The sequence below is a fragment of the Cnephaeus nilssonii genome (assembly GCF_951640355.1).
Source record: "Cnephaeus nilssonii genome assembly, chromosome: 3".
In the NCBI taxonomy this organism is placed as follows: Eukaryota; Metazoa; Chordata; class Mammalia; order Chiroptera; family Vespertilionidae; genus Cnephaeus; species Cnephaeus nilssonii.
In genome coordinates, this window is record NC_137074.1 from 30,499,309 (window position 1) to 30,571,397 (window position 72,089).

The 72,089-nt window shown below is 41.5% G+C and overlaps 1 protein-coding gene across 2 annotated transcripts; it reads left to right on the forward strand.

Moving 5' to 3' along the window:
* The first annotated feature begins 19,118 nt into the window (after nucleotides 1-19,118).
* Nucleotides 19,119-49,634, forward strand: SEC62 (SEC62 homolog, preprotein translocation factor). Of its 2 annotated transcripts, XM_079766676.1 has the most exons (8): nucleotides 19,119-19,472; nucleotides 30,427-30,535; nucleotides 31,545-31,650; nucleotides 37,234-37,438; nucleotides 37,685-37,777; nucleotides 40,186-40,246; nucleotides 43,035-43,154; nucleotides 48,056-49,634. In XM_079766676.1, exons 1-8 carry the CDS (start codon nucleotides 19,437-19,439, stop codon nucleotides 48,523-48,525), a joined length of 1,200 nt encoding a protein of 399 aa, XP_079622802.1. In that variant the 5' UTR covers nucleotides 19,119-19,436; the 3' UTR covers nucleotides 48,526-49,634. The 2 variants fall into 2 exon arrangements, with proteins under 2 accessions (XP_079622802.1, XP_079622803.1); XM_079766677.1 differs by lacking the exons at nucleotides 19,119-19,472; nucleotides 30,427-30,535 and adding an exon at nucleotides 34,895-34,996 and having other exon boundaries at nucleotides 31,566-31,650.
* The last annotated feature ends 22,455 nt before the right edge of the window (nucleotides 49,635-72,089 follow it).

A 72,089-nucleotide genomic window follows, 5' to 3' on the forward strand; every position in this document is an offset into this window, starting at 1 on the left:
AATACTTTCTCTTGAAGTAGCCTCTGGGCAGCCCCATAGAGAGGCCCATGTGATTGAACTTGGAAATGGATCTTCTGAGGGCTGCCAACAGCCACAGGAGGGAACTTGAAGGGGGCTCCTCCCAGAATCAAGCTTTGGGATGACTATATGGCTCCTGCCCACAGCTTGAATGGCAGCCCTGAGCCAGAGGCCCCCAGCTTAGGTGCTCCTGGATTCCTGACACATAGGAACTGTGAGATAATAAATCTGTGTTGTTTTCAACCACTAAGTTTTGGAGTAATTTGTTTCATAGCAATAGATAACTAAAACAAACAAATTGCACCGATAAACATATATAACATGCTTGTCCACATTGGAAGAAATCAGGCCTTTGCAGCGTGTGGGCTTTTTTCTCTGATTTGAAGAGTGGGTTCTTCAAGTCATTCTGCTACAAATCAATCTAATTTAGTTGAGCTTTTCTTTCCTTTATTTTTAATATAAAAAAGCAGGTTTTTCCCTGCTTTTATATTACATTATACTATCAAATATGCATATGACTTGCTTGTTTACTCTCTCTGGAGACACACATGCATGCACGTGCACACACACACACACACACACACACACACACACACAGAATCCCTCCAAATTTTAAAATTCCAAGAAGTTTTGTCACATGACCTTTCAACTGCTCTAATTCCCAGCATACAGAAGTTTCACAAGAAACTGCTGTATACCAAATGTAAGTTAACAGATGCTATGGGGTGTGGATAAAAAGAGAAGCTTAATTCATATTTTTAGAGGCAAAGAAGTTATGTGGTTCAGTCCATATGATGGCTTTTGAATTTGTTATTCCTGCTAGATGAGTCAATTGAGCTGGTAACTGATTCACTTGAACAGATGTGTCTCCTTGTTGCTCTAAGAAAATATTCCGATATGCCATCCTGGCATGCACCATCACCAGAAAAAGCACTGTGATTAATTTTAGGTCCTGCATGAAAAAGGGCTAGGGACACATGCAAAGGAGGCTCTCCCCAGCTCTCAGCACTCTTCTTTGGAAGAAAGGGAGATTGAAATGGCTTGTCACACTGAGATTGCTTTCTTTCCAGGTTAATGACTATAAGATATCTTTCAACAAAAGACCCACCTTAGTAACAGAAATGATTTTGGAGGGTGAAAATTTCACTCATATGGAAGTAGTCTTTAACTTTTCCACAAATGCTACTTTAGTCCTGAACATACTCTGTACCCCTTGGAGAATTAAACAACAGCAATACCAACAACAAAAATCTCTCTCATGTTTGAAAACCAAACACAATAAACTGTGTTTGCTAAATAGGGTCTTCTGACTTATAAAACATTCTGTTTAGACAGATTGAATAAATATGTGTGTGTGTGTGTGTGTGTGTGTGTGTGTGTGTGTGTGTGTAACAATATGCCTGTTTCTTCTATGGAAGTATTAGAGCTAGTAAAAAGCAGTAATAGAATTCAAATATCACCATTTTGCACCTTTAAAAAATAAAGGATCTGGACAATAATCATAAATGGTTGCTGACATCACAAAAAGAGAAACAACCAGACATTATATGCCTCTTGATGGAACAGTTATGAAATAGAAAAATCCAAACTCTGGGAAAATCAGGTAATAGTAAAAATTACCTGATTTTCTTCAACAAATAAATTGCAAGGAAAAACAGAGAGAGGGAAAAGGAAAACCAGTAGATTAAAAGATATACTAAAAATTCAAATCACCCAGGGGTAAGTTTTGGAAATAGGAGTGATAATGATTGCACAACATTGTCAATGTAATTAATGCCACTGAATTATACACTTGATAATAGTTAAAATCACAAATTTTATGATACATATGTAGATATAGGTATTTACTACAATAAAACATTTTAAAGATTCAAGTTAACCAATATAAATATTTGGATGCCTATTGAATATGCTATAAAAATGAAACAATTGGAGAAATTTGAACACAATTAGAAATATTCAGTTTTATTAAAGAATTATTGTATTTTTAAAAATGTGATATTAGTATTTTGGAGGATTTTTTTTTTATTTTGGTAAGGACTTTAACATGAAATTTTTCCTCGTAACAATTTTAAGTGCACAATAAAATAGTGTTAACTGTAGGAACGATGTTGTACAGTAATTCTCTACAACTTATTCATCTTACTTAAGTTTTTTAAGAGTTCTTATCTCTTGGAATGTATACTAAAATATGTACAGATAAAATAATATATGCTGGATCTGGGATTACTTTACCAACAACATAATAAATTTACCACTCACTAGTATCATTTTTTGGAAGTTGGCAGAATACTCAAGACTTTTGGGTCAGAGACAAAGGACTTTATTACACATGACACAATAAACATCATGAACATCAGCATATTTCCTTTTGTCCTCAAGTGTCATGGGGACAACACAGATGACACATGAAGTGGATTGCCTACCCATGCAATGGATTGCTTCACAGCTAAGGAACACTGAGCTTGGGGAACCCACTAATTTTATAGCAAGCAGTAAACAAGCATGCTCTTTGTCCAGGGGTGGAGATGGAGTGTGGAGGAGTGAGGAGATATTACTTCATTTCTTAAGGTTATCAGGTGCATAAGCAATAGAGCTAGGAAAATTGTGACCCAACAACCTAGGCACCTATTTTTTAAAGCTAATTTCCCAGCCACCAAAGGAAAAAACACCACTGACTCACCCCTCACTCATGTAGTCCATTCTTGACCAGACCCTCTACTTTGACTCATAGGAAAAGAGGAAAGCTTTATTATTATTATTACTAGAGGCCCAGTGCATGATTGAATCATGCACGTGTAGGGTCCCCTACATGCTTTCGCTTTTCGCGGTGGAGCTAGGTGCCTGTCCGCTGGTGCACCAGGCCTTTCAGAAGCCTCTGGCTCAGCGGAGGCTTCTGAAAGGCCTGGTGCCGGAGCAGACAGGCACCCAGCTCCCACACTTTTGATCATCCACGGCCGCTGAGGGGGCTACCCTGCTGTTGAGAGGCACAGAGTCCCGCCCCCTGTGCCTCTCAAGGGCCGCTGAGGGGGGCTGCCGCGGACACTTGGCTACCCTGCCGCTGAGAGGCGCAGCTGGGTGTCCGCGGCAGGCCCCCTCAGCGGCCGTGGATCTGGCCGTTGTGAGGTGCAGGGGGCAGGAGTCCCGCCCCCTGCGCCTCTCAACAGCAGGGTAGCCCCCCTCAGTGGCAGCAGATCCATGCCTCTCAATGGCCGGATAGGCCACCCCGAGTCCCGCCCCCCAGCCTCCCGCCACTCAATCGTGGGCGTAGCGGAGTGATGGTAATTTACATGTTACTCTATTATTAGATAGGACTAGCATTCCCGTTGCAGGAAAAATCCTGCAATAGGGTTTCCTGCTGCACTCTACCCCACCCTGCCTGCTCTCCTCCCTTGTCCCCCACCCCGCGATCTCTGCCAGCCCCCCTGCTTTTGTAACTTCTCTGCCAGCCTGCGCTCCTTCCTTCTTCCCTGGCCCCGCCTCCACTCCTCCCTTCTCCCCCGGCCCGCCTTCTCTGCCAGCCCGCCTGTTTTTCCCTTCTGCCCCGGCCCGCCTCCGCTCTTCCCTTCTCCCCTGGCCCCGCCTCTGCTCCTCCCTTCTCCCCCGGCCCCGCCCCTTCTCCCCCGGCCCCGCCTGCTCAACTTCCTTCTCCCCCGGCCCCGCCTCCGCTCCTCCCTTCTCCCCTGGCCCCGCCTCTGCTCCTCCCTTCTCCCCCGGCCCCGCCCCTTCTCCCCCGGCCCTGCCTGCTCAACTTCCTTCTCCCCCGGCCCCGCCTCCGCTCCTCCCTTCTCTCCCCCCGCCCCTGCTTGCTTGCTTCTCTGCAGCTTTGCTCCCTTCTGCTCCCTTCTTGGCTTCTTTCTATGCTGTCGCGATATGCAAATTAGCCGCCATCTTTGTTTTGATAATTTGCATATTCATCCTGATTGGTTGGTGGGCGTGGCTTGGCTGGTGGGCGTGGCTTGGACGTAGCGAAGGTGCGGTCAATTTGCATATTTGTCTATTATTCGATTAGATTATTATTATTATTACTAGAAGCCCGGTGCACGAAATTCGTGCACGGCGGGGGGTTGTCCCTCAACCCAGCCTGTACCCTCTCCAATCTGGGACTCCTGGAGGGATGTCTGACTGCCCGTTTAGGCCCGATCCTGGTGGGATCGGGCCTAAATGGGCAGTCGGACATCCCTCTCACAATCCAGGACTGCTGGCTCCCAACTGCTTGCCTGCCTGCCTTCCTGATTGCCCCTAACCGCTTCTGCCTGCCAGCCTGATCACCCCCTAACCACTCCGCTGCCAGCCTGGTTGATGCTTAACTGCTCCCCTGCCAGCCTGTTTGCCCCAACTTCCCTCCTCTGCCAGCCTGGTCACCCCTAACTGCCCTCTCCTGCAGGGTTGATCACCTCCAATTGCCCTCCCTTGCAAGCCTGGTCCCTCTCAACTGCCCTCCCTTGCAGGCCGGGTGCCTCCCAACTGCCCTCCCCTGCTGGCCATCTTGTAGTGGCCATCTTGTGTCCACATGGGGGCAGGATCTTTGACCACATGGGGGCAGCTATATTGTGTGTTGCAGTGATGATCAATCTGTATATTACTCTTTTTATTAGATAAGATAGAGGCCTGGTGCACGGGTGGGGGCCAGCTGGTTTGCCCTGAAGGGTGTCCCGGGTCAGGGTGGGGTTCTCTTGGGGCGTGGGGCGGCCTGAGCGAGGGGCCTGTGGTGGTTTGCAGGCGGGCCACGCCCCCTGGCAACCTAAGCGGAGGCCCTGGTATCTGGGATTTATTTTCCTTCTACAATTGAAACTTTGTAGCCTGGAGCAGAGCCAAGCCTGCTGTTCCCTCTGGGGCGGCAGCCATCTCTGTGGCAGTTAATTCACCTTCTACAGTTGAAACTTTGTTGCCTTAAGCGGGTGAGCCCGGCCAGGGTGTGCTTTAAAGCTTTGCTTCCCCTGTTGCCGCCGGCAACCCTGGCCTGCTCTCTCAAGCTCCATTCTGTGGCCATTTGTTTGAATTTGTTTACCTTCTATAATTGAAACTTTGTAGCTTGAGTGTAGGCTTAGGCCTGCAACGGCTATGGACAGCTTGGCTTCCTCTGTTACCTGGGAAACCTTGCTCTCTGTGTCTGTAGCCATCTTGGTTTGGGTTAATTTGCATACTTGCCCTGATTGGCTGGTGGGCGTGGCTTGGCTGGTGGGTGTGGCTTATGTAGCGGAGTGATGGTTAATTTGCATATTACCATTTTATTAGAGAAGATTATTATTATTTTCCAGGTAGAGGAAAAGGTACACCACAAACTGTGCTTTGGATTCACTCTTTCTAGTCACACTGGCAGATGGTCATCCATCTTTTGTTCATGGCCCCTCCTCTTTCCCAACCACTTCCTCTTGTTGAAATCATCTCACAGGTCTCCTAAATTAGGGCTCTGAGTTCTCGTTCTGCCTTTTCCATATAAGCAAACCCAGAGAGTTTTACCCACTGTGAGAATCTTTCATTTCTCAGAAGTCTCACCCATCTCACTCTGTGGAGGGATGTTTCTCCCTGTCCTAGGGGCCAGCTTGACAGTGGATATATCTACATCCTTTGTTCTGACTCTTGACTCTGAATTCCTTTGGCCACCAACCCAGCCACTCTAAATTCACACTTCCTCACTTCCTAAGCACTTCCTGTAGTAGTAAGCCATCCATTCTTTCCTCTAAATTGTTTGATTCTCCTATAGTGACTATCTCAATCCCATTCACTGCCCCAAGGTCCTGGGTACACAAATGACTCCTCGGAAACCTGTTGATAGTCTCCCCTTTGCTCAAGGGCACACGCCTCTTCAGACACACATATACACTAGGATGCACAATTGATGAGCTGTATTTACATGTGCAATTGAAATAGCCTTTCTTCTGTGTCTGCAATCCATTCTGCTGCTTCTCTCTGACTCATCTGGGTCCATAAATTCTGTTTTAAGCATTTCTACATCTTTACTGATACAGTCATAGAGATATTTAATGAATTTAACAAGACTCATTATGCAGTATCTTTAAGGCAAAGTTTGGATGTATATGACATAATAATACAGGATGCTCTCTGACACTACAAAGAATTCTGTGGAAACTAGAAATTTCAGTGCTTTCTATATGGGACGGCAGATAATTTGCTAAACTGTCCACCTGTTGTTTTGCATTTAAATAACTAATCCAAGCAATTCTGTGAAGGCAGCACAATATTTACTAGAGTTATGTCTAATGCAGCACTGTGCTTTGCTTTGATAAGAGAACTCTGCTGCAGTTTTCTTTCACTTAAAAGGCAGAAATTTCAAGTACAAAAAGCATTGGTACAATTTAATTAATAATAGTTGAAAACTGTTCCCTGATATTTTCAAGACTTCATTATAGACCTTTACTATGACAACCTTTTCTTTTCAGACACACATTTAGATATCCAGACACTGAGTAAATAGAAACAACTTCATTCAAAATAGCAGAAAGGAATTTTGTCCATGTTACATTGTTATTTTTTGTTTTCTCGTGGTTTTTTTTTAAAATAAAGTAAATGATAAACAGGTTGTTCATTGTTTTATGAGATTATTATTACAGTGGGTTTAGAATCCTTTAACACTCAGCTTGTCCTAAATTATTATCTTGGCTCTATGTACTTTGTATCAACCCCAATGGTTTGCCACTAAAACCACTCATTTAACTGAGCAAACAAATAAGTAAAGATTCTCAGCTCAGGAATCAGAAAGAATCAGTTATCTGATTGCATAGGTTGTACATGAGAGGGATATCAGCAACTTCAAAGAGAAATCTATAAAAAGCAACATTTTTTATTCTTGGTAGGATATGAACAAAAGTCTTTATTTCAGGCCTGGTGACTGTTCCATACCAGAAACATAAAAAAATCATAATTCACCAGCCTTTGTCTACACTCACCAACATTAGGCAGATGGCATCCACAAAATAGTTTCTAAGTACTACTTCCCTTTTCAAAATGAATGATCAGATTGGGTTACTTCCTATGATTACTATCACTGAAATATTTGTTAATTCAAAAATCAGGGTTTTATTTTAAAATTTAAGATTAAAGTATAGCAATTGCCTGAGCCGGTTTGGCCCGCGGATGGAAGGATCCCGGGTTCGATTCTGGTCAAGAGCACATAACTCCGTTGCAGGCTCCTCCCTGGCCCAAGCCCTGGACAAGATGCATGCAGAAGGCAACCAATCAATGTGTTTCTCTCACATCAATAGTTCTCTCTGTCTTTCCTCTCTCTAAAATATCAATGGGAAAATATCCTAGGGTGAGAATTTTTTTAAAAAAAAGAAAAAAGGATAATAATAAACTACAAGAATTCTTGTGAAGACCCAAACACTTTTTGTGAACATTAAAATATTTTATTTAAAATAATATTTTGTTTTAATTATCTTGTTTTAAGATGGATGCTTTATAATGTAAATTACAGGAAATCAATTAGGATGCTCTATAATGTAAATTACAGGAAACCTAATTCAAACTGGCTTAAACTAGAAAGAAAACTTTTGAAACCAAAAAGTCTAGATTTCTGGCTTCAGGTAAGGCTTTTCTAGTAGTTCAAATGATGCCACCAAGGATCCAGTTTCTCCTTTGACTTCATCTTTAGGTTCTATTAAAGTGGCCCTGAGCAGCTCAGGGCCTCCTCTCCTGCTAGTAAAAGGCCTGCAGCTGTCCAGACCCAACATTCTCAAATCCTAGGGTAGAAGGAAAAACATATGTCTCTTCTAATAGACACAACGTCCAATTCATGCCTGAAGTCTGAATTTTTATGTTTGTGTAGACCCTTAATTTTGTTTTTCACTTGTAATAGCTCATCTCACCCTTTTGGTTATTAGCCCATTGAGAGCAGCAACTATGACTTCTAAATCCCTGCATTATTTCAAAGTACCACCAACAGCAAATGGGATTAAGTTATATGATGTGATGATCATAATACTAATTTTTTTAAATAGAGAAGTACTTTTAAAATATATATATTTTATTGATTTTTTTACAGAGAGGAAGGGAGAGGGATAAAGAGTTAGAAACATCAATGAGAGAGAAACATCGATTCAGCTGCTTCCTGCACACTCCCTACTGGGGATGTGCCCACAACCAAGGTACATGCCCTTGACCGGAACCGAACCTGGGACCCTTCAGTCCACAGCCCGACGCTCTATCCACTGAGCCAGACCGGTCAGGGCAATACTAATTTCTTTTGATTAACTGTTCTCTAGAACCCCAAAATACATTGTAAAAAAAATATTAGAATCATCAGATGATGAAGGTTTTCCATGGCCCTTCCGGATTCTCTGTCCATCTCTCTCCACCATGCTCAGTGCCCCAAGTGGTGGGGTTGATTGGACTTCATCAAATGGCCTTCTTTCGCTCCGACTTTCACTTGGGTTTGGCCAATAGGAAATACCAATAGAAGAGGGGAAGGGAATAGGAGAAGAAAGAGGTCAGAGTATTTATTTCTTAGGTCCCTTCCCTGCAAGGCTGCTTTCCTCAGGAAGGCCGTAACTCCTGACAGGCAGCCCCCTCTTAGCAACTACAGCTATGGCTCTTCCCAAACTCTGGATTCTGGGAAGCCAGCCTCTTCCCTTGTCACTTCAGGCCTAGCAACGGGAAGGTTCCATTAGTTTTTGTTGGCTTCCATTAACCCCACCCACACCCGTATTTCATTCTCCTCCATTGTCTTGTTTAAGTGTGCTCATTCACACACACACACACACACACACACACACACACACACACACACACTTAGTAAACCCAACTCAAACTGGCTTAAATATCAACGGAATTTACTGAATCGTGTAACTGAAAAATATATAGACATCTTGTTTCCAGCCAATGTAGTAGCTCAAATGATGACATCAAGGTTATGAGAACTGGGAGGGACTTCATTAATCAGATTGTTGCCTTAATTATAATATAATAAATCTGTGTGCAGGAGAAGTGAGAAAAAGTTTTCTTGCTCCATTTTGCTGTTAAGAACACTTTAAATGAGACAAGTTGTTTACTGGTTGTTTCTGAATTCAATCTTAGCACTCTAAATATTTGAAATAAATATATGAGAACTTTCAGAGGCCCAAAGCAAAAACTAACTCCACTGAAATATACAGAACCTAAAGGGGAAATAAATAATTGGTTCATCATTTACATCTTTGCACATTATTAACTTTTTTCATCTTTGATTCACGGTATCTAACATGGTCCTACAGGGTAGGTGTTCAGGAAATTGATGAATAATGGAAAGTCCAAACTAAGTATTTTCTTTCATGTGATGCTGGAGATGGTATACCTCTCTGTTCCCAAACATTTATTGGTTCCTCCTGCCAATTTCATATAATGGAGAGTCTGAGGGAGACCAAGGGCACTATCAGTAAATGATGTATTTATTGTAACCAAAGACTGCAAAATACACACCAGCTTTGATTTTTTCAAATGAAAAGACTTTCACTGTGGGCACAATGTTTCTAATAACACTGTAATGTGAACATTAAAAAACAAGATAATGTGAAATGTGCTTTAAAGCATCTCATTGTTCCAAGCACTTTGATTTTCCCTGTGGAACAATAGACAATTGCTCCCATTAAACTTTTGAAATACTTGTATGAGATATAACACAGCTGACCTCTCAAAATTTTTTTTTTCATCTTTTACACTTTCTAAGTTAGAAAAATATTTTTAAAATGTTTTGACTCTCTCATTAATCTCTCCTTTAGGTAAACAGTGAGTGTGTCTCTGTTGTCCCATGTTATACCAATGACAGCAATTTATCTCTTATTAAGCACAGCCAGGTATAACAAGCAAGAGAGTAAAGTGGCCATAAGAAATAGTGCAAAGCACTTGTTGCCCAAGAGGTGGACGATGGGGTAAGACAGGCCGTGCAAATAGAGGAACAAGCCCGTCCTTGCCCGTGCTCTCAGGGAGCCTCAGCTCTGGGAGAAACTAGGGACCACCCAGGGTGCCTTGGCCCCGGGCTTAAGAAAACCCAAGCGCAGCCCCACTTGGCTCTCTGAAGAACTTAACAACTGAAGGAACAGAAATCCTAATATCAAAACAGGTTGAGACAGGAACATGATTAGTAACTCAAGTGTCTGGGAGGAAAGGGATTATGAATTGTCACCGCCTATCCATTCCTTCCCATCAAGCTCAGAGCCATTTCAAAACACCATACCCATTCCTTGAGAGCATTTCAGAAGTGAGATGCTTCCAGCATGACCTGGGTTATGCCGAGGTCTCCTCCCTGCATGTCTCTTCACCCTGTCTCAGCGGAGGGTAGGTTAAACATGGGAGAGGGAACCACACTTGGAAAACCTTGCTCCTAGAAGTTTGTCCACTCAAGTGCGCTGTGGCTTTGGAACTCACCACTTCCAGAGTGTCTGCTTTTTCCAAATAATCCTTCAGGCTTGTTCCTTCCCATGATGGGTGAAATGCACTCAATTTTTACTAATTTCCTCTAGATCGGGACACATGGCCCCTGTGCTTATAGCACCTGGTGCCGGGCCGGCCTGGAAGTGTTGTCATTGATTCCTGGGGCCTAAATTTATGTTTTACAGTTAAAAAAAAAAATTAGTGCCTATGGTCTCATGGCTCAAGAGGGTATGCAGTGATAAACCTCCTGTCCTCCAGCCACTAATTGCCCTCCTGTCATAAGTAAAAATGAACAACTACTCTTTTTACCCTTTTTTTGCAAATGTTAACATACTACATTTGGGAGGGGTGTGTGTGTGTGTGTGTGTGTGTGTGTGTGTGTGTGTGTGTGTGTGTTTCACGTAACAAAGAAATAACACTCTCCCCAGCAATGAGTGAGGGTCTGTTGGACCAGCTCTCACCAACAGTTTTATCAAAACTTTTGATCTTCGTTCATCTGGTAGGTGAAACATATCAGTAGAGTTGTAATTTGTAATACTTCACCATAAGAAGTAGCAAAAAAATGCCTGTCGGCATTACCTGTTCATTCTCTACCTCTGGAAGAAGAGAGAACTGACCCCGAGTGTTTCCTTCATCAAGCCAGTCCCACCAGGGGCAACCAGCATTGCCTCAGCTCCTGGTCCTTCCCTCTGAGCAGGAGTCCTTGAGCCAATGGCATGCAGCTGCCCCGTCCTGGGATTTGGCTGGCAATCTCTATGAACTCTGAGTAACTACCTGTGACTGCATACCCTTGCCAGCTTCTGCTGATACTCTTCTTTCTAAGAAAGCGTTTGGTCTGTGTCCCCTTCTCAGGCTCATAGCAGCTGAGCCTAAGCCTGAAGGGCCAAGGGTAGGGAAATGTCTCCAGAACCCCAGCTGAGAGATCTGAATGGGAAGGATCACCAGCAAGAACTGTGACCTTCAACCAAGGACACAGCCAGACCACTGCCTCCCAGCAGAGAGGTGAACCAGCAGACTAAACAGCTTGACCTCTCCTCCCACCTCCTCCTCCTGCCGATGCCCTCCATTGGCTGAACATCACCAGAAGCCAGAGGGGGAGGGAGCTCACTGATGTAGCCACTGAGTCACCAAGTAATGGTGAAGGGCAGGGAGGGAAGCTGGAGGAGCCAACAGAAGAAACCCAGCACACACATAAATGGCAAATCCTGAGCTCCTTTGGAACTTGTTCCCTCAGACTCGCTTTGCCTCTTGAATTTTCCAAGCTCCTGGAAGTCAAAGGCTGATGGGTCTAAGGCTTGCAGTCGTGGCAGTCCATGCTTCCCCTCATGTAATATTTTTCTAGTAGATGGACACTCAGCGGCACAGTAGCCATACTGCCTCTGGGTTACTTGTGAAGTTTTAAAAGCGGAGCATATGGATCTTGGATTAGCACAGAGTTTTATGGGGGAAAAATACCTGAATACAGTAGAGGCAATTGTTATAATTCACTTGCAACTAGCAGATAATGTTTCATGAAGAACTTTCGGTTTTACAGGTTGAAAATAGCTAGTGTGTGTGTTCTAGAAACCAAGTAGGCTAAGGCAAATTACTGTTTTAAGTCTAGAATCCTAGTGTTTCACTATTTTAAGACAATGGGTGCAAACGAAGCCCCGTTGATATATATCTAACTGTCAATAGTACCTCACTTCCACTTGCTCAACTGTATTAAGAAGTCTAATTTTTAACAGTGCCCGTGCTTCTGGAAATTTGCTAGAATTATCAGGGATCTTATATGTGCCCATGAGTCAGTCATGGTCTTTATTTTCTAATCTGGTAAGATGAAGTAGGGGCCGATGGTTCCATAGAAGTAGCACACAGAACTGAAACTGCTCCTGTGCATGGCTGTCCCTGAGGACCAGTAGGGCAAGAACTCAACAACAATACCTACAGCTATATCTAGTGTCATTGAGCTAGAGCCAGGCTGCTAGCTGGTGTGGTGGAGTTGGACCTGTAATGATGCCCAGGAGGTTAGAGGTCCAAACATTGATCTCACCACGTATGAAGGAGAAGAAAGAGAATACTCCCTCTGGGTTACACTCAGGTTCCACGGGGTTCCACAATAAGGTTGTATGGACCCAAAGTATTAGAACATTGAGTCTCACAGTTATTTTAAATAATACACTATGAAACTTTTACCAAGGGTCATAACTACTGGCAGAGGTCTCTGTGGAGGTAACTTCTACCGCAGTGATCTAAAGTCAGCACCCCTCTGAAGGGCGTGCTGTTTCTGGGTCTGACCTGCTGGATCAGGCTCCTTTTTCTCTTACACGGAGGTCCCATTGTTCTCATGCCTCACATTGTTCTTTCAAAACTCTGGCCCTCGTGAGGCCAGTCCATCACATTGTTCTTTCAAAACTCTGGCCCTCGTGAGGCCAGTCCATCACACATGTTGTGCATGTCTTTACAGAGTCCAGAATCTTTTTCTGGGAATGATACTGGGTCTTGTTATACATCAGTGGATGCAAACAGATTCATAGTGAGAGATGTTCCCTAGGTCCTTTCCAAAAAACCACATGAACTATGTTCCAGACTACGCCCCCGTTTCAAAAGATTCAGTTACACAGATATCCTCAAAGGGAGCAGTTCTTTGGGGGTGGTATGGAGAGTACAGTACCTCAAGGTTACCATGTTAAGTCTCATTCAAAAACCATTCCTAAGTGATGGCCTCTAGAAAGGCAAGCCAGTTTAATAAATAAACAAATAAATTAATAAAAAAAACTATTTCCTACAGTAATATCCCAATTAATACATGTAGAAGGAATGATGAAAATAGAAAATCATCATTTGGCAGACACAACAGTAATAATTATTTCAGGGAGAGGCAATTAATGTACACTAAAAGGAGTAGGCAAAAGTATGATGAAAAGCAGAACATTTACATAATTTCAAAGGCTCCCCTGATTAGATACTTATTGATTTTAAAGAGAACAGTAACTTTACAGTGATTAAACCTGGCAGATGCCACCTTAACTAAGTGATCAAAATAAGCACCACTGGTGATGGAACACACTGACTACGTTCCTCCTGATAGGAAGCATTGAAATGTTCTTGCCAAAAATGTGTAATCTGAATGTAATCATGAGGAAATACCAGAAAAACCCAAATTGAGCAACATTCTACAAACACACACACACACACACACACACACACACACACACACACACACAAATCCCACACCCAACAACAAAAAACCTGCCCAGTACTCTTCAAAAAGTCAAAGAAAGACAAAGAAAAACTGAGGACTGGTCACAGATTAAAGACTAATGAACCAAAAAGGATCTCTTACCCTTTGAGACAGCATGGAGGGACCTAGAGAGTATTATGCTAAGCAAAATAAGTCAGTCAGAGAAAGACAAGTATCACATGATCTCATTCATATGTGGAATCTAATGAACAAAATAAACTGATGAACAAAATGGATCCAGAGACATGGTAGCATGGAACAGACTGATGAATCTCAGAGGGAAGGGGGTGGTGATGGAGCTAGGGAAGAGATTAATCAAAAAACATATGCATATAGGCATAACCCATGGACACTGACAATAGTGTGGAGAAGGCGGGGGGGTGGCGTGGAGGGGGTCAATGGGGGAAAGAAGGGAGCATCTGTAATATTTTCAACAATAAAGATAAATTTAAAAAAAAAAAACTAATTAACCAGCCTTGGCCAGTGTGGCTCATTTGATTGGTTGGTTGGTTGGTTGGTTGGTTGGTTGGTTGGTTGGTTGGAGCATCATTCCTGTACAACAAAAGGTGTCAGGTCCGATTCCTAGTCAGGGTGTGTTTGGGAGGCAACCAATTGATAATCTCTCTCTCATATATATATTTCTCTTCCCCCTCCCCCTTTCTCTCTCTCTCACTCTAGCTCTCTTTCTTTCTCTCCTCTTCCTCCCTTCCTCTTTCTAAGGTAGATTTAAAAAAAAAAAACCTAATGAAAATTACTTACAATGCAAGATCTTGGATTGGGTCCTGAGCAGAAAAAGTACATTAGTGGGACATGATAAAATTTGAATAAGGTCTGGAGATTACTTTTCCAAATTAATTTCCTATTTTGAAAATGGTACAATCATAATAGAAGATAATATTTGTAGAAACTGGGTGAAGAATACTATATAAGAACTCTTTATACTATTTTGTTGCAACTTTCTCATAACTGAAAGTATGTCAAAATTAGTAGTTGAAGAAAATTAAAAATAAATTTTGCTATGGCTGAGCAAAATTTACTTATTACAATACTGGTTTGTGAGCAGAGTAAAAAAAATACATATTAATAAAAGAAATATCTTTACTCTTGAAGTTAAGATTAGACAAGCAAACCTTGCCTTTGATTAGTCATGTGCTGGATTATTCAAGCATTTCTTAAAAGCACATTCTAAGCTCTCAGCATTTATTTTATTACCAAAAGTTGAAGGTCAGAATAGTAATTGTATGCGAAAATATTTAGGTGATCCTGGTCTGTTCTGTAACAAAATTTATAGACCTCTGCTGGGAGCTGTTTTATTATGACAAACACTAAATATAATGGCCTTTCAGACCAGCAATTCCTGGGTGGAAGGCAGGTAGAAGAGGAAAGTTTTCCATTTGACAGATTAAAAATCAGGACACCCAAATCCCTTTCCTTAGGAAGTATAGGTTAAGGAAGGAATCTAGTACTTTTCCCTGTTTGGTCTGAAAATATATATCACTTCAAATGCAGTGAGTTCATTTTCAGGGTCAATGAAGAAATCCTGCATAACTCAGAAGCAACATGTTGAAAAATAATTGGAGCCACGGGAAGCAGAACATTTTATTTTATTTATTTATTTTTTTATTAATAATATATTTTATTGATTTTTTACAGAGAGGAAGAGAGAGGGATAGAGAGAAACATCGATGAGAGAGAAACATCGACCAGCTGCCTCTTGCACACCCCCTACTGGGGATGTGCCCGCAACCAAGGTACATGCCCCTGACCGGAATCGAACCTGGGACCCTTGAGTCCGCAGGCCGACGCTCTATCCATTGAGCCAAACCGGTTTCGGCAGTATTTTAGTAATTTCTTAAAGAAATATACAAGAAAAAAATAATTGAATAACTAGTAGCTTTAAATTGGGGTTAACCCATAACTACCACTGCCTCTACCAAATTATTTAATTACCTAAAAGTTAAAATATTCACTCCATAAAATCTACTGGCCTATTGTTCTTTTTATTTCAGAGAAATCAGCATTATTGAACTAGCACTTGATAACAAGAGCTGTCTGAAATTTATTTGAGGCCAATATAAGAAGGAAAAATATTAGGATTTTTCTCCCATGTCCATATCCAAATCTAGAAGTCCTGGTTTTGCTTTGGAAAAAGAAAGAGGGGCAATACTCCTTGTTCAGAAAAGAAATAAAAGTCAGATGACAGGAATGATATTCAAATTCAAAGGAAAATCAGAGCAAGAAGTGGCTAGAAGAAACTCTCCACCACCACCATCAAAGATACACTAGTAAATGGGGCTCTGTCAAGAGTATTTGAATTATTTTATATAAATGCCAGAGGCCCGGCGCACAAAATTCATGTGCAGATATGGTCCCTAGTCCTGGCCTGTGATCAGGGCCATCTTCCCCGGCTGCCTGCAGCCAGCCCTGCCCCCCACCACCACCCACCCTCGGTTCCCCATTCGCCATCAGGTGATTGGAGCCTGACGGCCGGGGGGAGAGGGACCAATAGGTTGGCCATTCTGCCTGCTCCCTGGCCCTGCGCCGTCCCCCCCCTCCTTCCCCCCTCCCCCCCCCCCCACCGCTGCCATTCAACCCAGTTCCCCATTTGCCAACGGGCAATTGGAGCCTGCTGGCCAGGGAAAGGGACCGAGAGGTGGTCAGTGCACCTCATAGTGACCGGTCCAGCGGTCGTTCTGGTCGTTCCGCCATTAGGGTCAATTTGCATATTACCCTTTTATTATATAGGATAAAGGCCTGGTGCATGGGTAGGGGCCGGCCGGGGCGAGGGGCTGTGGCCATTCTCATCTCTGGTTGTTTCGTCATTTCAGTCGCTGGGCTTTTGTTATATAGGATTAAATGGAAGGAGGATCCAGAAATTTGACACTTGGGTGAGAACATTAGCCATCCTTAATGCTGCTATACACAACTGGGGAGTAACAGTGGGTAGGGGCAGTGGTTAAACAAGGGGTTGGAAGGTAATCTAAAGTGTAGAGTTGGGAAGAATGATTACGAGGCTCTTGTAACAATAGTTCAGGAAGGTACTGATACAGACCTGATCAAAGCAATGGCAGTAGGAGTGATGAGGAAGGTTAGAATGCCAAACATCTCAATTGTAAAATCAATAGGACTGGTGACTCCTTGACAGAGAAGCATGATTGAGATACCTCCAAAGTTTCTAATCATGAGTACCTGAGTGAACAATGATGCAGGTGTCAGAGTTTTAAAATAAAAGGGGAAGGTCTTGTGGGGAAAATGGTGATCTCTAGTTGGACATTTAGGAGATATCCAGAACACAGCTGGAAATAAACATATATGCAGTATTTTGGAATTAAGCTGTAAGCATGAATGAGAATTCCCAGAATGCATAGAGAAAAGAGAAGGGAAGACGCTGAGCAAGGAAGCATGGTGGCCAAAAACATGTAAGAGCTGGGTAAAGAGAGAGGAGCCCAAAAGAAACAAACAGGAAGGAAGAACTTGATATAAATGCCAAGGAAGAAGAATAAGCAAGAAATAGTCAATGTTGTCAAATGCTTACTAAGATACTAGTAAAAAAAGAAGCTATTGGATTTGATGGGAATTATTAATGAGCTAGAGGCTCAGTGCACAAAATTTGTGCACGGGGCCGGGGCCTCAGCCCATCCTGCACCCTCTCGCAATCCAGGACCCCTCGTGGGATGTCTGACTGCTGGTTTAGACCCAATCCTGCAGGGGATATCCCTCTCACAATCCGGGACCGCTGGCTCCTAAACACTCAGCTGTCTGCCTGCCTGTTTGCCCCTAACCACTCATCTGCCTGTCTGATCACCCCTAACCGCCTCTGCCTGGGCCCCCACCATGGCAGCTTTGTCCGGAAGGACATCCGGAATGACATCAGGAAGGTCGTTCGGCTGTCCAGTCTAATCAGCATATTATGCTTTTATTATTATAGATGGTGGAGGTAGAAACCAAATTGTTGCAGTCTAAGAAGTAAATGTCAATTAGAACATGGGGATAGTAAATTAAAGCTCTTCGGAAGAAAAAGGTGGTAGAGTAGTAGCTTGAGAGGCAGTAATTGTCTACAAACGACTTTTGTTCCCCATCATAGTTCTAGGCACTATCTATTAAACACAGCATTTTCATTTATAAACCAGCTCTCCGATGTACAAAACAGATCCATCATTTTGGATGGGAAGAGGGCCTGAAGGAAACAGACATTTCATAATCTATATTATGTTTTGGGTTCCTTGGTAAGAATCATCACTTTTTCTCCACCTCCCTGACCACACGCACCCTAACTGTAGATTACAGAGGGGAAAGGAACTAAATGGCTGGCTGGTCCTGTCCCCAGTGCAGCCGTGCATAGTCCAAAACAGAACTTTAGCTACCTTACTTTATAAAAAGATGGCCGCTATTTGTCTTAGTTACATATTTAATTTTTATTAGGTTACACATTTAATGTGGGAAACTTGAAACGTTCTGTAATGATATAATAGATGCTTGCAACAGAACATAAAATGGAAAAAAAAAAGGCTACCATGTTACATATACAGGGGAAAGAGGAAAATGTATAAATATAAAAACAAATACACACACAAAGTAGTAATAAGTACTAAAAGAAAAACTAAAAGGATCATCTCTTTGAGCGACAGAATTTGGGATTTTTTTGTTTTCTTCATCTTACTTTTCTGTATGTTCTCAATTTTCTATAATTAAAAATGCCTTAAAATCTCCATAAAGGCCCTGACCGGTTTGGCTCAGTGGATGGAGCGTGGGCCTGTGGACTGAAGGTTCCCAGGTTCGATTCTGGTCAGGGGCATGTACCTTGGTTGCAGGCGCATCCCCGGTGGGGGACGTGCAGGAGGCAGCTGAACTGATGTTTCTCTCTCATTGACGTTTCTAACTCTGTCCTGCTCCCTTCCTATCTGTAAAAAATCAATAAACTATATATATATTTTAAAATCTCCATAAAGTCATAGGAATTTCTAAACACTTACTAGCCATCTAAGCCCATTCTCCTTGTGTCTAAAAAAAGTAATAAATAACTATTTGCAATAGTAATTCACCAGACGTGAAGAACCCTCAGTCTGCTTCACTCGCAGCTTCTTTCTCCTCTTCGCCTTACTCCTTGCTGCTGCTGCTCTAGGTTCTGACTCTGGCCTTCCCCAGGTGAGTTTTAAGAAGCAACCCGGCAAACAGAACGGAGAAGCCGAGGTTCGTTTCCGAGGAGCCCAGCGACCCCGCCGATCGTACGGAAAAGAACTGGCTGAGGTCTCCGCTCCGCCAGTTAGCAGTTGGGGAGCATTCGAGACATCCCTTCCGATCGCCGCCCCTCGGCCTCGGTTTTCCCATCTTTAAAATGGAGTCAGGAGAATTTGCTGGGGGGCGGGGAGGGGGGGGGATGCGTGGGGCCGGGCAGTGGGGAAGGTAGTTAGCGCCGCAGGTCTCAGCGAATCGCTCCGGGGCAGGCTCCGCGGCCCGCGCCCCGACTCCGAGGGGGCGGGGCCCGGGAATCTGTATTTGAGCGGCTTCCCAGGTGCTTCCGGCGCGCAGACAGGTTTGACAGCCCTCGGGTCCTGGCCCACTTCTCCTCCGCCGCCTCCTCCTCCGGGTCCCAGCGGCTTCCCGTTCCCGCAACCGAAGGAGCCGCGGGAGGAGGGGAGAGAGGGCGCCGCCAGGCCCACAGGGCCGCCCGGTCCCGGCCCCTCGCCCGCCTCCCCGCCTCCCCGCCTCCCCCCGGCGGGGCCCCGGGCCCGCGGGTTACATAACGGGCCCCCGCGGAGGGCTCTCGCGAGGTTTCCGCCGCCCCCTCCTCGCTCCACGTCAGAGGGAACCGGGCGGAGCGGCCAACATGGCGGAACGCAGGCGACACAAGAAGCGGATTCAGGTAGCAGAGCCGAGTCTTGGGGCTGGGGGCTTCCGGGCGCTGGAGAGTGGAGGAAGCGGGGGGGAAGCCTCCTGGAAGGGCGAGCTGAGCGGGCGGCTAGGCCGGCCGGGGGCCCGGTCTCCCGGCCGCCGGCGGCGCGCGGCGTTGTTGTGAGGGGCCTGGCGGGGGGGAAGGTGGTGTTGGCGACGGCGGAGAGCGGGGCTGAGGTGCTGGGGCAGCGCGGGAGGCAGGAGGCGCCGCGCCGGGAGTGCAGCCTCCTCCCCTCTTCTGCACCCCAGCCTGTCGCCTTAGCCACCTCGAAGTGAAGGCCACGGTCCTGGGGGTGGAAGCCGGCGGAGATGGACCCAAAGCAGCCGGTTCTTTGTGCGCAAACAGGACCGTGGGAGGGGAGCCGCCTGGGTTCGGGCAGCTGCCCCGCGGGCCCGGGCGCCCGTCTGCCTACCCAGCTGTTCAGTGGCGTTTACCCTCCCTGTTCTTCTCTATGGTATCCCTTTGGCAGTCCAGCTGTAGCTCCCCGGCTTTCTTTCGGGCGACACAGTGTAAACAAACACAACCCTGTTGGTACTGCAGCGAGCTGGTCGCGCCCAGAAACCTTGCAGTGTGTCATCCTCGTAACCTACATAACATCCCTCCCTCGTTCCACACGTGTGTCACCCGGGCATTTCATCCCTGCGGTCCCCCCACCCCCCACCCCCCTTCCTGTTAGTCTGGCTCCTTTACCGAGAGGATTAGAGGTTTGGCACCTCTTAGCCTCGGGGTGTTCCTGGTCTCATCAGCTCAAGTGCCTAGAAACCTTCCTCTGTCATCGAAAATGGATAGTATGTGTTGTACATTGTGAATGTGCTCATCACACATGGTTACACTTACTGCCCTTCTGTTCCTTCCTGTTGCATTGCTTAGAACGACTTTTTCTGTCTAATGTTTTATTCCCCCGTTGAAGAAATAAACGACCCCTTCATCGGCCTACACAATCACAGGTGACTTGAGCCTTTTGCGAGTTAAAATTCTCCTGAAAACTTTGGAACTTTGGAGTTGGGCAGAAATGCAGAAGGGGGTCATAAACAGTTCTCCCGAGGGCAGGCAGGTCATAAAAATCAAGACTTAAGGTTATGGAAGAAGTTTCTAATTATACTATTTGTAGTCTTTCAGAATTGAGTGTTAGTGATCGGGTATAAATATGTAAGATTTTTATTAGCATTTGTCTCGAATTTGTCAAATTTGTGCATACTAGGCTCCTTCTATTTACACATATGCAGCATTTTATGCCTATTCATAAACATTGTTTTTACTATGTCAGCTATTGTAAAAGTGATCTTAATTCACTTTTTGAATAGCTGCTCTATTTCAATTGTGATTTTTATATTAAATAGAAAGGTAGATTATTAAGAAGCTGTGTTGTAGTGGTTAGTGGCGAGGAACTAAAACTTGAGCCAGACTGCCCGTTTGTACCCATTTCACAAACGGTTAGCTGTGTAACGTTGGGCAAGTTACTTAACTTTTTACCTCAATTTCCAAATCTGTAAAAAGGAATATGTACCTTAAAAAGAAAAAAAGAAAAAAAAAAGGAACCTCATAGGGTGATTGTGAAAAAATACATTAAAAGAGTGCTTGGCACAGAACTCCTTCCTTTCCCCTCTTCCCAAGTATGAAGGGTTTATGATGGCTTGTTTTGGTTTTTGTTAAGTAATCTGATATGCTGAAGAAAGATTAACTCCTGCCGATTCATTAAGTAAACCATTAGACTGTGAGTATAATGTATAGGTTTTTACTTCCTATTGTGTATTTGAGGATCAGATAAGTATGTGAGGATCTGATTGTTAAAAATCAGCTTGGCATGCTGCTAAATCAAACTAATTTTTTTCATTATAGTTTTCTAGATCTAGTTTGCTAGAATGTTGTGAAGATCTTGGGAGTGCTACTTGGAAGACTATTGTAAAGTCTTAACAAATTAGAGTAGACAGTATCTTAAACAATTTCTTATTTATCCCAGAGACTCAGAAACTATACTGTTAGCATCACTTTAGACAAAAAGATCAAATATAGTGACAAAGTTCAGAGTTTAAGTTACAGAAAAGATTCTATTGTAAGACTTTGGGGCAAAAAGGTCTGTAATATCCACTGAGTTTCCTGTTGTTTGTTACTTGATGTTTTCTGTTTAGAAAAGATTTAGTGGTGAATTGTAATTTGTACATTGGGGGGAATGATTGATATAGATAAGTTCAGGGTTTTTAAAAAGTAGCTAATTCATTTGCTCTTTTCTAGTGTAGCATAATTTCAGATTCTGTAACCCATCAAAGTTGGAAGCAAGAGGACTATTTTGTCACATTTTCTTCTTGGACTCACTTTACAGGTCACTGAACACCAGAAGTAAACTACATATATTCATTGACATTATATTGGAAAATGTTTAATGATTGAGATTCTCAAATGAAAGTGATCTCAATCTAAATTGATGAAACATTTAAAAATAATTTTGTTACTTAACGCAATTACGTAAATTTTTAAGGACATACAGTAAGTGCATATAAGTTAACAGGAAGTGCCGCTTACTAGAAAGGTTGATTTAGAATCCTAGTACAGTACCATGAAATTTTAGAGTTCAAAAGAATTTTCAAATACTAGGGTTTGTTTGGAATCCTCTTGCACAAATGTGGTTCTTATATAAAAGCAGAGTGGAGGCCCCAAAGCCCTATCACTTAAGTACCTCACTACTGTCACCCCTACATCCCATTGTCCTTTAAGCTATTTTTAGGACCTCAACCAAAAAATATTACTAGGTATACAACTTACTGCTCCAAACCATTTTACTTATTTTACAGATAAACTGAGATTCAGGGAGGTTATGTGACTTCACCCAGGATCACTCATCAAGATAGTAAGACCAGATTTAGACCAAGTCTTTTAATTCTCAGTTGAATATTCTTTCCACCTCACCATTGGTAAAATAAGAATAAATTGTTCTGAAATACTTTAATCCTGAAATCTTTATATTAAATTGTATAATCTACTTAACATGACTTGCCCAGGCTAATGAGAGAATTATCCCAAATCTAATTGAGTTTTGGAAAATTAAATGGCTTACTAATTCCTAGAGCTTTTATCACCTGCATCTCAGTTAATTTGGTTGCACCCAACTGTCCCCTGGCAATAAAATTATGCCTTATCTTGGGCCAATAGGCTTAATTTCAGAGAAGAGAAAGTTTAGGACTATACAATCTGACTTCCTGGGGCCTTCTGAAGAAAGAAGAAACCCAGGAAGCAGGTCCTAAGTGAGAACTATCCCCAGAAGTTTAATGGAGGGCTTACAATAGGAGCAAAGCAAAGAGGGTATTACAGAAGGGCACTGTCAGAGTTAAGATACAGAGACTTGCCAAACTTTATTAGTAATGTGCTGTGTGACTTTAAGCAAATGATTTATCTAAGGTCCCCTCCAGCTTTCAGATTTTATTCTGTTAACCCTATTTGCATTTTCACCAATATTTTTATAGTACTTGTATGAAGATACAAATTCATTTTGTGAACTAACCTTTTTCTTTTTTGCTCAATTCACTCAACAGTTCAATTCAGTTGATTTCTATTGACTAGCAATTTTTAAAATTCTTCTAAATTAAAACTTCTGCAAGATTGAATGAAGCCTGAGGCTTACTGACTTGATCTAACTTTTTTTCTCAAAAAGATTACCTTAAGTTCTTAAATACTAGCTATCTATATTAACAAAAGGGTAATATGCTAATTAGACCAGATAGACCAGATGTCATTCTGGACAAAGCCAGGGGCGTGGCTGGCCTACAACCACCTGTGGCCCCTCACCCTGGCCGGTCCCACCCCCAAGCGGGGACCCCCCACTCCGATCCGGGGCGCCCTTCAGGGCAGGCCAGCCGGCCCACACCTGTGCACCAGGCCTCTATCCTATATAATAAAAGGGCAATATGCAAATTGACCCTAATGGCAGAACGACCGTTGGACCAGTCACTATGAGGCACACAGACCACCTCTTGGTTCCTTCCCCCGGCCGTCAGGCACCGATCACCCAATAGCGAGTGGGGAACCGGGGGGTGGGTGGTGGCTGGGGGTGGGGCCGGCTACGGGCAGTTGGGGAAGATGGCCCTGATTGCAGGCCAGGCCTAGGGACCGGACCTGCGCATGAATTTCGTGCGCCGGGCCTCTAGTATATATAGAAAAGGTAATTCTTATCTCATTATAGTATTTGAGTGTTGATGTAGTCCAAAGTAAAAATAGCCACGGGAGCAGACTCTGCCGACCTCCTCAGCTCTCAAAGAAGACATGGCTGAAACATGGAATGCAGCTTTGGGGCTAGAGCTGGGGAGGTGGAGGGATTGAGCAAAAAGAAAAAAGAGGGAGAACTTATGGACATGACAACAGTGTGGCGACTGCAGGGGTGGTGGGAGGTAAGGGGGCGTGGAGAAGGGCATAGAGGGAATAAATGGTGATGGGAAAAAATAAAATTTAGAAAAGAAAATGGAACAAAGTAAAATAGTATTTGTTAAATAACTTGAGAGTGTTCTAACCAAACTTTCAGTTTATATAATTTTGGATTGTGAGTTGCAGCAGCTAGCATCTTGGTATTTGAGTGCAAAGATGGTAGTCCAGCCTCAAAACATTGGTTCTTCACTTCCTCATTCTAAGACATTTGAGCTCATTCATTGAGCTATATAAAATTCTTTTCATTTGAGGGTTGATGAGTTGGTTTCTCCTATTAGTGGGCCCTGCCATTCTCAAAAGGCCTTCACTTTTTGTTAGGTTTCTAGAAAAGTTATGAAATTTTCGGAAGATTTGTTCACATCAAAAGGGAATAAAAGGGGGCATGCTGTAGTCTATACATAAACAGGAAGAGGGTAGGACTTTTATACTCTTCAGGCTGCAGTAGGGGAGCAGTGAGAGTGAAGCCTCCATGGCAGGATCTTCTGTATTACCAGCTTCGCATGGCCATGTCCCCATGGTCATGTTCCATTGGCACTCTTATAGAGCATTCAGTCTTTCTGGCTTCAAAGCCTCAGCAGGTGGCACAAATTCTATACTTTCATTAAAGACAGCCTACAATACGTATAACTTATATGTGGTATAATGAACATTTATTTCATAATTCACAAAGGAAAATAGAAACTTTTTTAGGATTTGAACTTCAAGGAGCAAGGAAGGTGTCAGTTCTGTTAAACCAATATCTTGATAGAATTCACTAGTTACAGTTGCAAGGGAAGATACTGATACTTTAAGTATAAATGGATAAGTAACTGTGTCTAGTTGGGAGAGATTATCCAAACCCATGTTTTCTGGGTCTGTTCTGTTCATTGTTGCTTAGTAGTTCGTTGTTGCTTTATTAAGGAGGGGAAAGGAATGAAAATAGTTAACAGTTGACTCTTAAACAACATGGATTTGAATTGTGTGGGTTCACTTATACGCAAATCTTTTTCAATAAATATGTTTCCATGGATTTCACATGTGTGGATTCAACCAGTGGATCCACAATTTTGACTGTATGCATTTATTGATCTGTGCCATTTAATATATAGAACTTGAGCATCCAGGGATTTTGGTATCCGTTGGGTTTTCTGGATGCCATGGGACAACTGTAAAGTTTTGGGGTAGTCAAAAATTATATATGGATTTTCAACTGCACAGGAGTTCTGCTACCCTAACCCTGGCATTATTCAAGGGTCAACTGTACTTAAATCTGTTTTGCACTGTGGGAATGACTTCGGTGAACTTTTAAGTTAATTGTTAAAATGAGGTTTAAAAATGTTGTGAATTCATGTAGTATCGGATTCCCTATTGTATAAAACTAGAATGGACTTTTCAGTTTCTTGTGTATCTTAATATGAGATTTTACATGTTGATGCCTCCATCAACAATCAGTAGATTAATGCATTTATGCCTGTGCTCAGTAAATGAGTGTTAGCAGGAGTGTAGACTTGTCATGCCTAAAGTTGATGTGATTTTTTCCCCCCAGAATCACCTTCCTCTCAAATTTCTGTTATTGGAAAACTGTACTTTCAGTTGATCAAATTAGAGGTCTGACTTCTTTGATTCAGCCATTTCATTCATCCTTTATCATAGAGTCCTGTCTGCTCTACATTTGAAATGTTTCAAATGTCCACAATTCTTCTCATTCCTATCCAGTATGACATCGTGTTTTACTTGAATACTAATTAGTTGAAATTTCTCAAACTGTCAGGAAGAATCTTTAGCCCTGTTCTGTTTACTAACTTACTTAGTTACATACTTAGCCTCACAATGCTTCCTAACTTGTTTCTATTTGGAGCCAAATTTTGTGCTCATTCTCAGCCATAATGTTTATGTTGTCTGTTCAACTTACCCCAAACTTGTTCTTTTTTCAAAATCAAGCTCCCTCTTCCAAGAGGTCTTTCATAGATATTTTCATCCACTTGATAATCCTACTCCTAAAATATTTTTTTCCTACCACTTCTTTTAAAATATAATAATTGCTGTTTTAGATAGTTGTAACAAAGTATAGGTATCATGCTTTACAGAATTTTGGCATTAAGTATAGCACCCAGAGATAATATAGGGTAAACACTCAGTATGTATTGAATTATTTTTGTTTATTGAGACTTCTCACCAACAATAATTTTTAATGAAGCATATCCTGGTAACAACTTACCAGTTAATTAGGTAAACCTTTAAATTTTCAACAGATATGTCAAATTAGGGGGGAAATGAACATATATGGATATGATTATAAAATAGAATTTTTTATAAGCCAATTATAGTATCTCATTATTTTCAACTATTTATAATAATACTTTTTTGATTGTATCACAAATATACAGGATATTAATTACTAATCCATGAGACTTCTGGAAGTGCAGTGTATTGCACAGGCATAATTAAGTACTATCATTCAACATATGAAACTAACATATGTTAGTATATTTTAGTGTGATTTCAAAAATTGCAGTATAGAATTTTCACCGTTTAGCTGTCAGAAATGTATTTTGTGACTAGGCTCCAAACCAAATCATTATGAACCTTATAGATGTTAGTGAGCTTGGAGTGTTAGATTTTGAATTTGAAATATTTTAAGATTTTATTTTTCTGTGATACATATCTATACTAATAATAGAGGAATATGCAAACTGGCCAAATGGGTGGGGGCGGGGCCACGGCGGAGAGCTCTCAGCACGCCTGCGCCAGGGGCTCGAAGAGCCCATAGAGAGGAAGTGAGAGCAGATAGGCAGTTAGGGGGATTAGGCCAGGAAGGGAGTGCAGATAGGCAGTGAGGGCAATCAGGCCAGGAGGGAGAGCAGATAGGCAGTTAGGGGAATCAGGTCAGGAGGGGAGCACAGGTAGGCAGTTAGGTCAATCAGGCAAGGAGGGGAGAGCAGACAGGCAGTTAGGGGGATCAGGCCAGGAGGGGAGATCAGTTAGGCACTTAGGAGGATGGATCAGGCCAGGAGGGGAGAGCAGTTAGGAGCATCAGGCAAGCAGGTAGGTGAGCAGTTAGGAGCCAGTGGTTCCAGATTGCGAGAGGGATCCCGGATTGGAGAGGGTGCAGGCCAGGCTGAGGGACAACCCCCCCTCTGTGCACGAATTTCATGCACCAGGGCCTCTAGTTTTTATATATAAAACTAAAGGTTTTGTAGTTATATAAATATTTGGGTTTTACTATAATCTTTATTTGTATTGAATGGTTTGGGCTTTTAATTTTTATTGACACAAATTATAACCCACAAATGGGGTAGTAGCAGAGTATAAGAATCATACACCGTCAGTTGGGCTACTGGAAGTAGAGCTGGGAAATTCAAAGGAAGAAATATGAGAAGTAGCTGCCAGGTGACTCGACGAAAGCACAGGCTTTTACTTCATCTAACAAATCACCCCTTTCCAGGATAAAATTAAAGCTGAAACCGTGGTTTGTTACTTGTTCCTTAGCATCATCAAACATAGCTGAATTCAGTCTTATCTGTAATATGTGGGAAAACTGACTCAAAAAACAGATGGTTTAGGTAGTTTATTTTTTTCTATTGTATGTTAGTAGAATGTCTTGCCTGAAATGTAGGTATCTTTAGCATTAATTGTTCTCAGCATCCTAGATTTTTAGCAAATAATTCTTTACTATTATTTGGCTCTTTATTCATTTAGAAACAGACTTTCTTAAAATTAGTCACATTTAGATTATATATTGCTAGAAATATTGTTTGTGTGCTTTATGTATTATGCTTAAACATGTACTTAAAGACAGTACTTTTGTTTCAATAGCTTACAGCAATAAGACAACTTCTAAAAGTTTATATATATGTGTGTGTGTGTATATATATACTAGAAGCCCGGCAGGGGATTGTCCCTCAGCCCAGCCTGTACCCTCTCCAATCTGGGACTCCTGGAGGGATGTCCGACTGCCCGTTTAGGCCCGATCCTGGTGGGATCGGGCCTAAACGGGCAGTCGGACATCCCTCTCACAATCCAGGACTGCTGGCTCCCAACTGCTTACCTGCCTGCCTTCCTGATTGCCCCTAACCGCTTCTGCCTGCCAGCCTGATCACCCCCTAACCACTCTGCTGCCAGCCTGGTTGATACTTAACTGCTCCCCTGCCAGCCTGTTTGCCCCCAACTTCCCTCCTCTGCCAGCCTGGTCACCCCTAACTGCCCTCTCCTGCAGGGTTGATCACCTCCAACTGCCCTCCCTTGCAAGCCTGGTCCCTCGCAACTGCCCTCCCTTGCAGGCCTGGTCCCTCACAACTGCCCTCCCTTGCAGGCCGGGTGCCTCCCAACTGCCCTCTCCTGCTGGCCATCTTGTGGTGGCCATCTTGTGTCCACATGGGGGCAGGATCTTTGACCACATGGGGGCAGCTATATTGTGTGTTGCAGTGATGATCAATCTGTATATTATTCTTTTATTAGATAGGATAGAGGCCTGGTGCACGGGTGGGGGCCAGCTGGTTTGCCCTGAAGGGTGTCACAGATAAGGGTGGGGGTTCCCTTGGGGTGTGGGGCGGCCTGAGCGAGGGGCCTGTGGTGGTTTGCAGGCCGGCCACGCCCCCTGGCAACCCAAGGGGAGGCCCTGGTATCTGGAATTTATTTTCCTTCTACAATTGAAACTTTGTAGCCTGGAGCGGAGCCAAGCCTGGGGCTCCGGCAGCCATTTCTGTGGCAGTTAATTCACCTTCTACAATTGAAACTTTGTTGCCTTAAGCGGGTGGGCCCGGCCAGGGTGTGCGGAAAGCTTTGCTTCCCCTGTTGCCGCCGGCAACCCTGGCCTGCTCTCTCAAGCTCCATTCTGCCGCCATTTGTTTGAATTTGTTTACCTTCTATAACTGAAACTTTGTAGCTTGAGTGGAGGCTTAGGCCTGCAACGGCTATGGAAAGCTTGGCTTCCTCTGTTACCTGGGAAACCTTGCTCTCTGTGGCTGTAGCCATCTTGGATTGGGGTTAATTTGCATAGTCGCCCTGATTGGCTGGTGGGCGTGGCTTGGCTGGTGGGCGTGGCTTATGTAGTGGAGTGATGGTTAATTTGCCTATTACCATTTTATTAGAGAGGATATATATCTACACTAATAAAAGAGACAGATGCAAATTGACCGTACCTCCGTGACGCCCACCAGCCAATCAGGAGTGAGTATGCAAATTAACCCAACAAAGATGGCAGGTTAATTTGCATACGCAGGCGCCAAGCGGCCGGGGGCGGGGCAGCACCATGTGGCCTAGGTCCCGGGGATGGGCGCTAAGCCCACAGCCTCCCGGGACCATCGCCGCCCCGGGAGGTGAGGGCGACCGTGCAGCTTGACAGCAGGGCCTGCTTGGCTGTAGCCACAGTGACCTGTGAGCAGGCAAGTGGGCCCACAGGCAGCACCCAGCAGGGCCTGTTTGCCCATTGCCGTGGTGTGGAGCAGGCAGGCCCTGCAGAGAGCAGAGAACCATGGGGAGCTGGCCTAAGCCATCAGTAGGACATTCCCTGAGGGCTCCCGGATTGGAGAGGGTGCAGGTCGGGCTGAGGGACCCCTCCGCCCCCCCCGCACGAATTTCGTGCACTGGGCCTCTAGTGTGTGTGTGTGTGTATGATACAAATGTAGACTGCCTTCATTTTCTTCAGTATATGGGTGGAGAGCATAAGTACACAAAAGGAATTATCAAAGAAGTAGTTTAGAATGTAAGGAAATAAACAGAAGATGGGGAATGATAAACAATGAAGAAAGTAAGAGAAAATTTAGAGGAAGAAATAGAAGAAAGAAAAGAGGGAAGGATTAAAGCAGCCTTTCCAACACTCCATGTATTTCCATGAACAGTTCTTCAAATAAGTGTGTAATTTATCTATTGCATTTTTATTTTTGCTTTACCCCTAAAAGGGAAAAAAAGAAGCAAGACAAGGTGAGAAAGGAGTCCCAGACAGTATCTGGGATTTGGAATCACAAGAGGAAAGGGAAGGGAGTATAAATCTTCAGCATCTCAGACCTCAGATAATTCTTATGGCTACCACACTGGGGCAGCTATCTTTGGTTAATCCGAGAACTGCTCTTAAGGTCTGTTGTTCATTGTTCAGAGTACATGGCTTTGGTTGTTATTTAGTATTTATTTATGGCACCTGTTTCTACTTTGACATTTGGGCACTCACTGTTAGCATCCGCTTAACCTTTTGAATTATTGCTTTGTGGCTTATAAAAAGAGACCAGGCAAGAGTGAAGGTGAACTGGTACAATGTAGTTACCATACTGGAAAAACAACTCAAAATAAATGCCTGAGGCTGAGGCCAAGAGGCAGTCAGGTTTTGGCTCTATCAACTTGTATTTGAAAGACATGTAATTTTAAAAATTCTCCATCCTGTCTTTTGTATAGATTGCCACGTCTACTCCAGAGAAAGTTTGAAAGAAAGCCCTATGTTCCACTTAAAAAGATTTGCAGAACATATCTGTAAATTATTCTTTAGTACATGAATTTCTCAAGTAAATGATTACATTAAATTAATATTCTTACTTTGCAGGAAGTTGGTGAGCCATCTAAAGAAGAGAAGGCTGTAGCCAAGTATCTTCGATTCAACTGTCCAACAAAGTCTACCAATATGATGGGTCATCGGGTTGATTATTTTATTGGTAGGATTATATGAGTGTATATATTAGTGTGTATATCTTATGAAGATACCTAAATTTGGGATATGTAGATGTTTTAAAAGTGTTTTCCAAGTGTGATTAGGGAAGCTGGGTGATGACAATTGATTGTCCTTTTCCTTCTTTTTATGATGGAAACTATCAATAATAAGATAAAAGAATGTACTTTGTAATAACATTTCTTGGAAATTTTTAAAATAGAATTTATTTTCAGTATTAATGCTACCTTTTGTTCAGATAGTACATGTACTTAAAGATAATCATTTTGTAAAACTCTGGAGTCGAATTCAGTGTGAAGCAAATCCTGTTGGAACCATTTTAGGAGCTTTGGATCTTCACATAATCCAACACCCTTATTATAAGCTAATGTTATTATAACATAGTCCCATAGCTTATAAACAGTAGGTGAGTTTGCCTCTTTGATCCATTAAGATTGAATTGCCTTTATAGAAAAGAAATTTACTTGCCTTTCTTTAATATAATGATTAATTTTTATATTCATTAAGAGTTTAGAAAAATTGATGTGCTGTTCGCTTCAGAATTAATATATTTAGCTGCTTCTAGCAGTAGCTTGTTCAGAACTTATTCCTCAGTGGGTCACAGTTAAAAGCATAATGACAGAATTTGTTACTGGGGGAGAGGAAGATTTTTGGTTTCTTTAGCCTACATTTAATTGTAATTATTCGATGAGTGATATTTATATTTATTTTGAATATTTTGTTTAGAATATTTTCCCATTAATTTATCTTGCTTTAGTTAATGTTTTAAAATTAATTTATTTCCCAGCATTACTTTAAAAAGATGCTTACTGATATGCTTCACAGATTGAGGTTTTGAGGAACTATTTATCATGATCATGTCAGACTTAAATTTTGTATTGAATTTGGTTTTATTTTCTGATGCCATTATGTTGAAATTTGCCTTAGAAAATATTATTTAGGTAGGCATAAATTTCTATGTATACTAAATTTAAAATAATAAATTTCTTCTTTAGCTTCAAAAGCAGTGGATTGCCTTTTGGATTCAAAGTGGGCAAAGGCCAAGAAAGGAGAGGAAGCTTTATTTACAACAAGGGAGTCTGTGGTTGACTACTGCAACAGGTAGTGTTTATTTCTTAGTGAAGGATAACTAAATAGTAACTTAGTAATATTCTCCATAGTTCTGAAGCTTCTTACCCATTTTCATCAATAAACCTAGTGATATTAAAACATAGCTCAAACATAGCTTTTACATGCAAACTGGATTTCTTCAGTACCTCTAGAAATACATTTATTTGGTGTTAGACTATCATATTTTTATGATTTTTATTTGTGTTCTATTAACATTTGTACATTTGCCAGGCTGACAAAACCAAAGAGGTCAGCAATAAAAATCATACAACAGTGCCTACAGTGAACAAGAAAGTCTTTCTTTTTTAGAGCAAATGGTTGGGGAGTCTTTTCTAAAATTTTGGCAGGGATTTCTAATAGACCTGTTGTTCCTGGGGTTTTTGTTTGCTTGCTTGTTCTTAGAGTGCCTACACACTGCGCATTAGCCAGTACCCTTCCATATTTTGTTTAGTGATGGCTAACTTATTTCTTGTAAAAGCAAGGCAGCTCAACATCTATTTTCTTGACTCCAAAATGAAGAATAGACAGTTCAGTAATATATTCATGTTTTTCATAATAAGTACTCCTTTGGGAAAAACTTTTGATGGTGAGTGGTATACAAAAATCAGTTTCCTCTTGGAAATAAGTACACTTTTTTCCCCTTTGGTTTAAATAGTTATGCATATTTATTAAGCTGTTGATGAACCAAGTTTTCTTTTTTATGACACTATAGTTTATAGTAAGTGGAAATTTGACATTTTAGATTATTTTATATATATGGTAGGGAGGTACACATAGCACTTTACTAGTATATTGTCTAAAAAAATTAAAAGTATCAGCCACATGAGGCTCCTCTAAAAAACCATTACTTCACAACCTTGTTTCTAAAGCTGTAAAGTTAAGGAATTATTAAAAATTTCTTAAAATTACCCTATTCGGTATTGCTCAGTGGGTAGAGCATTGGACTGTGGGCTGAAGGGTCCCGGTTTCGATTCTGGTCAAGGTCACATGCCCGGGTTGCGGGGGTGCAAGAAGCAGCCAATCAATGATCCTCTCTTATCATTGATGTTTCTATCTCTCTCTCCCTCTCTCTTCCTCTCTGAAATCAATAAAGACATGTTTAAATTTTTTTTTTCTTAAAATTTTTAGTTGTTAAAAACTAGAGTCACAAACAGACCTTTCAGAAGCAATAAAATTTTCATTGTTGGAGCAGGGATGAGCTAACAGTAGTATAGTTGGTATTTTTCTGTACAGCCATTTGTATGTTTAGCACTCCAAAGTACAAATTTCCCTGCCTTGCCTCAAAATAGATTTTTTATATGTGATATAAAAACTAAGCGATGTAATAAACACAAAAACAGAGAATGTTATGTAAATTACCCAAGGTCACACAGCTAATTATCAGCCAGAGTTCTAAATCCAACAGTCTTGCTCCAGAGAGGAAGAGAGAAGGAGAGAGAGAGAAACATCAATGATAAGAGAGAATCATTGATCAGCTGCCTCTTCACGCCCCTGCCATTGAAGATCGAGCCTGCAATCCCGGCATGTGCCCTGACCGGGAATTGAACTGTGACCTCCTGGTTCATAGGTCAATGCTCAACCACTGAACCGCACCAGCCTGGACACAGTTCATGCTCTTAACCACTGCATGCTATACTGTCTCCTCCAACAAAATGATGATGTGTTTAAATGAAGCAAAAATTAAGATGAAGGATTCACCTGTCAATGCAGGTATCCTCTGCTTTCTGAAAGTTCGCAAAAGACCTATGTTATTTTTTTTTTAATATATTTTTAATGATTTCAGAGAGGAAGGGTGAGGGAGAGAGAGAAACATCAATGATGAGAGAGAATCATTGATTGGCTGTGTCCTTCACACCCCCTACTGGGGATCGAACCCACAAACTGGGCATGTGCCATTGACCAGAATTGAACCTGGGACCCTTCAGTCCGAAGGCCAATGCTCTATCCACTGAGCAAAACCGGCTAGGGCAAGACCTACATTATTACAGTAACAGCTTTATTTGTAAAAGCAAAAATCCTCTTCAGATTTCTTTAGGTTAACAAAAATAGGTACTAAAGTGAAGTGACACAAAGCAAATTTTTTGAAAAGCAAGAGATACCCTTATTTTGCTCCCTTTCAGCTTACAAAAGGTTTCCTAGGAACTCTTTCAAATAGCAGGGAAAATAGAACTATTTAAATATTAAATCTATAAGCCCAAATCTCTGAGGAGAGCAGCCAGCATTAATCCACATCTGTTGGCCTTTTAGGAGTATTGATACCTTGTTATATGAAAAGCCCAAAAGACCTGATTACAGAAAATGTCCTAGATTTACACTCATTTTTCATTGTGTATGTTATTCCCATTCATGTCAGGTTGTTTGTCCTTTCTGCACTAAAATGGGGACGCATAACTACTTAAATTCTTCAAAGCCACTTCTAATACAACCATGGAGGCCTCATGATGGCCAGCCCTTATGGTTTCCTGCTTGGCTATAGACAAAAGTACAAAAGGACACTTTTCTAGTCTCATTTTCTGAAGCTACTAAGTGGGCTTGAGGGAGTCGGAAGACAAACAGAACAAGAAAGTGTAGGATAATATGCAAAACAAACTTGTCTAATATGTCCTAGTGCTTCTTTATGTCCTATTTCAAGTATGAACTCTTCAGCCTTTAATCTGGCACTATCCTAACTCTCCCAGTGACTGCATCGCCAACCCCCAGTCCAGTAATGTCCTTCTGACTCCTGTTCTTATGCCACACTCATTCTCTCTTCTGGTCTTTACTTAATCATAACCTGCCACTTTTCCCAAATGGTTCTCTCTCTCCTGTCTGCTTTTCAATATAAATATCTCTCAAGTTCCATCTCCACCATGTGATATTCTTCAGGTCCTCCAACCCACATTAATCTTTGTATCTAAAGTTCTACAGTATTTATAAAGCTGCTATCATATAGTTTAGCCCTTAACTATTTTAGAATTGTTGCATGTATTAGTTTTTTTTTACTTCTTGGCAGCTAAATCTGAAGGCACTTGTAGGACTCTTATACTTTACTGTTACTCCATAGCACAATGTGGGCATTTAATGAAACCTCACCATTGTCACATAGGTGAAAGTCCTGAACAAATATCTGGCATCTATAAATGTTTGTTAAACTTAAAGAAAAATTTTTTAAAAAATTAAAAGGTGAGGAAAGCAATTTAATAACTTGCTGCCTTTAATCAATTTATTTATTCAACAAATATCTATTATATGCCAGGCCCCGGAAATACAAAGATGACTGTGACTTGGTTCCTGCCTCCAAAGCACCTAATCTAGTCTGTTAAAGAAGATTCATGACTACTACAGTGCAGTGTGTTCCGTAAGGAAGACAGAGATGGGGAAACTTCAAGAATGGCTTCACAGGAAAAATGTGTCTTTTCAAATTTTGAAACATAGATAGCTGATTACCCAGCAAACAATAGGAGAAAGGACATTTGTTCCTGGCAAAGGGCACAGAACAGGGAAGTATGGGGAAGTAAGATAGGAAAGTATGAATAGTTCTGTGAAAGTGTCAGAGAGCTTTGTGTAAGTGATTTGTACTATATGATGTACTGAAAGCTTAATTAATGGAGGCCCTGATATTATTACAATAGTAAATGTCATCTCACTTTTGAGGCATAAAGTGAGTTGAAGTAGAAGTTCTCTGAAAACCTATCAAGGAATAAGTAAATGATTCTACTTACTACTAGTATTACTTATTACAGAATGGAATGATGTTAAAATTAGTGACTCATGAGACCAAATGTGTTTGTGTATGTGTATTCCATAACTATTAAAGAAATTCAAGGTTTTGTTATAGCAATAATGGCTAACATTGAGTACATATATGTCAGGCACCATGCTTCTCATTTAGTCCTAGAAACCCCTATGAAATAGCTACCACATTTAAAAAAATATTTTTATGTGTGGTTTTTTTTATTGATTTTAGAGAGAGGAAAAGAGAGGGAGAAATAGAAACATCAGTGATGAGAGAGAATAGTTGATCAATCGGCTGCATGCCCCCTACTGGGGTTCGAGCCTGTAACCCAGGCATGTGCCCTGACCAGGAATCAAATGTGACCTCCTGGTTGATGGGTTGATGCTCAACCACTGAGCCACACCAGCAGGGCTGAATGTGAACGTTTCAACAATTTGATGGGTTATAGTCTATTTTTCTTTTATGGGGGTGGGGCAACTGTGCAGGAGTGATGACAGCTGATTTTCCTACTGGCTCTGTGCACTTCTGTGTCTACTCACTAAGGGAAAGATATTTTTCTCTTAAAATTGTTTGATTTTTTAAATTATTTATTACTTTATTAAGAATAATTTTTTCCACTTAAAATGATATAGGAGAAAATCGAAATTAGTTTTATAAAACACATTACCATTTGAGAATGTGTACTCAAGAATCTATGTGTATATATATGTACTCTTCATATGTGGAAATCCATAATATGAACTGTAATATGAAATGCTGGTTTGTAACTAATATACAATGAATAGGATGTATTTTTGTTTTCATAGTAAGTGGTAATGAATATTCCTGATAGAAAATCTGGAAATCACATAAGTACAGAAGTAAATAAAATTAGAATGTGTTCATTATAAATTTTTATAAGAAATTCTGAAGTAGAGTAAAAATTTGAAATCCTCCTTCATATTCAAATACCTACCACTACTCTTAAATATCACTTTCTACTCATAAGTAGTTAATTATTAAGGGACTCGTTTCAATTTTTTGTTGGTTTACATACATATGTATATGTGTAGCAGACATTAATGGTGGAGTCTTTGGGGATATTTCAGACAGTTGCACATTACTTGCTATATAGATCTTCTGAACAAGTAGAAGGCCAGGTGAGGGTACCTAGAAGTTAGCTTTGTGGAGATGTGCATGGGGTGTACTAATTGGGCAGCTGAAAGAAGCCCAGCCAGCCAGGTAAAAACCAATGCTCCGGAGGGTAGAACATAATGACCAGAAATAAGTGATCATTTGGCAGGAGAGGGGCATCTAGTTAACAAGTGGTATAATGTGCTTGAGCAGGCCCCTGTAAGGGTAGAAAGGTGGGTAATCACCATTAGGCACAGATGGTGGCAGTGAGTTGTGTTTTGGTGATTGTACTTTATTAGGCAGAAATGAAGACAAATCAGAAACTCTGAAACTGGAACATAAGATTTGAAAAGATGGCTTTTAGGTGACAAATGTAAGGATTTTTCAATAGGATTATAAGGTTAGAAATTTGAGACTTAACATTAAATAAAGCAGTCTTGGTTACTCTTAATGAACTTAGAGAAAATTTCATAAGGATAATTCCAAATCTATATAATCTCGTATCTAAATTATATAGTTAAAAAAATGAAAATTAGATTGACAACTTTTATATACTCAGATTAGCTATATTGTGTGTTTTTTTTTATTTTATTAGAGGTGGGGTTGGTTTTTATTTCCCGTGGCTTACTAATTGTAATTTCTCTGTGAGTTGCCAATGTATGTCTTCCCTTGCTCATTTTATTCAGGTCTTGATATTTTTGCTTTTCAGTCTGTATCTTATAATTGTCATACCTTTTTTCCTAAAGGCTTTTAAAGAAACAGTTTTTTCATCGAGCACTAAAAGTAATGAAAATGAAGTATGATAAAGACATTAAAAAAGAAAAAGAAAAAGGAAAAGCTGAAAGTGGAAAAGAAGAAGATAAAAAGAGCAAGAAAGAAAATCTAAAGGATGAAAAGACCAAAAAGGAAAAAGAGAAAAAAAAAGATGGTGAAAAGGAAGAATCCAAAAAGGTGATTTCATTTAAGTAAAAATCAAAAGTCATTATGTGCACAGGATTACTGGCATATGAGCAATCTTGAAATACTATGTAACAACCATTTAAGATAAGCATATTCCGGTTTTTATAAATACCATGGTTGAGAATTTTTACTTCTGTATCTTAAAGATTAAGATTTTTTTACTATGTGAATGCCATAGTGCTTTTTGCTTGTTTGCTTGTTTGTGTTTTTTCTTCTATTTAACTTGTGTTTTAATAGGAGGAAGCTCCAGGAACTCCCAAAAAGAAGGAAACTAAGAAAAAATTCAAGCTTGAGCCACATGATGATCAAGTTTTTCTGGATGGAAATGAGGTGAGAGTATCTAGTTGATAGGTAGAAATCCAGTTTTCCATAGGAAAATTTAGAAATATCTTTAATGCTTTCACTAAGAAAATAATTTAGATAAATCTAACCATGTAGATATAAAATTTACTCTTTTTAAAAATCAATAGTTTATCTGGCCCTGGACAGTGTGGCTCAGTGTGTTGGAGCATCATCCATATACCAAAGGCTGGCAGCTTCAGTCACCAGTCAGGGCATGTACAGGAGGCAACCAGTGGATGTTTCTCTCTTTCTCGCTCTTTCTTCCCCTTCGTTCCTCCCCTCCTCTCTAAAATAAATAAAAAACATACTTTAAAAATCAATAATTCCTCTGAATTAAGACATAAAATTTATGAAAAATCAGTCAGAATTAGTTTCAGCTGTGTATGAGTGATAGGAAACCTGAAATGACAGTTACTTAAAATAAATGCTTATTTCTCTGTCATCAAGGAAATCTGAAGGATAAGCACTACAGATAATGGTAGATCTGAACTCTCCCTTCCGTGTGAAGGATAATTCCCTCATGGTCCCAAATGACTGCCAACCTTGTATCTGCATCCAAAGGAGGGAAGGAAAATGAGGGACCTGTGTCCTCTTTAAGGACACCTTCCAGGAAGCCAGCAGATTCCTTTCTTGGATTCCACTATCCAGAACCTAGTCACATGGTCATGCCTACCTGCAGTAAAATCTTAAGAAATAAGCTTTTTGTACTGGGTGGTCATTTGCCCAGCCAAACATGCAGGATTTCCATTGCTATCAAAGGAAAGAGAGCAGAATGGTTAATTTAGTCATTAAACCAATACAAAAGTATTAGTTATATACTGGCCATTGAATTGTTGTGAATTTCAAGATCTATCTCTTCTTCCTATACCTAATAAAAAAACAGTATATGTAAAGTAGAAGTAGTGATTCTGGGAGCTATGAGTTTGAAATCCTAGGAAAGCTTTTCAGGAAATATGTGCCCTAGGCTCATTTCGGACACAATTGCATGAGAATCTCGTGTGTGTGTGTGTGTGTGTGTGTGTGTGTGTGTGTGTGTGTCTGTCTGGTTCTGTAATGTGTCCCAGGGTGATTCTGATGTGAACCCATGCTTAAGAGCCACATAATTGAAGACCACACATCAAGCATTGGCTTTATGCCAAAATATTTTTATAGATTCTAGGAATAGCATGGTACATATTCTTTTCTTAGATGCTCTTATTGTCTAGCAAATGTACAAACTTTTAAACATGGTACTGTGTTACAGTGTGTTAAGTGTAATGATGTGAGAATACAGATTAGAGATAGTTAATGTAATCAAGAGGATAAGGCAGTTCTGAAGATCCTAAACACTTGAGCTGAGCCTTGAAGGATGATTAGCACATTACCAGGTGCACCAGAAAGGTGTTGTAGACCTGTTAGGCAAATGAAGTAGTTTGAGCAAAACCACAGGTGCTTGCATTCCTGAAAAGGCTAGATTTTATTCTGTAGAAAGATGTAGCAAAGAAGCATGCTTTCAAACGTACAGAGGTGGGAAATGTCTTTAAAAATTGTTTTTTTAGAATGCTAACTGGCAGAAGTGATGTCTGTGGATCTGATTTCCAGGGGAAATGTGCATAGTTAAAGAAGAGAAGAATGGAACCCCCAGTGTTAAAAATAGAACCAAATCAAAAGACAGTACCAAAAAGTTCTGGTCAAAATAGAACCAGGAAATGGAAGGAGTATTGTTATTTATAGAAATTAAGAGATAAATCTAGGAGTTTTGTGGATGATGATTATGCAGAGTTTGATTGTTCTGAATGAAGTCAGTTTCTGTTCTATAAAGTAAATTAAGCTTTAAAGCAGTGGTTTCCAGTGTATGTGCTACAGACCTTCCCTGGGGAAGTAGGCAGTGAAATTATTACAGGGGGTCATAGCATCTTTATGTTCACTAAGCGTGATGTTTTAATAGTGGTTTTTTGTATCTCATCCATGGGAAAGAACAGGGTGGGGTTGAGAGCTGCCAGATCTGTAATAGATCCTGGCTGGAATCTATTTAACTGTGCTCTTAACCCAGACTATTCTGCTCATGCCAGTGTACATAATTATATTAAAGAAAAAAAGGTTGTAAATTTTTGGTCTTCAGGTTGAATAAGTAATAGTTTACACACATGAACAAATTGTTAAAAGCATGTAAGTGCGTAGAAATTTACTTAAGTGCATTACAGAATTTATAGTTTTTTTAAACAATTTTCTAACTGGAGACAAAAACAAAACAAAATACTACTGAAGGAAAGGTCTTTGAAATTTGTTTACCTTAAAAAGCAGTTCTCATATGTTAGGAGGTTGGAAATTACTCTTGTAGACCTAAAACAGAATTGAGCTTAACTTTCTAATGTGACCTTAAAACTTAAAGCACTGTGGTTTCTTGATTCCTCTAGGTATTCGTGTGGATCTATGACCCAGTTCACTTTAAAACCTTTGTCATGGGACTAATTCTTGGTAAGTACAGTCTCTAAAATTTAGAAAGGAAAATAAAAATGCAGATGCCATAAAGAAAAATATTTAATATAAAAAAGTTATTTTTTTAAAATATACTTTAAAGTCAGAAGATAAATGATAAAATGAAGAGAGTATTTGCAACACATTAAAGCAAAGATATTTAAGAGATTAACAACCTGGTAGAAAAATGGTAAAGATAGCTCACAGATAAAGAAATACATAACCAATAATCATGAATGATACTTAATCACACTCATAATAAATACAAAGTAAAGCAACAGTGATTAAGATAATTTCAGAGTTTGATAATATCTAGTCTTAATGAAGTTAGTCTAACTTCATGGGAAGCACCAACACTCTCCAACAATTGATAATACCTTTTCAGATTTTAAATGTATATACACTGACCCAGCTATTCTACTTCTCAAAATTTATCTCATGGCTATTCTTTTTTTTTTTCTCCTCATCTGAGGATGTATTTTTATTGAATTTTTTAGTGAGAGAGACAGAGAGCGAAAGAAACATTGATGTGAAAGAGACATCAATCAGTTGTCTCCCATATGCATCCTGACCAAGGATCAAACCCACAATCTTTTGGTGTATGGGACAATGCTCCAAGCAACTAAGCCACTCAGCCAGGGGCCATGGCTGTTCTTGATACAGTTGCACAAAAAGTCTATTCAGAAGTGTGCATTGACACTGTTATATATTCTAATCCAAATCCCTCAGATTATATTTAGGAGGGTAATTAGCAACTATCTTTCAAATTTTAAATACCTATACCTTTTGACCTAACAGTTACACCTCAACTAATTTATCTTGTGCTGTAATCAGTTGCACAAATGTACATGTAGTTTGGTATTTGTTGAACTGTTGTGTATAATAGGATAAAACTGGAAATAATTCATATTCTTCAGTAGGAAATTACTCTGAAGGAAAATGGTGAAATTGCCCACTAGAATACAATACAGCTTTTAAAGAATTAGGTAGAATGTACTGATAGATATCTAGAACCGATTAAATGAAAAAGAAATTGCAAAAGAGTAAGACTAGTATAAGCTTATTTATGTAGGAAAAAATTCTATGTAGCAAATTTAATTTTATATAAGCAGTCTCTACTAATTAACTTCTGGGGAGTGAACCAAGAATTGGATGAAGACCTCCCTTTATACCTTTTGCTTTGTTTTTATTTGTGTGTATTTTTAACCATGGGTATGTGTTATTCAGGGTGGGGGGCATGGGTAGGCAGGGAGAGAATGATTTAACAAGTAAAAAAAAAAAAGCAGTTAAACAAGCTTGATCAATAAGGTATCATAGATCCTATTCAAAAAGTTGAAACTCAAATAATTCCAACCCAAATATCTGATAGCTGTTGATCACCTACTAAGTACTAGTAATGTTGCTAAATATTTTATATGCATTATTTCATTTCATCCTTACAGCAACCTTTAAAAAATAGGAGCAGACACATATTAAATATAAAGTAATCTAGCCTCAACAGGGTTAAATAACTTGCCCAGGGTTACTTAGCTTATAAATGATATAGCTAGAATTTAAATCCTGATCTTTTTTGCTCTAAAGATCTAATAATCAGACTTCTAATTTCTTACAATTATTCAGTGTGGTCCCACTGTACTTAGAAAAAAACTGGAGATACTTGTATACAGTTTCCCTAACTACCAAAAATCATATGTATCACCACCTGAATGCACCTAAATATAAATAGTGGTGATAGTTATGATTTGTATGTTATTTTTTATACTTGTCTGTATTTTTTTACAATATGCATATATGTTACCATGAAAAAAATCCAATAAATGTTGTTTAAGTTAAAATCTTAGTCTCTAAAGATTTTTCCACATAGGATGGACAGGTCTAATATAATTTTTCACTTTGGGAAAGAAGTAGGAATTTTACTTAGCTTATCCAAAAAGGTCACCACAAGGTGACCTTTTCAATTTGTATCTGTCAGAGCTCCACCCCAGAATCTCTAGAGAGGATCTATTGAATCTTTTTTTGTTGTTGTTAGTTTTGTTGTTGGGTTGTTGTTTCTTTAAGCTCCCCTGCTCAGTAGACAGATATCTTATAGTCAAAAAATAAAGTAGACATTGCTGGAGAACAGTAGCAATTGATCATTTAAGGAGCTAACAATTTCACATTTTTTGACAGCACTTTTTTTCTAACTATATGTAATTTATACTAGAAAAATCTTAACCTAATTTAGGAACAGTAGATAAAATGTTAAAGAGAATTATGGAAAATGGTTGATAATTGACCATATTTTATCTATAAAAATGGCAATTTTTAATATATCCTATATAATAAAAGGCTAATATGCAAATCGACCAAACGGAGGAATGACTGGTCACTATGATGTGCACTGACCACCAGGGGGCAGATGCTCAATGCAGGAGCTGCCCCTGGTGGTCCATGCACTCCCACAGGGGGGAGCGCTGCTCAGGCAGAAGCCGGCTGGTGAGCGTAGCACCGTTGGCGGGAGCCTCTCCCGCCTCCATGGCAGCATTAAGGATGTCCAGCTGTTGGCAAGGAGTGGGCCTAAGTCAGCAGTCAGACATCTCCCGAGGGTTCCTGGACTGCGAGAGGGCGCAGTCCGGGCTGAGGGACCTCCACCCCCCTAGTGTATGAATTTTGTGCACTGGGCCCCTAGTTTTTATATATTTATGTTTCAGTTTTCCACCCTAGGAATATGTTCACTGTTACATCATCCATGCCATTTAAAATTTTAATCTAAAAGTTATCTATGTAACTTTGTCATTTCTTATTCCAGTGATTGCAGTGATAGCAGCCACCCTTTTCCCTCTTTGGCCAGCAGAAATGAGAGTGGGTGTTTATTACCTCAGTGTGGGTGCAGGCTGTTTTGTAGCCAGCATTCTTCTCCTTGCTATTGGTAAGTATTGTTACTAGTAAAACTGACTTCAATAAGGTAGATATTGAGTATTTAGAACTGTAGTCTGGAGCATCAGTAATTAACAGCATAATTTAAATTGGTAAATAAAAAAGTGTATGGACTTACTTTTTGGGTCATATCCCAAATCTGACTCAGACTTGAAGGAGTAGTGTATATGCTTGATTAGATTTGGTCTATTCTGAAGAAAAAAGATTTAATATGGCTTAATGTGCACATTGATAGGCTTTAAAAATTAGCTACCACAAGGATGTTAATATTTTTACCATGATTGTTTTTTGTTAGACATAATATTTTCAGTAAAACATTTTTATATTTTGACTTAAGGCAAATGAAACATATTAAATATTTAAATTCTTTGTATATATTTAATAAATGATTCTAAACAATTGATTTACCATTAGGAAAAATCAATTTGTATCTATGTGCCAAAATAAGTTCTAGATGCATTAAGGAAATTTAAAATGTTTTTTAAAAATTAAACAAGAACACATAAGTAATTTTTTTTTTTACATTTCTGGATGTCTTTCATAGCTAAAAACAAAACAATATAAAAACCCAGTTTAAAAGAGGATATTAAAAATATGTGATTAATAAATACATGAAAAATGCTCATCACTAGTAATCAAACAATAATAAAATAATGAAGTGGGGTTTGTCTATTTAATTAGGAAGATTATTTTGAAATGGAAGCACTCAGTGCCAAGAAGGGTTTGACTGGAAGGAAATGTACATCAATATAAATAGTGGTGATAGTTATGAATGATTTTAATGGTATTTTTTACACTTGTCTGTATTTTTTACAATGAGCATGTTACTTACCATGAAAAAATTCAACAAATATTATTTTACTTAAAATCTTAGTCTTTGAAGATTTTCTGACATTGGGTGGGCAGGTCTAATTTAATTTTTCGCTTTGGGAAAGGAATTTTTCTTAGCTTATCCAAAGTTGTCTGGTGACTTTTTACTTATATATAATTCCTTGAACCATCTAGAGCAAGCATGTCAAACTCAAAGGCTAACATGGTCCAAATAAATGGAGTTTGACATGCTTGAGTTTATGTTAGCATGTGGTACTGATTTCTGATTATTTTTTCCAACTGATAAGTCAACTTTTCCACCAAGACATATAGGAGTACTTCTGCATAAAAATTAAAAACAACACCCACATTATTTACCTAGTACCTATTGTTAGAGGACATATTTTGACCAAGAGTATCTGAAGTGAGTGCAAGTTATTCTGAGGTTCTATGATAATTATAGACTCTTATGTTTATAAAGCATTACTCCTACAGCCCTAAGCAATTTCCTTCTGTATATGCCTTCATCCTAGACATCAAGGTATGTTTTGAGTTGGTGCCTCCATCTGTGGGCCCAGGAGCTCAGCTAGTATTTTCACTCAAGTGGGTTTACAGGCCTCTTTTTTCTATCAGATCTCTGACTGTGTGAAGCCTTTCTACCCGCCTTTCATTTTTTTCCTTCCTCTAGCTTAGTCACCTTGAGAAAATCCCCTGATGCTTTACATGTAACACAGCACATTTGTAGGCCACGACATACTGTGAAGCAGGTAAATAGTGGTAGTGTATCAAGAATGAGAAGCCATAACTTTATTCTGACATTAGATGTAATCAAATGGTGTCTTCTGGCACCGTTCTCAAACCCTTGAAAATTGGGAAGCCCTTTGAAAATTTTCAGCAAAGGTTTAACTCCTTTAACTGAATAGAATTAACCCACTTGCTTATTTTATTTTTTTAATCCTCACAGGAGGATGTTTGTTTGTTTGTTTGTTTTAGAGAGAGAGAGAGAGGAAGGGAGTGGGGGGGGGGGGGAGAGAAAGAAAAAAAGAAAAGAAAAATATCAATGTGAGAGAGAAACATTGATCAGTTGCCTCCCGTATGAGCCCCCAAAACTGAAACCTGGGTACATGCCCTGACCGAGAATTGAACCGGCGACTCTTGGGTGCATGGGACAATGCTCTAACCCCCTGGTCAGTAAACTGTGGCTCGCGAGCCACATGTGGCTCTTTGGCCCCTTCAGAGTGGCTCTTCCACAAAATTAGGAGTACCCTAATTAAGTTAATAATAATGTACCTACCTATATAGTTTAAGTTTAAAAAATTTGGCTCTCAAAAGAAATTTCAATCGTGTACTGTTGATATTTGGCTCTGTTGACTAATGAGTTTGCTGACCACTGCTCTAACCAATTGAGACACACTGACCAGGGCCACTTGCTTATCTTTTACTTAAACCACTATTCACAATAATTTATGGTTATTATATTGTTTTGCATTTTAAAATACTGTTTCTTGCCTGGCTGGTGTGTCTCAGTGGTTGAGTGTCTACCTATGAACCAGGAGGTCACAGTTCAATTCCCAGTTAGAGTACATGCCTTCGTTGCGGGCTCAATCCCTAGTAGGGGACGTGCAGAAGGCAGCTGATCAATGATTCTCTCATCATTGATGCTTCTATCTTTCTCTCCCTCTCCCATACTCTCTCTGAAATCAGTAAAAACATATTTTTTAAAAAGAGATTATAAAATAATGTTTCTTCAGTGTATTTTCTATAATTTTTTATTTTAAATATACTATGGATTTAAATAGCATTGTGCATTAAATAATCTTGTGAATTAAACCAGAAAATAAACCCAACATTTTGTTGTTTTTGTTAGAAAATACAGTTCCAAACCTACTTCAAACAATTTTGATCTGTAGCCCACTTATAAACTGGGTATTTCATTTATATTCTATGAACTATTATATATTGGTCAAAATTATATTTGGTGCTACTTTGAATATGTATTGTTAATATTGCCATTTAAAATAAGACCTTTGGCAATTTTCTAAATGTGTCACTCTTAGTGTTAGAAACAGTATGACAATATATGTCACAGTGATTTTTCCATTAGTCTTCCCCTTTTGACCATGGTAATTTAAGGTCACATAGAGAAAAACCATAAAACATATTAGAATTCTGCTATGCCCAGTTTAGATATGGTGAGAACTTAGATTTTATTTGTGTCATTTCTATATTGCTTTTTCTTGGATTTGAGGGAAAATTTCATGCTGTGAACCATCTATCTTACAACCCTATAAAGCCTATCATAGCATCATAATTATATTTGGAGAAAAATTGTGCAGCCTCCTTAAAAGATGTTCATTATTTTTTATTAGTGGAATTTATTCTTAAATCATAATTTCCAACATATTTGCCTTTTCTGTTTGTAGCACAGTCTTTTAGAATATTTATATTCTTTTGTGAAAATAGAAAATACTGCCTAGCTGGTTTGGCTCAGTGGATAGAGCATCGGCCTGCGGACTGAAGGATCCCAGGTTTGATTCCAGTCAAGGGCACATGCTTGGGTTACAGGCTCGATCCCCAGTAGGGGGGTGTGCAGGAGGCAGCTGAACAATGATTCCCCCTCATCATTGATGTTTCTATCTCTCTCTCCCTCTCCTTTCTATCTGAAATAAATAAAAATATATTAAGAAAGAAAATAAATTACCGCTGCATAAAAGTCAAGGCAGCTAAAACCATTTCCTTTTATTTATCCAAAGCAAAATAATGGAAGAAGCATACATGAGCTTCTTTTAGGCCTTAGATGAAAATAGTGATATAATTGTCTGTAAAGAAAACAAAAAAAGCTAACATACTTGACTAGTCTGTAACATTCATGTAATCATTATGACTTTTTAAAAAAATAGGAAAATCACTCAGCTCTATGTAATTGGTAAATTAAGAGGAAACTAAATTTGTTTGTGATAACTCATTATGATAAACTTTAAAATTCTCTAATTCTTCTATTAACTAACCACAGTTTTGTCATATATTGCTCTGGAGGTAACCACAAACCCTATTTGTTTAAATGATCTGGCTTTCATTAGCATTATATTATTTCCTAATATTGGGAGAGGGTTTTTGTCCTTTAAAAACAGAATTTTTTAATTTTTTGAAAGTATAACTTCTAGGAAATGTTCTCTTATTATTCAAAAGTTCTCACTCACAAGACTTATCCTGTAGACAGCGTAGGCAGGTGGCCTTGGACCCAATGTTTTCATTTTCATTTTTAAAAACATCAGAAGTAATAATATGTATACATGTATATAGTAATGAATATATGCAGTATTGTATTTGTATTTAAGCCAATATGGTCATAAAAGTATAATTTTAATTTTTTTAAATATATTTTATTGATTTTTTACAGAGAGGAAGAGAGAGGGATAGAGAGTTAGAAACATCGATGAGAGAGAAACATCGATCAGCTGCCTCTTGCACACCCCCTACCGGGGATATGCCCGCAGCTAAGGTACATGCCCTTGACCGGAATCGAACCTGGGACCCTTGAGTCTGCAGGCCGACGCTCTATCCACTGAGCCAAACCGGTTTCGGCTAATTTTTAATTTTTTTATGGAGAATTGCTGAAGTACTTAAGGTCTGGGGAAGTCATCGTGCAGCCCTGCTTTTTCCTTTTTAGAGACTTCTTAAGATACCTTCATTCCTTATTCGCATTTATTTTCTTTTTCTTATACCATGGTCTTGTCCATACTTAATGTGCAACTGATGGCTGTGCTTCTTGAACTATAACATAGCAAATTGCATAAACCATAAGTATCTATCTATGAAACAGCACCCAGCTGAAAAAGACATAGAAGTAACTTTTTTAATGGCATTGTAGTATTATGCCCTCAAGTTCAGAACAGAATGTTCTGTGCCTAGAATACTGTGATAGCTGCTAAACTAATCAGAATTTAATTGTTTAATTTAATTTAGGGTGCATGTAATGTGCAAATAATAACACTCTGGATGCCTTCTCAGTTTTTTCTTAATAACTTTTCCCTGCTGTCAGAGTCAATGTTTGAATTATTTAATTAGATTTTTCTCCCACAGCTCGTTGCATTCTATTTCTCATCATTTGGCTCATAACTGGAGGAAGGCACCACTTTTGGTTCTTGCCAAATCTGACTGCTGATGTGGGCTTCATTGACTCCTTCAGGCCTCTGTACACACATGAATATAAAGGACCAAAAGCAGACTTAAAGAAAGATGAAAAGTCTGAAACCAAAAAGCAGCAGAAGTCCGACAGTGAGGAAAAGTCAGACAGTGAGAAAAAGGAAGATGAGGAGGGGAAAGTGGGACCAGGAAATCATGGGACAGAAGGCTCAGGTGGAGAACGGCATTCTGACACAGACAGTGACAGGAGGGAAGATGACCGATCCCAACACAGTAGTGGAAACGGGAATGATTTTGAAATGATCACAAAAGAGGAATTGGAACAACAAACAGATGGTGATTGTGAAGAGGAGGAAGAAGATGACAATGATGGAGAAACTACTAAATCTTTACATGAAAAATCATAATCTGCCTAATTTGGGGACTAAAAAAGTGCAAGAGGTTGGATTTTCTATGTTGGCTGATCATCATAATGCATACCTGATATTTGTAGCATTCTTTAAGTCCACTTACTGAAATGTATTTGACATCCAGGGACTATTCAGTCCTTCATTTCATAGAATACTATTATTGGTACAGTCAAAAGCCATTTATAAGTTTTATCTTTTTGATAATTTTACAGTACATAGGTCTCATTAATTTTGATAGTTGTCAAAGGTGCACTTTCCACAATGACATTTAGATTAATGGCATTTTTGATAGTTGTATGGCTTTTTACTGTTAGACTAATCAAAATAATTAAATGGGTAAAAAAAGAAACAACAAAATTTCAGATTATGTGCAGTTATGTAGCCACTTCACAGTTTCATTGAGATGAAATGCTGAAACTCACTGTTTTTGACAGTTAACTTTTGTTGATTATAAAATTACATCAGGAAATTTCTAAGATTCTGAGTTAACAGGGTTCAAAAGCATTCTGTGGAAATGAGCCAATTAGTATACTGAAACAGCACTTGCAGGTTAGCTACAAATTCTCCTTTTCCAGCTTAGGAAATCCAGACTGGTTTGTACATCGGATTCAGAGAGAGGTGGTCATCTCCAACAGAGAAAGCAAGCAGCGTGGGGTGGGAGGTGATGGCTCTTCTCCCCATTTCCTTGTCATAAAGTAAAATGTATTCTGTATATAATTTACAAATAAACATTTTATTTTAATTGTTACTTATTATTTAGACATTTTCCTAACACTTAAATTTGTAAAATTAAGACCATTTAAGGGTATGTTTTTAGAGAAATGGAAGTTCCAATAACCCACAGAACATCTGTGATCTTTCTACAGCAGCTTCAAGTTTTGTGCCAACATTCCATGTATTTGAATGAGTAAAAACAATCCTTATTAAATAAGAACAGACTTAAATTAGCTGTTTGTACGCCTTAATGTTCATTTTGATTTATCTTAAATCTCTACATTCTGAAGTGGGTACTGTATTATCAGACCTGGAGGCACTGCTATGAAAGATAATTCACTGTTCTAAAATATCAATTTAAAATAAAGAGCATACAAGAAAACGTAAGAAAACCATTGGACTCTAATTGCTTTGAACTAGTTTTACAGTTTGATTTTATGTCTTGCATATCTTAGTTACAAATCTTTGGAAAAATCTTGAATTTATTTATAAGCATAATCATTCCTTGGAGTTATACTCTTATAAACTGATAATGAACATTAAATTATTTTCCTTCAGTCACAGTGAGAGCATTTTGCTTTGTAGTTGAAATAGGTGGAGTGTGTAGGTCTTGATTTTTCTTTAGGCTGTTTCCCATCTAAATGTTTAAAGATATTAAATTTTTATTGTGAAAAAATATACTTTCTGTGAACTGACACATTTTATTACACATAGCTTTATTGCTTTTTTTTTTTTTTAGCTTCTTAATAATACTTCTTGTAAGTGGACAGAAGTGTGGCTGGTTGGTATTAATGTAACTCTACCAAGGCTGCAGTCATTTAAAAAATTTCCTCCTAGTAAATATTTATTGATTTAAGTGTAGGGCGTTTTCTCCTCACATTTTCAGAGCTCTCCTGCATAATTTCCACAGTAAGAGATGCATAATTATAGCTTCTGAGCTTCTTAACCACCAGTAGCATTACTACCTATTTTGGGTTATGGTAATGGTACCAAAAGTGTTTTTCAGAAATAAAAATAACCTTTACTACTATGACAATACTCAATATTTATCTTAAAGCTCTTTATAATATATGTATTATATCTCCTCTTAAAAACCTTTGTTGCATGGCAGGAAAGTCAGCTTCTTAATAATGTTTATGTGTTCTTACAAAATGTTAGTACAAATTTTTATAAATATCTGGTGGTCCCTGGGGGAAATGTCATTCTTTGTTAGAAAGCGAATTAGAAATTTCAGCTCAGTGTCTTACTATTTAAGGTTGTGTACTTTAAACAAATATAAAAATCAAAAGGCTGCCACTGATATACCCTCAGAGTAGGTGGCTGTCTTTGTTGGCTAATATTAAATATTCTTATGCCAGAGCATGGAGAACTGTTTACATTAGCCAATGAAATGGTGATTTTAAAAAAAAAGAAGAAGAACTTCAGGTTTGCCATACTACTGAAAAGTCTAAGCGTGAAGCTTTGGGATCATGTAGGATTGATTTATTGTGGAGTGAGTATAAATAGGCCTAACTAAGCAGGATTGACTTCACCAACTAAGTCCACGTAAGAATAGTGCATTTGTGACTGTTGTTAAAATCACTGTATTAAATAGATTGTTTTTCTTTTTACCTCTATTGATTTCTTTAGTTTGTAGTGGTGATGATTTTTAATGTTTCCCCCCTTTCTGGTTTTATATAATAAGTACCAATTAGCTGCCAACTATAGAGAAATCATGAATTTTATTTTTTTTTTAATTTTTATTAGGAACTGGAAAATAACAAGTACAGTTGATTGTCATTATTAGTGGTAGTTTAGTTCTGTAAAGTCACCACCAAAATGCAATTAACAAATACTTCCCCAGGCTATTGTTCTGTGAGCATCTGATCACATTTTCATTAGCCAATAATACATAAACTTGTTTGAGGTGTCTTTCTGTTCTATTGATTTATTAATGTTGAACTCATGGTCAATAGCACTATAACTTCATGCCTGAACAAAGCTTATATAACTCGTGTGTTTTCTGCATAAGGCATATCACAGCCTTCATTCATTAGAAATATTAGACAGCACTTCAGCACTACATTGAAGGGCCATTTTAAACAGCAAGATCATCAAAAATGAAAACAAACAAACAAAAAATAACAAACACCAGCACTAAATAGAGCTAAGGACATTGTTAAAATTATGAGAGCTGGAACAAGAAAAGGGTATGTCACCTTGTCAACCTCAACTTGGGAACATAAGCATTGGGCAAGTCAAATTTTTCACCACTACACATGACCATGAAAGCACACAAAACATTTTTAATTTTAAAGAGTGGGCAAACTTGCAAATCAGAATCCACGAATAATGAGAATCGACTGTACTTTATTATAAAGCTGTGACATACCTACAGAATAGCATTTATTGCTCTATCATGCTCCAGTATTTCTGGAACATTTTAAGTATTCGCTCTGAGAGTAAATACTTAGTTCCTAATTGTGTGTGGTAGTTTGCTTTTACTTTTTCAACAATATTTCAGTTCTTTGTTTCATTTATTCAGTAATACTGAGCACTTACCATGTGCCAGAATTTTACTAGGCATGGCCATGAGTAAAAAATATGGTTCTGCCCTTTTAGACCATCAAAGAGTGTAGTAAGCGCTATAGTGGGGATTTGCCAAACGTGCTGGGTATCTCTAAATCTCCAGCTCCTCTCTGTGCCCTGTCCCTGAGGCTGATGAATGGACCACAGCTCCTTTGCCTACTGACCTCTGGGTGGGTTTGGCCAAGGAATGACCAGAGGTCTGAGGATGATCAGGGTATTTATTCTTTTGCCTCTCACCCAGTGGGGCTGCGTCAACAGTCAGAGGTCACTACTTCCACACTTCCCTTCACCACTTCCTGTTCTCTTCCCTTCTGGCCTGGGGATGATGCCAGCTCGGCTGCTACTAGCATGGAGTTGCTGAAGCTACTGTGACTACCCCTGTGGCTCCCCTACCCCACATCTTTGTTTGTGTCTCCTCAAAGAATCTTAATGTAAGAACCATCTGTTTCCTGTTAGAACCAAGGCCAATAAACCAAAGAACAGGAATTCCAATGAGGAGTTTATCTCTTTGACGGGTCTTATCACCAAAATCTGCTAGAAAGGGTCTTACCACCCTCATTACAGAGCATGTCCTAAAGGTTTTGATAGCCAAAATCCCGCTCTAGTGCATATCTATGCAGATAACTACACAAAAATTAATGTGTCTTCTTTGATAAGCCTTTAAGACAATATCTGTGGCATTTAGTTGGGAGTTTCTGAGTAGGTCTGCTCTTACAACATAGCCCAGAGACCCTTTGAACTTAAATCCCATGGCTTTTCCATCCAGATAAAATTTTCAGTGAGATTTCTGTCATTTGGAACTGAAATATGACAGATTTACACAATATAAGTATAAACAGTGGCACTGAGGTACCTTTAGAGGGAATTGACTCAAAGCAGGGAAGTGCCATAATCTAATTTGCATCTTTGACTATACTAGCCACATTAAAAATGAGGAGCAAGTGTAGAGGGAAGAAGAATGATGTAGTGGCCATAAAATTCTCTGACTATTTCTGATTGTTCTTAGATTTACATATTCTAACCACAACTCCCCTCTTGTTGTTTTCAAATAATTTTAATTTTTTTTTCTTATTACGGACAACTCAAAATACTTAAAAGCGAAAATAAGGAAACAGAAAACCCCCAAACCTACCCTTCAGGAACAACCTCTGTCAAAACTCATATATATAGCCTTCTAAACCCTTACATGTGTGACTGTGCATTCAGTGAGGTGGGAAAAGGTATTAAGTAAGTGGGATCATACCATATGTACCTTGCACTTAGAATATGAAAGAATTGATGATCTGGAAAAAGAACATGCTCTGTGAAACCATAGTATAAACATTTTGCAAAAAAAAATCATTGCCCAGCTTATTATATTAAACTGGAGGCCCAGTGCACAGATTCATGCACCAGTGAGGAGTCCCTCAGCCTGGCTTGCGTCTTCTTGCAATCCAGGACCCCTCTGGGATGTCAGAGAGCTGATTTTGGCCGGATCCCTGCAGGCCTGATCCAGACAGGAGGGAGCCCAATCCTACGTGTTGAGCGTCTGGCCCTGGTGGTCAGTGCACGTCATAGCAACCGGTCGAACAGTCACTTAGGCTTTTACATATATAGACTAGAGGCCCGGTGCATGAAATTTGTACACTCGGGAGGGGGTCCCCTCAGCCCGGTCTGCACCCTCTCACAGTCCGGGAGCCCTCGGGAGATGTCTGACTGATGGCTTAGGGGAGTGGGCCTAAGCCAGCAGTGGGACATCTTTAGCACGGCCACAGAGGCAGGAGAGGCTCCTGCCACTGCTGCTGCACTCGCCAGCTGTGAGTCTGGCTTCTGGCTGAACGGCGCTCCCCGTTTGGGAGCTCACTGACCACCAGGGGCAGCTCCTGCATTGAGCAACTGCCCTCTGGTGGTCAGTGTGCATCATAGTGACCAGTCATTCTGCCATTCAGTCGATTTGCATATTAGCCTTTTATTATATAAGCTAGAGGCCTGGTGCATGGGTGGGGGCCGACCGTCTTGCCCTGATGGGGGCCACCGATCGGGGTGGGGTCCCCGCTGGGATGCGGGGCAGGGCCAGCAGGGGCGAGGGGCCACAGTCATTCTGGTTGTACTGGTCATTCTGCCGTGTCGGTTGCTGGGCTTTTATTATATAAGATTGTATTTCTGCTCATCAACTTCAAGCTTTGAAACATAAGTTGATGTAACATTAGCTCTAGACTAAGAATATGCCAAATGCATGTTACAGGGATTTCACATTACAGTGTGTTTGATGATCAACAGAAGAGGGGTTAGAAAAGGAAGATTTTATTATTAACATCCCCATATCTTCAAATATACACCTTCCACCTCTTACAATAGTGGCACTTCCCACTGCAAAGGAAAAATCACTGACAAGCAAATTAGTCTATAGCTGAGGAAAAGAGCAATGAGTGTGTAGACACTGGTCTGCATTTATAGAGTCTCTATAATACTTGTCACACTTCACGGCTGTAAAGAGCTCTTGGATGCTGCACAAAGTAACACATCACCTCTCCATCCCTATTCTCTAGCTGCATGTACTCCGCAAGATTTACAAGATGGACCTTTAATAAAAGAAGCCTCAGAGTTCTCCACTTCTCAAATCCCTATACACTTTCTTCTACCTCCCCTTCCATCCTACTTACCCCTAATTTAGTCTCTTTCCAAAGGGTAGATTGCAAATTTGATTTCCTAAAACAGAATATTGCAAGGACTCTGAAGATTTCTAGTGCTTCCCTCTATCTGTAACCAAAGTGACTTATTAAATAACAGTACTGGAGGGGAGCATGGAATGCTTGTTTTAAAGTTTCCATCAATGCTGAAGCACAATAATAAACACACTAGAGGCCCATTGCACGAAGATTCATGCAAGAATAGGCCTTCCTTCCCTTGGTTTCGCTCCCGGCTGCCTGGTAGCCTGCTAGTCCTCGCTCCTGGCCGCCCGGGAGCCTGTAGGTCTTCGCACCTGGCTGGAACACCACTCCTGTAGCTCCCTCCGGCCCCCGCCCTCCCCTCATAGCAGGCGCCCCGCCCTGCCCGGCTGCTTCGCACCTGCATATGCTAATTAACTCACCATCTTTGTTGGGTTAATTTGCATACTCACTCCTGATTGGCTGATGGGCATCGTGGAGGTATGGTCAATTTGCATATTTCTCTTTTATTAGTGTAGATAATTTCCCTAAAAGGGGAACCAACTCCTGTAAAATAAGCTCAAGTTTTCAGCCCATTGCTACCTCACCCCCTACCCACCCATCCCTCCCCCATACATATTGAGAGGAATGTGGTGATCAGTAGGGACAAAAGGAATGCCATTTACATTCACAATATAGACCACAGATTGGTTTTTAAAAAGGCAATTACAGTTTTCCGCAGCACTTAGGAGGCAGGTCATCTGAAGAATCTTGAAACTGGGGGATTTGGCCCACCATTCCTTCTTCATTCAGCCAACACTACCTGAGTCCCTACTATGCACAAAACAAGGAAATACAAACATGAGCAATCAGTCCTCCTTGCCCCAAGCGGCTCACAGTCCTGGGAAGGAGCAAACAGCCAGCTCTTCCCACACAAGAAAAAACATGATGCAGAAGGAGATCCATCTACCCCAAGAGCTACAGTCTCTGCCACCTGTAGGCTGCCAGCCTGGCAGGAACACGGCAGCTACTAAGAGGAACCCTGTGTGCCCTAGAGACAAAACTTTGGTGCTGCGGGGCTTTGAGAGAGATCATGAGGGAGATGAAACAGGAATTTTAGGGGAATATAGGCAGGTTTAGGGAATTTTCAGATTTGGGGTCCATGGGAATAAAAACAACAAACACAGGGCTACAGACTGGGAGAAGGTACATTTCCATAACACAAGGAAGCCAGGTGCAGTTACATTTCCATAAGACAAGGGAACTGGAAGTAGCCAAGAAAGGTCCATATTTACAAAATAAAGAAGAAGGAAGAAAGTTCAGAAAGAATGGGAGGACAATGAGGGAGGAGGGCCTCAGGAATCACTATAGTAACCAATTCGAAAGGGAATATTGACCAATCAGAGGGGATGTCAGGACACAGGAACTGCAGCCTTTATAAACTGTGGAACAGGAAGTCGGTGGGGCCCTTTCCCCCTCCCCATGTGGGAGTCTGTGCCATGAGAATCTTTCCCTCTCCCCACGTGGGAGTCTGTACTTGTTCTTCAATAAATTTCCATCTTTACCACCTTCTGTCCGTGGATTCATTCTTTGACTCCAGCAGACAAAGAATCCAGGTTCTAGTCCAAAAATTCTGCATCAGAAAGACTGGGGAGGCGAGAAGATGAGAGAGAGAGCACTCACCAACAAGCAAGGATTTTACAGCTGCCATCACTCCTCCCTGTTTCCTTTTACCATCAACAAATAAATTCCAGAATTGGGAATATTGCCCTCCCGGAGTTTACAAAGCCAACTGTTGGAGTAGAAAGGAAGGGAACAAAAGAACATCGTGCTCCTTTTTGGGACAGAGGCTTCCAGGACAGAGCCTTCACATCGGGGACACTATCTCGTAAGTGTCTTGTGTTTATCCTAGTTCAAGCTAAACCTGCTTAAAATAAGATCCATCAAGATGCTCATTTCTGTTTACCCCAACCCTCCCGCCCCCCGCCCCCGCCACATTACAAAGAGGAAGCCACCCAAGGCATTGTTCTGTGCAGCTGAGAACAATTCCATTTCCTTCCTGTTGGCTGTTTTTTTTTCTTGATACAAGTAATTATAGAAATTTTTTATAATAAAAAATTATTTAGATTTGTGCTATAAAATTCCATCCCTCCTGAAGCAACATAAGATCACACACACACACACACACACACACACACACACACACACACACATCAAGGTGGCCAAGAACTGTGCGTTTAGAGAAGGTGGCTTACTTGCTTTGATGTTGTGTGTGATCAACTTGCTGCTGTCCTCTGTCCTGTTACTAGAACAGCTTCATTGGATAATTAACTTACAAATGCACAAGAAATATTTCAAAATAAGATGTAACATACCTAAAGAAAAGTGCACATGTAAGTGTATGGTTCTGTGAATTACCACAAGGTGAACACATTCCTGCAACATCAGTCAGACCAAGAAGCAGAACACCAGCACCTAGAGGTCCGTGCTCCTCTCAGCCACCTGACTCCTCCCCTCTCCACCAGCGTCACTTTGGATACCGTGGGTTAGTTTTGCCTGTTTTTAACTTCCTGCAAATGGAATCATCTTATGTACTCTTTTGCGTTGGACTTTTCAACATTGTGGGATCCATATGGTATGTAGCAGCATTTCCTTCATTTTCTTTGCACAGATGATTAATAACATCCGGATGGGAGAGAGAACTAACACAGATGAGTGTGAGGTTTCCCTTAAACTGGGACTCTAAGGGCAGTTAGCTCCATGTCCTTATCTCCCCAGCCTAACACTGAACCAACAGAACTGCCATTCTCCACTGAGAATGGATTCATGGTTAGAACAGTCTCTCCTGAGAACTCTCTGACCACTGTACCTCGATCCCTTAAACACTTTTCTGTTCCCTTCATTGTGAAATCAACTAGTGTTTGCTGAGCACTTCCTATGTGTAAATCCTTGTGCTGGGTGAGCGCTACAGAGAGAACAATCCCAGCCATGAAGCTTGCACTAAAAAGAAGGAGCAATGAGACTAGTTCCCAGACAACTCTCATTCAAGGGCATATTCTGACTAGAGATGATAAGGGAGATATAAGGTGCTTCTGGGAATTTTAAGTCAGGAAATCACTCATTTGTGGGATCAGAAGAAGGCTTTGAGATGGTGTTTGAGCCTTGGAGGGTCAATAGGATGTGAAATCAATAGGATGATCTGGGCTGGAAGGAAGGGGGTGGAGGAATGGGAGATATCTGTAAATACTATCAACAATAAAAAATATATTTAAGCTGAAACCGGTTTGGCTTAGTGGATAGAGCGTCTGCCTGTGGACTGAAGGGTCCCAGGTTCGATTTCGGTCAAGGGCATGTGCCTTGGTTGCAGGCACATCCCCAGTAGGGGGTGTGCAGGAGGCAGCTGATCGATGTTTCTCTCCCATCGATGTTTCTAACTCTCTATCCCTCTCCCTTCCTCTCTGTAAAAAATCAATAAAATATATTTAAAATACACACACACACACACACACACACACACACACACATATATATATATATATATATATATATATATATATATATATATATATATATAATTTTTTTTAAAATAGGATGATCTATGGAGATATTCCAGGCCAAGGCTATATATCCTGAGTGAAAACCAACAAATAAGCAAACAAACAAAACCAAAGATAGACAATGGGACATTATGTGGAAAATATTAAGTGTCCTGATTGCCTTAATCACAGACAATACTGGGGATAGAAAGCCAGGTGGGAATCATACTGCAGGACACCTTAAATTTCAAGTCAGAAAGGAATTCATTCCAGTGGCTTCCCCTGGTGTCTGCCCTTCAGCCTACAAATGTGCTTAGACCCCCAAATAGTAAGGTGTTTGGCTAAGTATAACCTTTCCCAAATGCTAAGCCAAATGGCCTCTTTCTAACCTTCATTCCACTTTATCTCTGCATCATCCATCACCAAAAGCTACCAGTCCTTCGCCTCCCACCCTCTTAAACTTCTCTCTTCCCTCAGCATCTACAGTATGGCTCCTTCCTGGTTCTTCTCTCTTTCTGGCCTCCCCTTCTCTTCTATCTGCCTCTTAAAGATGGGGACTCCAAAAAGTCCTTCCTTGGTCCATGCTCACTACATACATTCTCTCTGGAGATTACATTTATTTTCTTGGCTCCAAATGTGACCCCAAATCTTTTGCTCCAGCCTTGATCATCATACCATTCTGGGCCTAAGACCCACAGGCACTTTGGTATCATCATGCCCCAAATGGAACTTTACTCTCCATCCCTGTGGGGCTGCAGCCCTTAGTGACCTCAAGTAACAGCCGGCCCAACTAGAAATTCAGTCATCCCTGGTCCCCATGTGTAACCAGTCACCCAATTCTATTCATTCTACTCTTCAAAAATGTCCCTTTAATTTACTGAAGTATTTAAAGTCTCTTGACTCTGCCATTCTGCTTCCCACTTAGCTCAAGCCTTTATGATCTCAGGCCTGGATGAGGGTGGTGGTATGAAGGGTTGAGATGAGGAGATGGTAGGAGTGAGACATGGTACAGTCTGTATGTCTGTGGTTCAGCTGTGGATTGGCTGATGTAGGCTGGACTAGGCTAGGTAGCTTTGTTTCAAGCTGTGAGCCTGGCTGGGCTTGACTTCTTACTGTGGATTGAACTCAGATCTATTCAACATATGCTCATTCTGGGGCCCAGGCCTAAGGGGTAGCAGCCATGTAGGGGTGATTCTTCTCATGGTGATGGCAAAAGCACAAGAGAGTAAGCCCAGGCATTCAAGTACAGGTCAGGCCACATCCACTGAAATCCCATTGGCCAAAGTGAAGGGGTGGGAAGTGTTCACTATCTCTAGTGGAGGGAGTCCAGAGTCACATGACAAAGGGCATAGATATAAGGAGGCATGAAGAATTGGAACCAATAATTCCAATTCTAACCCACAGAGACATTCTCTTTTTAGGTATCCTCTCTGTTAAGTGGTCAATAAACACATTATTCTTCTGTCTTTACCCTGGATAAATATACACCACCATATTCTTTCTCAGGTTTCACGTATGTCAATAAAATCTCAATTAAAAAACAGCATACAATACAAGTAAAAAGACAGTGGAGCTACACTCTAAAATACTGAAATAAAACACTGTCAACCTAGAATTCTACTATCCTGTAGGAATCCCTTTCACGTCCCGCGTGGTTCAGGGTTCCAGTTCAGAGTTCGAGTTCTGGAGAAGGGCCGCACACAAATGAAAGGAGACTTGAAGAAATTCAATTTGGCGATATGGGGGGCCAGGCGGTAGTCCACCTCTAGTGGGAGAACTACTCCCTGCTCTGGCCCTGCCATCCCTTTTATTGAGGTTTTGGGGAAAAACATCTTAGGCAAGATAAACAGAAACTTACATGTAGCCCTTAGGCAGGAAATAACAGAAACTTACATGGGACAAAAAAAGGTGGAGGCAGGGGGGAGAGATCAACCAAGGGACTTGTGTGCATGCATAGGAGCCTAACCAATGGTTAAGGACAACAGGGGGGTGGGGACATCCATGGGGAGGGGTGGGGGATGGGAATGGGGGGATGAGGACAAATATGTGACACCTTAATCAATAAAGAAATTTAAAAAAAATAAAAATAAAAAAAGGTGGAGGCTGCTTCAGCTAACAGTGTAAACAACTAAAGGGTGAGTGGTTAGAGCAATTAAAGTTGTTGACCAGCCTTCCTGGCTTCCTGTCAACATCTCTCTTTTAGTGAAACTGATTTGTTTCCGGCACTATCCCAATGAAAATATCTTTCAAAAATAAAGACTTTTCAACCACACAAAAGCTGAAATAATTCATTGCCAATAGACCCACATTGCAAAAAAAAAAAAGTAATAGGAAATTATCCACACGGGAGGAGAAAGATGCCAGTGGAAGTATGGATCTACACAAAGGAAGGAATTGCACCACAAATGGCAGCAGTGCTCAACACATGGTCTGGGCACTCCGCCGTCCCCTTCCAGGAGATCTGCAAGGGCAAATTACTTTCGTAATAACGCTAAGATGGTATTGCCTTACCATGCTCGTTCTCTCACACGTGCAGTGGAGTTTTCCAGCGTGACATGGCAGCGGGATCAGTGCAGGGGAAGATCTGAGGATCTAGCTTTCTTCTATTAAGCCAGACATTGAAGAGATTGGTTAAAAATGTAAAACAGCCCAGCAAGTATGGCTCAGTGGTTGAGCATCAACCCATGAACCAGGAGGTCACAGTTCAATTCCTGGTCAGGGCACATGCCCGGGTTGCAGGCTCAATCCCCGGTGTGGGGCGTGCAGGAGGCAGCCGATCTATGATTCTCTCTCATCACTGACGTTTCTATCCCTCTCTCCCTCTCCCTTGCTCTCTCTGAAATCAATTCTTTTTAAAAAGTAAAACAGTGCTTCTCTTCTGATAATTATTTTGTTTTCAAAATATATTTTTCATAAAATTATGTTATTTATGGTAACCAGTAATTTCTATCATTGTTATTTTAAAAATTAATAAATATTTAAAATTTTTCTACTTTAAAAAATTTCTAATGCAGTAAATACTGATAGCAATAATCCACAGAAACAGCCCTAACCGGTTTGGCTCAGTAAATAGAGCGTCAGCCTGTGGACTGAAAGGTCCCAGGTTCGATTCTGGTCAAGGGCATGTACCTTGCTTGGTTGTGGGCACATCCCCAGTAGGAGGTGTGCAGGAGGCAGCTGATCAAGGTTTCTCTCTCATCTATGTTTCTCTCTATCCCTCTCCCTTCCTCCCTGTAAAAAATCAGTAAAATATATATTTTTTAAATAATAATAATCCACAGAAACAGAAGCTTTTCAGCATCCTCCATAATTTGTAAGACTCTTTAAGGAGTCCTGAGACCAGAAAGTGCGACAGCTGCCATTTGGAGCAGCTCAGCATTTAAATGCCTTGGACATGGATGACTAGAATAAGGACGGTTGTGTGACACAGAGCCATGTGGTTAAAATTTTTAAAAGACGAAGGTAGGGCTTTAGAAATGGAAGCAGACAGAATAAGACCACAGTGTCTTAATCTGGAGGTTTATACAAAATGGAGGAGGTGCAAAAGCTTTGAGGAGATTGACTCAGGCGTGTAAATCATTTACCTGCTCACTGTGGACCAGTTGTGCCTGGCAAGTGTAATTGCCCGGCAACCTCAGCGATTGTTTGAGACACAGATATGATTGCAGAGTGTGGCTGCATTTGAGAATAATACCACTGAAACTGCATCGGGCACGTAGAGACACCATCCAAGTTCCTGGTGGCATTATCCTGGTTACCTTTCTGCCACCATGTATGCATGTTAATTAGGAGGAAGTTGCAAACTTGCAGAAGAAGGGGTGTGGACTTTGGATTCAGGTAGCCCTGGACTCAGAATCCCGCCTGACCCTGCCTCCGTCTAGAAATGGCTGTGTGGAAGCTCACCCATTGCAAGCTTGCACTCTGAAGGTGCTTGTTTTGGACGCCAAAGTGCCGTTACTCTGGCTTCAGCTCTGACAGTGTGGCTTCTCCTGTGCCAGCCCAGGGTTGGGGCCCAAGTCTCCAGCTTCTCCAATAAGTCTCAGAGCCACGCAGACTTTTTTAACTAAATACCTTCGCTTCTTTATCTGTATATTAAAAGCCTAAGCAACCAAGCGACGGAATGACCAGTCGACCTGTCGCTATGACGCGCGCTGACCACCAGGGGGCAGACGCTCAGTACAGGAGCTGCCCCCTGGTGGTCAGTGCGCTCCCACAGCGGGAGCACCACTCAGCTGACCAGCCCGTCCCAGTGGCCCACCAGCCGGTGGCAGCCACTCCCTCCCGCTGTCGTCCTGCAGGTCCAATCTCCGGAGAACGGGCCAGGCACCGACGGACCTGCACCACCGGCACAATTCCAACAGCACCACCGGCCTCCTGGAAGTCGGCCTCAGGCACCATGGCCGCTTCCCCTCCCCAGACGCCACAAGGAAGAAACGATATAAAAGCGTCCGCCAGGTGGTTCCCAACAACCTGCGTGAACGTCAGGCAGACGGATCTGGATCCCGGGCAGCAAGGCAAGGGCATCCCACCCTGGCCTGGAGAGCCAATCTCGTCCTTCCCTCCCTCCCCCTCACCCCCCGCCGACTCCTTTCGGGAAGGGTACCAGACGCAGGGCTCACAGCTGGTGAGTGCCACGATGGTGGCGTGAGACTCTCCCGATTGTGACTGACTGGGCACGAGCCCACGGCAGGTGCAACGGGGCCGGGTGAGCAGGAGCAGCAGGCAGCCTTGGACTGCAGGTTTCCGCCCAATCCCTGCAGGCCACCCCGAGGCACCCCACCCATGCACGAATTCATGCACCAGGCCTCTAGTATAGCAGTAAAGGAGGATTCCAATTCACCACATCCTCTCTAACATTTGTTGTTGTGCATCTTTTTAATTATGAGCCATTCTAGAGAGTGTGAAGTGGTATCTCATTATGGTTTTGATTTGCATTTCCCTAATGACTAATGATGTTGCGACGACTGGCTGTGAGCTCCCAAATTCCTATGTTGAAGCCCAAATATCATGGTATTTGCAGGTGAGATTTTGAGCATTAATTAGGTCATGAGGGTGGAGCCTACGATGGGGTTAATGCCCTGTTTAGAAGAGGGAGTGACCCTCCCTCTCCCTCCTCCAATGGGAAGACAGCCATCGCCAAACCAAGAAGAGGGCCTTCCCCAGGAGCCGGACCATGCTGGCACCTGCTTCTGGACTTCCTGCCTCTGGAAAAATAATGGTTGTTTATACCACCCAGTCTATGGTGTTCTGTTATAGCGGCTCAAACAGATGAAGACAGATGTTAAACATCTTTTCTTGTTCTTACTGACCATTTGCATATATTCTTTGGAGAAATATCTGTCCTCATCCATTTTTTAAAAATTTGGTCTTTTTACTGCTGAGTTGTATCTGGCAGGATAATTTTGAGGTACGTGTTCTACACCAAGCATGTCAAACTCGCGGCCCTCGGGCCACATGTGGCTCACAACAAATATTTTTGTGGCCCAGCCAATATAACGGTATGTAAGAAACGTTTTAATAAAAATTTCATAACTTAATTTTTACAGTATCCTGTTATACATGATTACTGGTAACGAACTACAACGTTCGCTAATGACTGATTACTATAATCATATTGCATTCATTTCCCTTACACGCCTTACGTGCAGGCGCACCATTTCTCTCCACTAATACTAGCAGCGAATATTTTAGCAGCCGATTGCCACGTCATTAGTCTTGTACTGACTTGTTTGGTGTGCACAACAGGAAATATTTCGCTTTCAGAGAACAAGAAAACTAGGTTTATTTGCTTATGCTTATTACTTTGTGCAGTTATTCCGTGTCTGGTAAGTTGATGTTCAAGAAAAAAAAATATTAATTTTTATTAAAATGTCCTATTACTTTATGTTAATGATTGCTCATTTATTTCAGCCCTTTGTATTCAGCATGCTTGTTCTACACTGTCTATAGAATTCTCCACTGGGGATAAAGCTCCTTCTGGCCACACTGGCAACTTGCTTGATAGTCTGTGCCTTGGTGGCACCTTCCCTTCTGTATTAGTTTGCCAGGACTGCCGTAACGAAGTCCCACCGACTGGGTGGCTTAACTGACAGAGATTCATTGTCTCCTAAGTCTGGAGGCTACAAGTTCAAGATGAAGATGTCAGCCACGTTGGTTTCTTCAGAAGGCTGTGAGGAAAAATACCTGTTTTATTCCTCTAACCTCGCTTTTGGTGGCTTACTTGAAATCTTTGGTAGAAGCGCCCACTCAGATCGCTGCCTTCATGTTCACCTGGTGTTCAAGTCTGTGTCCAGATTTCCCCGTTTTGACAGCCATCAGTTGTATTGGTTAGGGCCCACCCTTCTCCATATGACCTCATTCTCACGTAACCAATTGCATGTGCAATATCCTATCCCCAAATAAGGACACATGTTGAGGTGCTGAGGGTTAGGAATTCAACATATGGATTTGGTGGTGGGCAGGGGACACAGTTCAACCCATAACATCTTCCTTGTTTCACTTTCCTCTTCCCCGATTAATGTTTCCTGAGATCGCTGCCCCGTACACAACATGTACCAAATCCTTATCTCAGGGCCTGCTCCCAGGGCAGCCAGAGCCAGGAGAGGCAAACAAGCAGGACCTGGCGAGGTTAAAAGGCACACATCACTCCCAGGTCCTCCAATCACCCCTTCCCACAGGGGGGAAACTTCCAGGGACAGTCACCCTCGCTGAGAGGACCAAGGGCTTGGACTGGAAATATTAAGTCCTCGGCTACTTTTCCTAAGAATTTAATATAACTTGGTAATTCTAAGGGTGGGAGACTGTCAATCAAGCTTTAGCAGTATATTTGATGATATTTTCAACTCCTATAAAATGAGGTAGGTAGTGTAGAAGGGAAGGTTTTTATCAAAATCATGGAGATTGGCCCAGCTGGTGGGGCTCCGTGGTTGAGCATCGACCTATGAACCCGGAGGTACGGTTCGACTCCCAGTCAGGGCACATGCCCAGGTTTGGGCTCGATCCCCAGTGTGGGGTGTGCAGGAGGCAGCCAACCAAAGATTCTTTCTCATCATTGATGTTTCTCTCGCGCTTGCTCTTCATTCATCTCTGAAATCAATAAAAATATATTTTTTAAAAACCATGGCGATTGAGTATGGATGCTGTTACTTTAAGTGATTCCCAACTTAATCTAATCCGAGTAAATTCCAAGACCTGCATGGCAGCCATCAGTCCAGACAGGGCTGGAGGCCCGGAGCTCCTGGCAGCTATCTTGCCACCAGATGGAGCCTGAGAGGAAGTTCACGTGGAGATGAGCAGACAGGAGAGACGGAGAGAAGCCCAGCACTGGGACATCATTGAATTCCCGGGTCACACTATGCCAAACCCTGCCAATCCCTTGTCATGTCAGTGTCCTGTGCCAACGGACTTCACTTTTTTATGTAGCTCAATTTCAATTGGTTATTGCTTTTTGAAAATGAATCCAGAGATCGAAGACTGGATCGTCCATGAGATACAACTTCCAGGGCATGCGAAGGGCAGCCCTCCTCCTCACCACAGCAGGGGTCCCAGAATGACACCAAACCTGGCCTCCTCTGCCAAGTCTTGTCTGGGTAGAGCACTTTGTTAATTAGCCTCATAAGTCAACGTTCCTTTTCTATTATAACCTCAAACATAGATTTCCTAATGTTTTAGCCAAGGAACTTGAGGAATCTAACATCGTTACAGTGTCGCGCTTACAGGGGATGTTCAATTTAAAATATCTCTAGATATGATTTTTTATTTCTTAGAATCTAGAATTGTAGAACTTGAGGAGATTTTAAACATACAAAGTCTGCCCCTCTTGTTTTACAGATGAAGAAACATTTGCAAAGACGGGTTCAAGGGCATTGCAAAGGTCCTGCTGCAGCTTATGGGAGAGCCAGAGGGATAAAACCCAGGCCTCCCAACTCCCACCCAGTGCTTTTTCTACCCCCAAGCATCCAGTACACTGCTCAGCACATAGGAAGAGCCCAGTTAATGAGGAAATAATTGATCCCCCACAGGGCCTGCCGCTCACATGAGGCCTGAGAGCGCAGCTGTGAGGCTTCTCTGCAAGGAAAGAGAAGTGTTTGAGGAGCCTCCCAGTTACAGCTCTCTGGAGCTCAGTAGGTCTGCACCAGCCCCCTTCATGCCTTTGCAGCTCAGATCTCAAGTAAACTGGTTTCTTGCAAATCAGAGGCGATTCCTCCAGGGTTGCTGCCAGCAAGAACAAGCATCCTACATGTGACCTGCATGAACTGGTGTTGCCCTAAGCCACCGTATTTTATTGAATTTCTGCAGAGCTAGGAGATTTAAAGGGCCAGGTTTCTTCCTCTGAAATAGTAACTGTCCTGTCTTTTTTGGGGGAAATCACATAACCGCCTTTAAGAATTTGGGTGTTCATATGGAAAACAGCTATGACATGTGCTGTGTTGATGGGTTTCTTGTTTTTAAGTCACCCTCTCTCTCCTCTGAGCCACAGGAGGTCACGTGCTCCTGATATAAAGGCCTGACTCAGAACCACAGCATCCACCGCGGAAGCCAGGCGCTCAGAACCAGACGACACTCTGTCATGACACGCAGCCCCACTACCAAAGGCTTCCTACTGGGCTCTGGACCCCTCTTCTACTCCATTCTTCATTCCAGGGCTAGAATACAATCACGGTGTCGATAGGGAGGGACAAGGTGGTCTGATACAGACTCAGTCACCAAAATAACCTGGACGCCAACCCCCAAGTCCCTCCGTTTTGTTCAAGAAGTCCCAGGGATAGCTCAAATGCTCCCCAGCAGCCACAATGGTCCTCTGGGACGCCAGCATGCTCCCGGCCCCTCGCCCTGCTCAGGAACCCCCGCTCTCTATACCCACCCTCCCCTGCTATGCTGCAGTCTCCCTTCCCACATAGCTGCTGTCCCTGTCATTGCCCACTCAGTGTCATCTTGTCTTGTCCTAGCCGCCCTCTGCCTGGCTCCAGCGGTCTCTGCTCTGCCCCTCGGAGCCTCCTGCTCTCTGGGTCCATCTTTGTTACTGACAGACTCCGTCTCATGAAGCATCTCCCTCTCTTCCAGGCATGTGACGCCAGGCACCTGGTGGGTTGGGCCGGAAGGTGAGGTGGGCAGCACCGCCAGGGATGCACAGGGCACTATCCCAGCACACCGGTGCCCATCAGGTATGTGTGGGTGAACTCCTCGAACATCAGGTACCCCCAGGAGGCTAAGGAGTGGGAGCAATGACCCATTGGTGGCCCAGCTCCAGCACTACTAGCCAGTCATTCATCCACCCACCCATCCATTCACTGCTCAGTAAATCTAAATCGCTGATCGTTAGAAATGAGGCAGGCAGTTCTGAGAACTGAGGATTCAGCTGGTACAAGTCGGGCGAGGCCCCCAGGCCTCTGCAGGCCTATTTTCCAACGAGGCGAAACAGACAATAAACAGGTGTACACACAAGATGAGTTCAGAGAGTGATGTGTTCTTGAACACATTCAAGTGGCCCAGAGAGCCAGGGAAGGGTGGTGAGGCCAGTACCGTGGATCGGGCCTCGGGGAGGCCTCTGAGAGGAGGTGACATTTAAACGGATGCCCGATGGAGAAGAAGGGTCCAGTCACACAAAGATCCCGGGCAATGGCCCACGGACAGGGGGCAGAGAGTGCCAAGGCCCTCAGGCAGGGCCTCGTGAGTGAGGGGGGCCCACAGGGGCAGAGCACCAATGGCTTTGTGTGCCGGGGAGGAGGGGAGGCTTGGAGTAGAGGAGTCCGATGCTCCGTGGAAAGGCCCGGCCGGCTGCTCTGAGAGTGGCTGAAGTCAGGATGTTACAGTACACTGGAGAAGAACCAAGCAACACTTAGAGAGATGGAGTTACACTTTATTATTATTATTATTATTATTATTATTATTATTACACGCGGGCCAAGAGAAAACTGTATTTCAAATTCTGGGCCCCAACATGGAGGAAGTTTCCCTATTTATACCTTTTTACCTTCTTTGTCTCCCAAATATGGGGTTTTCCCGTCCCCTTCGCAAGTTCTTAAAGAGCCCTATGTGCTAGAGCTTTGAGACCTCAACCAAAGGCTGATAACTTTGTCCGGGAAAGGTTTATGGCCTCTCTGGAATGGGAGTAGTTTTATTTTCCTTATTATTTAAGCAAGCAAGCATTTACAGAAGCCAAAAAAGCAGGGTTAAAATTTCAAACAGCAGTTTTTATATAAGATGGATGCTTCAAGGAGGCGGTGGCAGGAGAGAGGAGCGTGTATGCATCAGAGGACAGCGTGGGGACAGGGAGGAGGCAGGTCAGGATATGTGTTTAATGCAGGACCCCAGGACTGCCTGCCTTAGGAGCACAGAACACTTTCCCTGGAGTCCTCTGTGCCTTGAGTTGCAATGGCTTCATCTCTTACCTTGCAAAGGAACTGAGGCCGAGAGTTTCCAAATTTAGTCAGTCTCCTCAGGCTGCTGTAACAAAGCACCTCCAATGTAGTTACAGAGCTCTGGAGGTGACGTGTGAAGTTGATGGGGCGGGGGAGGTAAGGGGGAGCTGAAGTCAGGTGTCAGCAGAGTGGGTTTCTGGAGGCTCTTGCTTTTTCCAGCTAAGAGGCTGCCTATGTTGCTCCACCTTCGAAGCCAGCACTCGCATCACTCCTGCTTCTGTTTCTGTCCTCACATCTCCTTCCCTGGGTCTCCCGCCTCCCTCTTTCACTTACACAGACCCCGGGACTGCACTGGGCCACTCGGATAATCCAAGGTAACCTCCCACCTCCAGATCCTTAACTTTAAAAAATATATATATTTTTAATTGATTTCAGAGAGGAAGGGAGAGGGAGTGAGAGATAGAAACATCAATGATGAGAGAGAATCATTGATCGGCCGCCTCCTGCACACCCCACACTGGGAATTGAGCCCACCACCCAGACATGTGCCTGACCAAGAATTGAACAGTGACCTCCTGGTTCATGGGTTGACACTCAACCACTGAGCCACGCCTGCTGGGCCACATTCTTAACTTCTTCACATCTGCACCACCCCTTTTGCTGCTTAAAGCAACATAGTCACAGGTGGTGGGGATGCCCCCCACCCTTTGAGGGGGCCATTATTCTGCCTACCACACTCTCCATAGGTTTTTATTTCCTTGTTACCTTCCTTATTGTCACATGTAATCATTTCTAAAGCTCTAGCATTTTTTTCCACTTGTTGATCATTCCTTCCTTCTTCCCTTCCTTTATTCATCAACCATTTTCTACGTAAAGACTATGCCACATGCTAAGCACTCTGCCAGGCATGATGGGGAGGCAGATATCTTTCCAGACTCTATCTTCAGGATCCACTGTCCCCTTTCCTGGGGAGCCTTGTTACCGGTCCAACTACAGGGAGCCAGCTGTTGCGCAAGGACCCTGCAAAGGAGGCAGCTGCTCCAGAAGGCAGTCCCTCCTGATGGCCGTCACCACCCTGCCACCTCGGCTGACTCTGCCGCTGGGGTCAGCAAAACACCATCTCAGCCTCAACAGATGCACCAGAAAAAGGCGAGAGCTAATAACGCAGAGCAGGGGCCAAGGGCTGAAGGCGTGGTTTACACCAAGTGTGGGACCGTCTTTCCCTGAGCGGGCGCTGGTGTGACCACTCACACACTGACGCAGCCCAGCCATCATCTCGGACCGCTCGCCCTGCCTCTCCAGTGCAGCTTTCTGGAAGACCTCTGAGCTGTTTCTTGGCAAATGTTCCCACAAACCAGTCTCGGGAAATGCTTGGCACAGCACTCGGCCCCCAGAGTCCTGATCTCTTAGAGATACATACTGATATATGTACGGATGAAATGATACGGAGTCTGGGATTTACCTCTGAACAAAACTTGTGGGAGGAGGTGGGTGGGTACAGGTGAAACTAGCCTGGCCAGGCGTTAATAATTGTTGACGCTGGGTGATGGGAACATCGGGGTTTGTTATTTACTCTTCTGTTTATTTCTATTTGGTCTTGCTTATTTAAAATAAAAAACAAAAGGTTTTGGGAAAGAAGGGTCCCATATTTCACCTGAAGTCACTGAAGCAAACTTAACATGCAGTATATTTTGCTGTTTAATAATTGCCTAGATTTTAAACATAAATACATGCAGGCATGCAAATGTGTGACTAAACAGTCATTTTCTATCGTCACTGGGGTCACAGCAGGAAAGAGGCAGTGCTAGATGGCTTGCCTGCTGCTCACCTCGGAACAGCAACGGTACAGTCCTCCAGGGAGGAAACACAGGAACAGGGGCACACGATCCCAGTAATTGGGTTTGAAGGGCTAAAGATATCATCTGGAAAAAGAGAGTTTAACTTGATTAAGAGATAATTGTGGTTCTGTGTGATGGAGGTGATGGACTGGCTTGACCTCTATCAAAATTTTCATACACTAATTTCCAGGCAGCATATTAGCATTCACATCCCTTTGGATCATAAAACTGTGGCCTTCAACCTCAGTACAAATCTGAGAAAAACAACTGTGAAATGGATAGAATTTTCTTTGGATCGCCCTCACCTGCTCTTTCTGCACTCCTGGGAGGCAGTATTGTGTAGCAGAAAGACCACAGCCTTTGCAGCCAAAAAAATTTAACTTGAGTTCTATCTTAGTCAGCTGCTGTGTGACTTTGGGCAAGACACATAATCTCAGTTTCTTCATCTATAAAATGGGCCTAAAAATATCTACTTTGCAGGCATGTGTTGAAGATTCTGGGTAATGTATGCAAAATGCCTCTTCCATCACAGACAATTAATTAATGGTAGCTTATTGTATTTATAATTGCATATGCCTCTTTACCCCACTCCATATCTCCCAGTATAGTGCCTACACATAGAAAGGATGCAACAAATGTTTGTTGACTTACATTCAACCTTGAGATGGTAGATGAAGTCAGTGGGAGGAAGTACTAAGATTATACCACAATCCTCCCTTTTGAAGTTCACTTTTCCTCATGAGAGCTTCTCTAGCTAACTGCTCAAGCCAGAAAACAAATCCCGTTCGTGACATCACCTCTTCCTCTGCCTCACATCTAATTAGTCACCAAACTCTGTCTATTCAGTTTCCTCAAATCCTACTGCTACCCGCTTAGTTCAAAACTGCCTTCTCTTTCATTTGGTCTATAGCCAAGTTAGGTCTCCTCGCATGTGTTCTTACTCCTCTGTAATCCTTTCTCTACATTGTAGCCCGAATGATTTTTACTTTTTCTCTTTTTTTAATTATGAAAAATTTTAAATACTCACAAAAATAAAGAGCATAATAAACTTCCATGTACCCATTACACAGCTTCAACAATGATCAATGATTGACCAATTTAGTTTCATGCGTACCCCACCCACTTTCTCCTATGTTCTCAGATTATTTGAAGCAAATTCCAGAAGTCATAGCTTTCCAGGGGATCTTTTTGTTACAGAAAACCGGAGACGAACCAAGCAACACTTAGAGAGATGGAGTTACATTTATTACGCGCGGGTCCAAAGGAAAATGTCTCTCAAATTCTGGGCCCCAACATGGAGGAATTTTCCCTATTTATATGTTTTTACCTTCTTTGTCTCCCAAATATGGGGTGTTTCCGGCCCCCTTTGCAAGTTCTTAAAGAGCCCCTATGTGCTGGGGCCTTGAGACCTCAACCAGAGGCCTGGCCTGGTGCCAGCACTGATAATTTTGTCCGGGGAAGGTTTAATGGCCTCTCTGAAGTGGGAGGAGTCTTATTTTCCTTATTATTTAAGCAAGCAAGCATTTACAGAAGCCAAATAGCAGGATTAAAATTTCAAACAGCGGTTTTTATATAAGATGGATGCTTCATTTTCATGCATCCGGAATAAAATTCTAAATGCTTCACATGGCTTGCCATGATCTAATCCCTGTTGACTTCTCCAACGACAGATCAAAACTGGCTTTCACCCCTGTGCAGAACCAGTCAAAGCAGCCATCGCTCAGTTCCTCCATCATTGTATGTTGTCTCCTTATGGAGGCCTTCAGGCTGGACTATGTCTAGTGCCCAGAAAGCCTGACCTTTAACCTCTTCCACCTTCCTCGCTCAGCTTCAGCTACTCCTGCTTCTGCTGTCACCCTGCACACCACGGCTCCAGAGGCCCCTAACACAGGTTTCTCTGTACCCTGCACTTTTCCT

What these genes read in the sequence shown, in the direction of transcription:
- SEC62 (XM_079766676.1), top strand. Translation starts at nt 19,437, where the DNA reads ATGGCGGAACGCAGGCGACACAAGAAGCGGATTCAG. An exon ending in GACACAAGAAGCGGATTCAG is followed by an intron (nt 19,473 to 30,426) that starts GTAGCAGAGCCG and finishes CTTACTTTGCAG; the next exon opens with GAAGTTGGTGAGCCATCTAA. An exon ending in TCGGGTTGATTATTTTATTG is followed by an intron (nt 30,536 to 31,544) that starts GTAGGATTATAT and finishes TTTCTTCTTTAG; the next exon opens with CTTCAAAAGCAGTGGATTGC.